Raw genomic sequence first — 72,089 nt, forward strand, 5'->3', positions numbered from 1 at the left:
ACACAGCTGTAATCATCAAGACAGTATGGTACTGGCACAAAAACAGACACAAAGATCAATGTAATAGAATAGAGAACCCAGAGATGGACCCACAGATATATGGCAAATGAATCCTCAACAGAGCAAGAAAGACTATCCAAATGGAAGAAACACAGTCTCTTTATTAAATGGTGTTGAGAAAAATGGACAGCAACATGCAGAAGAATAAACCTGGACTACTTTTTTACACCATATAAAAAAATAAATCAAAATGGATGAAAGACCTAAATGTGAGATGGAAAACCATTACAATCCTACAGGAGAAAACAGGCAGCAACTTGACCTTGACCACAGCAACTGCTTGCTTGACATGTCTTCAAAAACAAGAACAATAAAAGCAAAAATGAAGTATTAGGACCTCATCAAAGTAAAAAGCTTCTGCACAGCAAAGGATACAATCAACAAAACTAAAAAACAACTGATGGAATGGGAGAAGATATTTGCAAATGACATATCACATAAAGGGTTAGTACCCCAAATGTATAAGAATTTACCAAACTCAACACTTAAAAACATAATCCAGTGAAGAAATGGGCAGAAAAGATGAATAGACACTTTTCTAAAGAGGACATCCAGATGGCAAACAGACACATAAAATATGTTCAGCATTGCTAATCATCAGGGAAATACAAACCAAAACCACAATGAGATACTACCTCATGCCAGTCAGAGTGGCTAAAATTAACTCAGGAAGCAACAGGTTCTAGTGTGGATATGGAGAAAGGAGAACCCTCTTGCACTGTTGGTGGGAAGGCAAACTTGTGCAGCAACTCTGGAAAACAGTGTCAAGATTCCTCCAAAAAATTAAAATTAGAATTACCCTACACCCCAGCAATTGCACTACTAGGAATTTATCCAAAGGATACAGGAGTACTGATTCAAAGGGGCACATGCACCCCAATGTTAATAGCAGCACTACCAATTGTAGCCAAATTATGGAAAGGGCCCAAATGTCCATCAACTGATCAATGGATTAAGAAGATGTGGTATGAGAATAGGGGAGGAAGATGGCGGCGTAGGAGGATGCTGGGCTCACCACGTCTTGCTGATCACTTAGATTCCACCCACACCTGCCCAACCAACCCAGAAAACCGCCAAAAGACTAGCAGAATGGATTCTCCAGAGCCAAGTGTAGATGAGAGGCCCACAGAAGAGGGTAGGAAGGGCGGAGAGGCAGTGCGTGCTACACGGACTGGCGGGAGGGAGCCGGGGTGGAGGGGTGGCCCGCCGGCAAAGCAGAGTCCCCGAGTCTGGCATGCAAAAGTGGAGGGGCTGGATGGAGTGTGTTCTGACAGCAAGCGGGACTTAACATCTAGAAGGTTATAAGTTAAGAGCTCTGCTTGGAGAATGGGAGGGCTGGAGGACAACAGGAGGGAGAGTTGTTGAGCCACGGAAGACAGAGCTCAGCTTGGCTGGGAACAAAGGTGCTCACCAGCATCATCTCCCTCACCCATCCCCCAGCCAAAATCCCAAAGGGAACCAGTTCCTGTCAGGGAACTTTCTTGCACCTGGCAAACACCCAACGCTGTGCTTCTGCAGATCCATCCCTCTGGTGGCGGGTCTTACACCCTTCCAGTGCTGCAGGGCCCCTCCCAAAGCAAATCACTGAAGGAAAAGCAAGCTGAGCCTGCCCCTTCTGCCCCCGTGCACCTTGCCGATCCACCCCAGCTAATAAGCCAGATCCCCAGCACCACAAGACTGGCAGTGTGCAAGTAGCCCAGATGGGCTGCCACCCCAGTGAATCCTGCCCCTAGGAGAGGGGAAGAGAAGGTACACACAAGTCTGACTGTGGCCCCAGCAGTGGGCTGGGGGAAGACATCAGGTCTGACTGTGGCCTCACCCACCAATGCAAGTTATTCAAGACAGCACAGGGGAAGTGCCCTGCAGTTCCACACCACTCCAGGGACTATCCAAAATGACAAAACGGAAGAATTCCCCTCAAAAGAAACTCCAGGAAATAGCCACAGCTAATCAACTGATCAAAAAGGATTTAAACAATATAACAGAAAGTGAATTGAGAATAATAGTCATAAAATTAATTGCTGGGCTTGAACACAGTATAGAGGACAGCAGAAAATCTATTGCTACAGAGATCAAAGGAGTAAGGAACAACCAGGAGGAACTAAAAAATGCTATTAATGAGATGCAAAGTACAATGGAGGCGACCACAGCTTGGATTGAAGAGGCAGAGGAGAGAATAGGAGAACTAGAAGATAAAATTATGGAAAAAGAAGAAGTTGAGAAAAAGAGAGATAATAAAAATCTAGGAGTATGAGGGCAAAATTAGAGAAGTAAGTGATGCACTAAGGAGAAATAATCTACGCAAAATTGGTATCCCAGAGGAGGAAGAGAGAGGGAAAGGTGCTGAAGGTTACTTGAAGAAATAATAGCTGAGAACTTCCCTGATCTGGGGAAGGAAAAAGGCATTGAAATCCAAGAGGCACAGAGAACTCCCTTCAGACATAACTTGAATCGATCTTGTGCACGACATAGCATAGTGAAACTGGCAAAATACAAGGATAAAGAGAAAATTATGAAAGCAGCTAGGGATAAACGTGCTCTAACAAATAAAGGGAGACCAATAAGACTAGTGACAGATCTCTCTACTGAAATGTGGCAGGCCAGAAAGGAATGGCAGGAAATCTTCAATGTGATGAACAGAAAAAATATACAGCCAAGAATCCTTTATCCAGCAAATCTGTCATTTAGAATAGAAGGAGAGATCAAGGTCTTCCCAAACAAAAACTGAAGGAATTCGTCAACACCAAACCAGCCCTACAAGAGATCCTAAGGGGGATCCTGTGAGACAAAGTACCAGAGACATTGCTACAAGCATGAAACCTACAGACATCACAATTACTCTAAACCCATATCTTTCTATAATAACACTGAATGTACATGGACTAAATGCACCTACCAAAAGACATAGGGCATCAGAATGGATAAAAAAACAAGACCCATCTATTTGCTGTCTACAAGAGACTCATTTTAGACTTGAGGACACCTTAAGATTGAAAGTGAGGGAATGGATAACTATCTATCATGCTACCGGAAGTCAAAAGCAAGCTGGAGTAGCCATACTTATATCAGACAAACTAGACGTTAAGTTAAAGGCTGTAACAAGAGATGAAGAAGGACATTATATAATAGTTACAGGGTCTATCCATCAGGAAGAGCTAACAATTATAAATGTCTATGCACCGAATACTGGAGCCCCCAGATATATAAAACAATTACTCACAAACATAAGCAACCTTATTGATAAGAATGTGGTAATTGCAGGGGACTTTCATACCCCATATACAACAATGGATAGATCATCGAGACACACAGTCAATAAAGAAACAAGGGCCCTGAATGATACATTGGATCAGATGGACTTGACAGATATATTTAGAACTCTTCATCTCAAAGCAACAGAATATACTTTCTTCTCGAGTGCACATGGAACCTTCTCCAAGATAGATCACATACTGGGTCACAAAACAGCCCTTCATTAGTATACAAGAATTGAAATCATACCATGCATACTTTCAGACCACAATGCGATGAAGCTTGAAATCAACCACAGGAAAAAGTCTGGAAAACCTCCAAAAGCATGGAGGTTACAGAACACCCTACTAAAGAATGAATGGGTGAACCAGGCAATTAGAGAAGAAATTAAGAAATATATGGAAACAAATGAAAATGAAAATACAACAATCCAAACGCTTTGGGATGCAGCGAAGGCAGTCCTGAGAGGAAAATACATTGCAATCCAGGCCTATCTCAAGAAACAAGAAAAATCCCAAATACAAAATCTAACAGCACACCTAAAGGAAATAGAAGCAGAACAGCAAAGGCAGCCTAAACCCAGCAGAAGTAGAGAAATAATAAAGATCAGAGCAGAAACAAACAATATAGAGTCTAAAAAAACTGTAGAGCAGATCAATAAAACCAAGAGTTGGTTTTTTGAAAAAATAAAATTGATAAACCTCTAGCCAGGCTTCTCAAAAAGAAAAGGGAGATGACCCAAATAGATAAAATCACAGATGAAAATGGAATTATTACAACCAATCCCTCAGAAATACAAGCAATTATCAGGGGATACTATGAAAAATTATATGCCAACAAACTGGACAACCTGGAATAAATGGACAAATTTCTAAACACACACACGCTTCCAAAACTCAATCAGGAGGAAATAGAAAGCTTGAACAGACCCATAACCAGCGAAGAAATTGAATCAGTTATCAAAAGTCTCCCAACAAATAAGAGTCCAGGACCAGATGGCTTCCCAGGGGAGTTCTACCAGACGTTTAAAGCAGAGAGAATACCTATCCTTCTCAAGCTATTCCAAAAAATAGAAAGGAAAGAAAAACTTCCAGACTCATTCTATGAAGCCAGTATTACCTTGATTCCTAAACCAGACAGAAACCCAGTTAAAAAAGAGAACTATAGGCCAATATCCCTGATGAATATGGATGCAAAAATTCTCAATAAGATACTAGCAAATTGAATTCAACAGCATATAAAAAGAATGATTCACCATGATCAAGTGGGATTCATTCCTGGGCTTCAGGGCTGGTTCAACATTCACAAATCAATCAATGTGATACATCACATCAATAAAAGAAATGATAAGAACCACATGATCCTGTCAATTGATGCAGAAAAAGCATTTGACAAAATTCAGCATCCTTTCTTAATAAAAACTTCGAGAAAGTGAGGATAGAAGGAACATACTTAAACATCATAAAAGCCATTTATGAAAAGCCCACAGCTAACATCATTCTCAATGGGGAGAAACTGAGAGCTTTTTCCCTGAGATGAGGAACACAACAGGGATGTCCACTCTCACCGCTGTTGTTTAACATAGTGTTGGAAGTTCTAGCATCAGTAATCAGACAACAAAAGAAATCAAAGGCATCAAAATTGGCAAAGATGAAGTCAAGCTTTCACTTTTTGCAGATGAGATGATATTATCCATGGAAAATCCGATAGACTCCACCAAAAGTCTGCTAGAACTGATACATGAATTCAACAAAGTCGCAGGACACAAAATCAATGTACAGACATCAGTTGCATTCTTATACACTAATAATGAAGCAACATAAAGACAAATAAAGAATCTGATCCCATCCACAATTGCACCAAGAAGCATAAAATACCTAGGAATAAATCTAACCAAAGATGTAAAAGATCTCTATGCTGAAAACTACAGAAAGCTTATGAAGCAAACTGAAGAAGATATAAAAAATGGAGAAACATTCCATGTTCCTGGGTTGGAAGAATAAATATTGTCAAAATGTCAATACTACCGAAAGCTATCTACACATTCAATGCAATCCCAATCAAAATTGCACCAGCATTCTTCTCGAAGCTAGAACAAGCAATCTTAAAATTTGTATGGAACCACAAAAGGCCCCGAATAGCCAAAGTAATTTTGAAGAAGAAGACCAAAGCAGGAGGCATCCCAATCCCAGACTTTAGCCTCTACTACAAAGCTGTCATCATCAAGACAGCATGGTATTGGCACAAAAACAGACACAGAGACCAATGGAATAGAATAGAAACCCCAGAACTAGACCCACAAACGTATGGCCAACTCATCTTTGACAAAGCAGGAAAGAATATCCAATGGAAAAAAGACAGTGTCTTTAACAAATGGTGCTGGGAGAACTGGACAGCAACATGCAGAAGATTGAAACTAGACCACTTTCTCACACCATTCACAAAAATAAACTCAAAATGGATGAAGGACCTGAATGTGATACAGGAAACCATCAAAACCTTAGAGGAGAAAGCAGGAAAAGACCTCTCTGACCTCAGCCGTAGCAATTTCTTACTTGACACATCCCCAAAGGTAAGGGAATTAAAAGCCAAAATGAACTATTGGGACCTCATCAAGATAAAAAGCTTCTGCACAGCAAAGGAAACAATCAACAAAACTAAAAGCAACCAATGGAATGAGAAACCATATTTGCAAATGACATATCGGACAAAGGGCTCGTATCCAAAATCTATAAAGAGCTCACCAAACTCCACACCTGAAAAACAAATAACCCAGTGAAGAAATGGGCAGTAAACATGAATAGACACTTCTCTAAAGAAGACATCCGGATGGCCAACAGGCACATGAAAATATGCTCAACGTCACTCCTCATCAGGGAAATACAAATCAAAACCACACTCAGATATCACCTCACGCCAGTCAGAGTGGCCAAAATGAACAATTCAGGAGACTATAGATGCTGGAGAGGATGTGGAGAAACGGGAACCCTCTTGCACTGTTGGTGAGAATGCAGACTGGTGCAGCCACTCTGGAAAAATGTGTGGAGGTTCCTCAAAATATTAAAAATAGACCTACCCTATGACCCAGCAGTAGCACTGCTAGGACTTTATCCAAGGGACAGAGGAGTACGGATGTATAGGGGCATTTGTACCCCAATGTTTATAGCAGCACTCTCAACAATAGCCAAATTGTGGAAAGAGCCGAAATGTCCATCAACTGATGAATGGATAAAGAAATTGTGGTTTATATACACAATGGAATACTTCGTGGCAATGAGAAAGAATGAAATATGGCCCTTTGTAGCAACGTGGATGGAACTGGAGAGTGTTATGCTAAGTGAAATAAGCCATCCAGAGAAAGACAGATACCATGTTTTCATTCTTATGTGGATCCTGAGAAACTTAACAGAAGTCCATGGGGGAGGGGAAGGAACAAAAAAAAGAGGTTTGTGTGGGAGAGAGCCAAAGGATAAGAAACTATTAAAAACTGAGAACAAACTGAGGGTTGATGGGGGTGGGAGGGAGGGGAGGGTGGGTATGGGTATTGATGAGGGCATCTTTTGGGATGAGCACTGGGTGTTGTATGGAAAACTATTTGACAATAAATTTCATATATTAAAAAGAAAATGAGAATAAATTGAGGATTGATGGGGTGTGGGAGGGTGAGGAGAGTGGGTGATGGCTATGGAGGAGGACACCTGTTGGAATGAGCACTGGGTGTTGTATGGAAACCAATTTGAAAATTAATTTCATATTAAAAAATTAAAAAAGAAGTGGTATATATATAAATATATATATATATATATATATATATATATATATACACACACACACACACACACTCACACAATGGAATAGTACTCAGCGATGAAAAAGAATGAAATCTTGCCATTTGCAACAATGTGGATGAAACTGGAGGGTATTATTCTAAATAAAATAAGTCAGTGAGAGAACGACAGATATCACTCATATGTGGAATTTAAGAAACTTAAGAGATGACCACAGGGGAAGGGAAGGAAAAAAATAGATAAAAATAAAGAGTGAGGCAAACCATAAGACACTCTTACATACTGAGACGAAACTGAGGGTTGATCAGGGTAGGGGTTGGGAGGTGAGGAAAATGGGTGATGGCCATTAGGGAGGGCACATGTTGGGATGAGCACTGGGTGTTATATGTAAGTTATGAGTTCTTGGATTCAAAAATGTCCCCTTTTGTCTGCATCCTGGCCAATATCAGTTGTTTTCTGAGTTGCTAATTTTAGCCATTCTATCAGGTGTGAGGTAGTATCTCATTGTGCTTTTGATTTGTATTTTACTGATAATGAGTGATGTTGAGCATCTTTTCATGTGTCTCTTAGCCATCTGGATGGCTTCTTTGGAGAGGTATCTGATCAGGTCTTTTTCCCATTTATTCACTGGATTATTTGTTTTTTAGGTGTTGAGTTTGATAAGATTTTTATGGATTTTGGATACTAGCCCTTCATCTGATATGTGATTTGTAAATATCTTCTCCCATTCCGTCTATTTCCATTCACTTTTGTTGATTGTTTCCTTCACTGTGCAGAAGCCTTTATCTTGATGAGATCCCAATAGGTCATTTCTGCTTTTGTTTCCCTTCCCTCTGGAAACATGTCAAGTAAGAAGATGTTGTGGCCGAAGTCAAAGAGGTTGGTGCCTGTTTTCTCCTTAGGAATATGATGGTTTCCTGCCTCACATTCAGGTCTTTCCTCTAGTTTGAGTTTACTGTTGGATGGTGTAAGAAAGTGTTCCAGTGGTTCATTCTTCTGCATATCGCTGTCCAGTTTGCCCAACAGTATTTGCTGAAGACAATAATTTTTCCATTGGTTATGCTTTCCTGCTTTGTCAAAGATCAGTTGGCCATATATTTGTGAGTCTATTTCTGGGTTTTTCTTTTTTGTTCCATTGAACTATGTATCTGTTTTTGTGCCAGTACCATACTGTCTTGATGATTACAGCTTTGTAGTATAGCTTAAAGTCTGGAATTGTGATGCCTCCAGGTTTGGTTTTCTTTTTCACCATTACTTTAGCTATTTGGTGTCTTTGCTGGTTTTATACACATTTTAGAATTGTTTGTTCTTGCTCCATGAAGAATGTTGATGTTATTTTAATAGGGATTACATTGAATATGTAGATTGTTTTGAATAGTATAGACATTTTGACAATATTGTTCTTCAAATCCATGAACATATAATGTTTGTCCATTTGTTTGTTTCTTCCTCAACTTCTTTCATAAGCTTTCTATAGTTTTCAGCATACAGATCTTTTACCTCTTTGGTTGTGTATATTCCTAGTTATTTTATGGTTTCTGGTGCAATTGTAAATGGGATTGATTCCTTGATTTCTCTTTCTGTTGCTTCATTATTTGTGTAGAAAAATGCAACCAATTTCTATATGTTGATTGTATATCTAGCAGTTTTTTGTGGAGTCTTTTGGGTTATCCATGTAGAATATTATACCATCTGCAAAGAGTGAAAGCTTGGCTTCTTCCTTGCCAATTTAGCTGCCTTTTATTTTTGTTGTTGTTGTTGTTGTTGTCTAATTTCTGAGGCTATGTTGAACAACAGTGTTGAGAGTGGACATCCCTGTCATGTTCCTGACCTGAGGGGGAAAGCTCTCAGTTTTTCCCCTATTGGGAATGATATTAACTGGGCCTCTCATATGTGGCCTTGATGATCTCGAAGTATGTTCTTTGTACCCATACTTTCTTGAGGGTGTTTTTTTTTAATCAAGAAACAATGCTGTATTTTGTCACATGCTTTTCTTGCATCTATTGAGAGGATCGCATGATTCATATCCTTTCTTTTATTCATGTGGTGTATCAAGTTGATTGATTTGCTAATATTAAACCAGCCTTGGAGCCCAGGAATAAATTCCACCTGATCATGGTGAGTAATTCTTTTAATGTACTGTTGAATTTGACTTGCTAGTATCTTACTGAGAGTTTTTTGCATCCATGTTCATCAGGAATATTGGCTTTTAACTCTCCATTTTAGTCGGGTCTTTGATTTTGGAATCGAGGTAATGCTGGCTTCACAGAATGAGTTTGGAAGCTTTCCATTTCCATTTATTATTTTTTTTTTTTGGTAACACTTTGAGAAGAATAGGTATTAACTCTTCTTTAAATGTCTGTAGAATTCCTCTGGGAAGACATTTGGCCCAGGACTCTTGTTTGTTCGGAGAGTTTTGGTAACTGATTTGTTTTCTTTGCTGGTTATGGGCCTGTTCAAATTTTCTAATGCTTCCTGTTTGAGTTTTGGTAGTGTGTGAGTTTCTAGGAATTTGTCCATTTCTCCAATTGCACAGTTTGGGGATATACAAATTTTCATAGTATTCTCTTATAATTTGTATTTCTGTGATGTTGATTATGATGTCTCCTATTTTGTTTGTGATTTTATCTATTAGGGTCCTTTCTCTTTTCTTTTTTATAAGTATGATTAGGGGTTTATCACTTTTGTTTATTCTTTCTAAGGACCAGCTCTTTGTTTTATTGATCTTTTCTACTGTTTCTTTTTCTATATGTCTTATTTCTGTTCAAATCTTTATTATTTCTCTTTTCCTGTTGGCTTTGGGCTTTGTTTGATGCTCCTTTTCTAGTCCTTTTCTCAGCTATAATTTGTTCAAATAAACCTTCTGCCCCCCTTTCCCATTCTTTTTCTTCTGGGATCCCTATGAATCAAATATTGTTTCATTTCATGGAATCACTTAATTCTCTAAATCTCTTGTTATCTAAAATTTTCCTTTCCTTTTTTTTTTCAGCTTTATTATATTCCATAATTTTATCTTCTATATCACCTATTCTCTCCTCTGCTTCTTCAATCCTCTTTGTCACTGTATTTATTTTGTTTTACATCTCAGCTATATTATTTTCTTCTTTAATCCTGACTAGTTCTTTGTTCTTTTTCTCTGCAGCAGGGGTTTCTTCAGTGTATTCTATGCTTTTTTCAGGCCCAACTAGTAGTCTTATTACTGTTGTTCTAAATTCTTGTTCAGAAATATTGTTTGTATTTGCTTTGAACAAGCTATGGCTGGCTATGATTTCTTCTTGACCTTTATTTTGTGGAGAATTCCTTAGTTTTGTCATTTTGGTTAAGTTTTTGTCTGTTGTATGTTTTAAAAGCTTTTTATATTTCCTGCATCTGAGAGTACTGCTATATTAAAAAGGGATCTTACAATGTCCAGGGCCTGGCACTTCAGGAATTGTTTCTGGTTTATTCTGTGTGCACTCTGCTGTTGCATTTTGGCAGCTCTTTCTCAATGGTAAGTCCTCTGCAGAGCAACTCCTTGCTTGAAGTAGTGGAGTGTTTGGATCTTTAACTAGATGTGCTTTGATTTGTTTGGTGAAGTAAGCCTGGAAAAAAAGGTGGGGGGAGCCTAATCCCAAAAAAAGAAAGGAAAGGGAACAAAAGAAAACCAAACAGATAATCCAAAATCTATAAGGTTGATTCCACAGAAAAAGAAAGGAAAGAAAGAAAAAAAATAAGAGAAGGAAAAAACAAGGAAAAAGAATAAAAAGCCTGATCCTAAAAAGAGTAAAGGAAATGAAAACAAAACAAAACTAAACAAAACTAAAACCAGGAACCTATTAATCTGATTCTGAAAAGAAGAAGAAGGAGGAGGAGGAGGAGGAGAAGAAGAAAAAGAAGAAGAAAAGAAGAAAAAGAAGAAGAAAAGAAGAAGAAAGGAACAAAGGAAAAAAGAAGTGTAAGTGTCATTTTGATGCACTGAAATTTCAGTGCACTTGGTGCATGGGGGGTGCTGGCTATGCTGGTCTTCTGGAGAAGATGTCTGCTGCGTTGGCTCAGAGTCAATCTTAAAGAACCTGGCACTGTGTAGATCTACTCCCCTCCACACATGTGCTCCCCTCCTCTGGAGTAGAGCCTCTCTATGCTGTGTGAAGTCTTCTGTCCCTGAGAAACAGTCCCACACTTGCAGAGTGCATGGAATCTATGGTGTAGCACCACTAAAAACAGCCAAGGTTATATTCCCTCTGGGAGTGCTTCTGTCTCCTGCCGATAAGGACCTTTGGCTGGCAGGGTCTCTTGTCCTTGGGAGGCAATAATCCCTCCTCCAAAGTACTCCACGAGAAGGAATGTTCTCTCCCAGTGCACCCCAGGGATCCCTACACCACACTATGCATTCTGGGGCCAGCTCCCTCATCCCCAGGAAAGCATGCCACAGCTCCGCTCTGGGGAAAGTCGGGTACTTCCCAAATCTGAGTCTGAACTCCAAACACTGCTTGGGGAAGAAAAAAGCTGGGACACTTAGTACTTCTTGCTCCCCAGTCTGTGGTCCAGAGAGGTTTTTCTCTTACATGAACTGAATGTAAAACCTCTCAAACTCTCGTTTTTTCTTTCCCTTTTGTCTCTCCACAGAAAATTTTCCCTCCCTTCCGTGGCACCCCCTTTTTTCTCTGCCTCAGTTCACTTCCATGCACCTTGCACCTTCCAAGCTCTCTCCTTCCAACTGTGGAGATCCTTCTGCCACTCTGCAGATCAATTACCTAGATGTTCCTAGTGATCTGACCTCAATACAGCTGTGTTTGAGGGTGAAGAAAGCCCAGCATCCCCCTACATCTCTGTCATCTTAACCCTTCCCTCAGCACCAGCTTTCTTGTACCATTAGAAACAATGAGTGAATTTGTATTTCCTATACATTGGGCAAAACTATTGTTTTGTACTATTGAGAATTAAAGTGCTACACTTCTGATAAAAATTTTCAATATATTAGAGGATAGATTCATTTTAATATTTTCATAATAAGTGATAAACATACTAAAAAGAAATTTCTCTTTTGAGCAGCTTTTCCAAATACCCTTTAAATATGAGATAATGTTCTTACAAAAGCTACAGTGCAAAATGTGACTTTCTCTTATGTGCAGAATGGTACCAAGGAGTAGCACTAGGGAAAAAATGAAAAATTAGTAGAACTTCTAATTGAAATATAGTTTTTAACAAGTAACATTGAATTTCCAATCCTACTAACATTTACATATTAGAACAATATACATTAAACATTTTTAAAGAATATAAAGGTAGACATTTTCTTAATTGACATAGATTAAAATTTCAAAGAATTTTAAAAAAGATTTCAAGGAATGTATTTTTGGCATATTCTATAAAAATAAATGCTAATAAATCGAAATGTTTTTATTTCACACAAATATTTTTACCATCCACATACTTCATTTTTTCAAACATTATAATTGTATAGTGTACAAACAATGTTATGTATTAATCAGCCATATTTGCTATATTGTTGATGGATTTGAAGAAGTTAAATGTATAATATATAGTTACTCTAGAAGCATACATTATTCTACAGCAGAGGGAAAATCCTTAAAGAGTTAACACTTCCAGTTTGTTCAATCTCTTGCCATTGTTTTGCAGAAGATATAATAGAATTATTTTGCCTTTGAATGTCATGTTTGGCACTATGCAAAGAGTGACTCATTATTTCAAGTGAGGAAAAAAGTAATGTTTCCACAAGAAAAATAGCATAGGTATATCTACAATTATTACTTTTGAAAGAAATTAAAGAGATTGCATTTTTACATCAAAAGATAGTTTAAGCTGCATAACAGTGTGTGTCAAATAAATCAAGTTATAAGCACCCTATGCAAACGTTTTCTTCATGAGAAAGAAATGAAGCCACTATACACAGACCACTCATCCACCACCTCAGCTCAAGAGAAAGCCAAAACTTAATTTAATATCATGTAAAAATGAAGTTCTCTAGAATTTAGATAAATCTAAATTAATCTAATATTCACATTAATCTGTTACGTAGTCTTTGTGACTAATTGATATAACCAAACAACTCACACCAATTTTATTTTAATGTTTAAAGTGATATTTACATGTAAAGTACCACTTGGAATGTATGGTATAAGTAAATTCTCAATTTTCCATAGACATCATAATGATTCAGAAGGTTTGTATAATTATTATTATAACAGTTAATATTAGGACTAGTTTTCTATTAAAGCATTGCTCTAAAATACATCTAAATGTAAGAAATAAGTAGTTTCATGATTGCTTTAAATATTTGACAGGAACCCATGGGGGAGGGGAAGGAAAAAAAAAAAAAAAAAGAGGTTAGAGTGGGAGCGAGCCAAAGCATAAGAGACTGTTAAAAACTGAGAACAAACTGAGGGTTGATGCGGGGTGGGAGGGAGGGGAGGGTGGGTGATGGGTATTGAGGAGGGCACCTTTTGGGATGAGCACTGGGTGTTGTATGGAAACCAATTTGTCAATAAATTTCATATTAAAAAAATAATAAAAAAATATAGCAATATAAAAAAAAAATATTTGATTGAAATTCCATAGTAGTTTATTAATAAGAACAGGGCATTTCAAAACCACCTTTAATCTTTTGAGGTTGACGTAGTGTGCAGTAATTATGCTCACTAAAAGAAAAAAAACAAAACAAAACAAAAACAAGACTCTTCTTGGAGACCACTGGCCAGACATAGAACACTGAGCTAGGGAGATCATTGTCTGAGATGGTACACTTCTTTTAACAATATATACTCAATTAATAAGAATTTAAAAATTAGAAAGGCCTTTGACTATGCAAACATTTAGGTATGCTCCTTCAGCTTCTTACATATAATAGGTAGACAATAGAGTTTTCTACACAATAATCATCTATAAGAAGAATTTCAGATCTTTTTTTCAAAATTTATTTATTTATTTTGAGAGAGAGAGAGGATGAATCCTAAACACAAGCCCAATGTGCGGCTTGATCTCACAAATCGTGAGATCACGACCTGAGCTAAAATCAAAAGTCAGACACTCAACTGAGCCACTGAGGTGCCCCAAGAATCTCAGATATTTAGCAGTCTTCACTTGCTGAATTCTCTAATAATGAAGCAATTTTCTATGTCAAAATAGCATAAAGTTTCCTTCAACCATTTCAAGTGTAGTAGCCTTCCCCCCCACCCCGCCTCCCCCCAGGTAGTGGCTGACTTACTCCAGCAGCCGTTATTGAATTCATGTTTTCAATATATAAAAATAAAGACATTTGTGGGGAATTTATAAAATACAGTCAGATCCATTATTATGTTTCTGTTCCAAAACAAGGATCTACTTTAGGCATTAATTTCCTCTTACCCTGTACGTGAGTTAAACGTTACACTGCTGAAATCTGGTTTCTTTTTCCATTAACCTTCTTGTCTTCAGGGTGATAGAATTTATACCTCTCTGCTACTGATCTTCATACTTCTCAAGTAATTAGAGAGAACCAATTTTTGAAATCCCTTATGTGCCAATGTTCTTCAATAAAGGAAAATTTGACTAATGTGGTATCTGAATTAATGCAACAAAGGTGTTCCCAGCACTAGTGAAATTATTCCAAGTGTCATGAGTGTTGACTGCCATTGCTGAAAGTGTTGTCATATTATCAGTACCTGGCCTCAATTGCCTAAATGGGAAAATGAAAAGACTATATAGCATGGAAGGAGCATTGCATAAGGGAAGGGAATAATATAGCTTTTAAAACTGAAAGCCACTTTCCTTTTTCTCCTCTTACTCTTATAGTCCCTCAAAGGAACAATGGTTCTGATGCATTTACGATCATGACATAGTTCAAAAAGATGTCTCTTCTGATGTTTTACATAGATACCTAATGAAATGGATATCTCTATCTGGAACCTGGGTAGATGAATACAGAATGTAAATGTTTCCTGTGTAGACATCTGGAACTTATTTTACTGTAAATAAATACCACACATTTATCTTTCTTTAGCTGGTTCTCTTCCCTGGGAGATGTTATAGAAATCAATGAAATCTCAGAATGCTTTCTAGACTTATTAAATATTCAATATAAGAGATATTCAATAATCATTCAGGGATTTTTGAGAAACAACACCAGTATTTTTGACTATGCCAGTTTTCATCCATACTATTCTTCACTGGTCTGCCTGGCTCTGCTACTCTTTATTACTTAGATGTATTCCTGCTGTATGCATTTAATCTGTTTTTATTGTGTCTTTTTGCAAGTGTTTCTGCTCTAATAGCTATTAATTGGTCTAACATGTGATCTAACTAATAATGCATTCTTTAATATTCTTAAATTCAGTATTGAAAATTAACTCAACTTGCAAAATTTAAATAATTTTCCTTCCTGCTGCTGCTTCTAATATTGTCTTAATCTCTTTTCTCTACTGCAGAGAATATACAGGGAATAATGATGTCTACTCTTATCATTATTTTTAGATTCAATTTTTAAAGTTTCCCTTAAAATTAACTATCATAGATGTAATTGCAGTGACTTTGAAGGTTAAAATTTCAGTTTCACGTATTTACCATGGAAATATATTTTTATTCTGATCACTCTTAACCTTTGCCAGGGGTCCTTCTAAAAAATAATACCAGAACTGAGCATTTTTTTCATATATATTTCTCTTCACACACATTGAAAAGGCAGTATGTGGTAAGTTCTTTGATATGTTTTCTGGGTTTCATGGTGGTTGGGTTATCTAATTACTAGAGCATATTTTCATGGTATGTGAAAGTGAGCAAGCAGGAAAATTATGTTAGTTCCCATTCAATTCACTAATATATACTTTCCCTGTCATGTAAGTTCCAGATTCCTTTAAAGCATAGTTTCAGGTAGTATAAGGGACAAAAAGTAAGAGATATGAGTAGTATAAGGGACAAGAAGTAAGGGATATGAGACCTAAAGTAAGGAATATGGTAGGCAAAAGTAATGTCTACCAACCTGTAATAGACTGAAGGAAGAAATCACAAATTATCAGCAAGAAGCAGTTGGAACTAGGCTTGAGGTAAACAAACATACAAACAACATGTCAGCCATGATAAAGAGTGTAAATTTGAACAGATGTCACTTCTAGAGCAGCAGCAGGCAGTTTAAACAAAATTGGCTTTGGATGGAATCCAAGGGAGAGGAAGAAAATATGAAGCCTGTAGAAGCACAGTATCCAGCAACTCTTCTGTAGTAATCATACCTCAGCTGGTAAAAAAGAAACAAACACCTGTTGCTTTAAAAAAATCAACAAAACTCAGGATAATCAAATGAACTAAAAGTGTGGGGTTTTTGGAAAGACACAAGATCCAATAGAGTCTATATTCAATAGTCTATATAAATAGAAAGAGGTAGGTGAGATGCTCATTTATCAATTTCCATATATCATGACATTGATTAATGTGCTATTGTGTCATTAGACAATATTGTGAGGAGGTCCCATAAATATGTATGTATCTCAGAAATAAACCTAGGAATTTAGATTAGTTTGATAACCATTTAATGTGGTTTTGTCCAGCCCAGTTATGTATTTGGAAGCAACTCTAAAAAAAAACCCAATTGTGTACATATATATTAGCACTAACCATAGTTGTAAATCACAATATAAATTATAGTTTCAAAAGATTACTTTTCAAGCCTCATCTTTTTGCAGTCTTCTCTCCAATGTATGGAAGTCCCCTAAACATACTATATTCTTTCATATCGAGGTTTCCTGTTTTAAGCTGAATTGCCCATTTATGGCTAATTTTTCTAACCTGTGACATATGTATAATGTGCCTAACATATTGAGTTTTGTAAGGATTAACTGTAATAACATAAGTTTAAACAGTAAACTATAAAATGCTGTAGAAATGGTTGTAAGTAGTTTTCTAAATGTAAACATGAGAAACATGAGAACTTCAAGTACCTAGTATGTGTCTGTGAGCAAGATAATAAGTACTTACTTTTTCTTTCTGAGCAATTGCAATGTGCCAGAGACTTTGCTAAATTCTTTGCATACATCATCTCATTTAATTTTTACAACACCTCAGTGAAGTAGGTACTATCACTATCTCATTTTACAAATGAGAAAAATGGGGACTCAGGATGGTTAAGTAACTTTTTCAAAGACAAATAGCTAGAGTAGGACAAATAGATATGTCTGAATCTAAAATCCATTCTACCCTCCTTTGCCTCTAAGTGAATGGGTGATACCAAGATATAAGGTATTGTCCCTGTATCTCAGATATTTCCAACTGTGTTAAGGAAATTATAGATAACCATAGCTGAAATTATTTACCTTTTCACTTGTGTGATATATAAAAATAAGAAGTCATTTAATTTTCTGTTTTCTTGTAAAATTTCTTGTGACTTTTAAAACTCCCTACTCTTTATGTTTGGAGTATCTAAAACAGTTGTTCTTTCTTAAGTAGGGATGCATATCATTATTATTTGGGTTACATTTTAAAAACACACATATTTGGAAATTACCACCAGAAATTCTGATTTATTATTCTTGATTGAGAACCATTGTCCTGTAAGAAATCAATTTAAGATACACTAAACTAAATAAGTTAAAAAAGCAGAGATGGTAAAGTGGTTTTAACTGATTCCTGACAGTAAAATAACAACCAAACAAATAAGATAAGTATGATCCGTGACTGAAGAATCCTAATTTTAGGCTTCTTGAGCAAAAGTATATGATTGCTTTTTTTTATTTGGAAAAAGAAAAGCATACAAGAATAAGATAAGTTCATGGAAATGGAGAAGAGAGAGATGGTTGAGCTAGAAGTGAATGAAAGATAGATATACAGAAAGTCTCTTTGTAATACAAGAGGCACTGTGCTTACAGGCTAAAAATAAAGACATACAGTGAAAGCCTAAAGAAATGGGCATACCATTGTGCTGAGAGTAAGTTTTGGGAGGAAATTTAAATTGTGGAGCAAAAGGAAATACAATTGGAGTAATTCAAAGGCAAGTACAGTGATCAAAAGTAATGATAAAGGTGAGATTGAGTGCTATCAACTTATTATGGTACTACTCCACAGAGATTTCTTTCAATTTTCAATTATTCAGGTATAACAGTGAATATGGCAGATGGTTCAATTAATCCAGGGCTGAAAATTTTGAAGGACAAATTCAAAAGTAGGACAAGTGGCCAAGATAATTAAGGATGATAGGAAGAAAATGAAATGGTGAGTCATGGTGGAACACTGGCTAGAAAATGAAATAAATTCTTTAGGGGCTAACAAAGTGGGAGAAAATGAAGTCCCAGGGACTGACATATTCAATGAGGTCATGGAGTGTATACAGTAGGGAGGAGGGAGAGATAATAGGAATTAAAAGGAGTCATTAGAAAGTAGGTTATTCAAATCCAGTATTTCAGGAATGAAACAGTTACGAGTGATGGCAAGATTTATGATGTGGGAATGGGTGGCTGAAGTGGCATGAAAAAAATGGTAGTTATTTATTGCATATATAAATATTCACCAAGAATGGTGGCATTAGGGTACAGAAGAAGCCATGTGATCGTGGTATCTCCCCTGCCAGGTAAATAGGAGGAGGGCACCTGTTGGGATGAGCAGTGGGTGTTGTATGGAAACCAATTTGACAATAGATTATGTTAAAAAAAATGTCACAGCAGAAAAAAGTCTTAGGAGACATGATGACTAAATGTAATATGGAATACAGGATGGGACCCTGGAACAGAAAAAAATACATTTGGTAAAAAGTATAAAAATATGAATAAACATGTACTTTAGTTAGTAAAAAAACATGTAAGAACCAATACCTGTAATGAATATTAAGTAGTGACCAAAAGTTTTTATTTTTATTTATTTTTTTTTCAACGTTTTTTTATTTATTTTTGGGACAGAGAGAGACAGAGCATGAACGGGGGAGGGGCAGAGAGAGAGGGAGACACAGAATCGGAAACAGGCTCGAGGCTCCGAGCCATCAGCCCAGAGCCTGACGCGGGGCTCGAACTCACGGACCGCGAGATCATGACCTGGCTGAAGTCGGACGCTTAACCGACTGCGCCACCCAGGTGCCCCTACCAAAAGTTTTTAAAACATCACAAAAAGGGATAAAATAAATATACAAATGGATTGCAAAGACATCAGAATGATGCTTTAATATGAGAACAGAGAAGTTACAGTTTGAATGGAATACTGGTAATAAAAAGTATGTGCTCCCACCTTATGATCTTGTGTACATGAAAAAAACAGATTTAACAGATGTATTCATTAAAATTCCTTTTTTAAAAAGTTTATTTATTTTGAGAAAGAAAGACAGAATTCCAAGCAGGCTCCATGCTCTGCGTATGGAGCCTGATGCAGGGCTCAATCTCAGGAACCATGAGATCATGACCTGAGCCAAAGTCAAGAGTCGAACACTTTACTGACTGAGCCACCCAGGCGTCCCTAAAATTCTTAGTTGCAATATAAAGTTGAAAAGTAAAAGAAATGAGACAACTCTACAGATTTAGAGAATAGAATCTAATGGACATCATCAAGAAACCACTGTTGAAATGAAAGAACACCAATCACTTTTGGCCTTTGTGTTACTTCTCTCTTAATATTCAAATCCAGAGAGAAAGTATCTGATTGGCCTAGTTTGTGTCATATATATGAATTTCTCAATATATATGAATATATATCCTGACCTTACCCATAGTTTTTTGAAACCCTATACCCACATAGAGTTGACCCTTAAACAGTGCCAACGTTAGTGATGCCAACCACCTATGTAGTCAAAAATCTGAGTATAACTTTTGACTGCCCAAAAACTTAACTACTAATAGCTTGCTGTTGCCTGGAGTCCTTACCAATAACATAAGAGTCAATTGACACATATTTTGTATCTTATATTTACTATATGCTGTATTATTAAAACAAAATATGCTAAAAAAGAAAATGTTATTAAGAAAATGATAAGGAAGAGAAAATACATTTACAATACTATACTGTATTTATAAAAATAAGCTATGTATAAGTGGACCCACACAGTACAAACCCATGTTGTTTAAGAGTTAACTGTATAGTAAAGAACTCTGCATCCTTCCGAATATTCATGCTGTGATGCACTTAGGATATTCTTGGTCATTCATGTTTCATATTTATCTGGATATTTAAAAGTATATTTAATTTCTACCTAACTGGGCTCTTGTAGCTGTTTCCTCTTCTTTATGTTGTATATACCTAAATGTGAATCATAGTCTTCCTTCCTTGACTTTGTATATTCACACATAGCCATTGTGTAGTAGTAGTATTATAAGACCAGATTTAGGGGTAAAGGGGACAAGGGATGGGAATACAGGGGTTGTTACATACCAGCAACAAAAGGAAGCAAATCTGAAAATAAATGCTGTATATGTCTGACTTTTGAAAATTTTCTCTTTCTCTCTCTTTCTTTCTCCCTCTTTTCATGCTTATTTTATCCTTTCATCCAATCACTAGCTTATTTACCTCTGAATCCAGCACTGAATTTTTATGTAGAACAGTAGAGTGATATTTTTCTCAATCCAAGTCTAATTAGAGGTTCACCTGAGAGCAGTTTAGCTAAAAATTAAAATGACCAAATGAGGCTGTTTTGCTAAACTAGGGAAGTTGGAGTCTGCATGTAATTTTTATTCATAATTTTTTATATAATTATGTCTATTTTTTTTCTTTTTTCCTAATGGTGTGTCAGTTTTTTGCCATTACTTAAGAAGTCTTTCCCAACTCCAGGATCACAAAGTTATTCTACTTCATTTTCATCTTTTAGTTTATACTTCTACCTTTTCTTTTAGGTCTTTAATCTACTCATGTTTGTGTTTGGGTATAATATAAATATTGTTAAAAAAAAAGAGACAGCAGGAGTCACTTGTGCTAACCCCCATATCAGTAAACCAAGATTTAATACCTTACCTAACTGCATTTTCAAATTCCCTCAGAAATGTAACCTTTAACCAGTCAACCTGGAATTACCTGGTTAGTACTGGTAAGGTAGTCCACCCAACAGACCACTTCTGTTACCCTTAGGAGGGTAATCTTGCCTGAAACAATGCACTCTTTGCTAATAATTTCCTTTTTCCCCCCTTTCTGCCTTTAAAAATCTTTTCTTTTCTACAGTTTAGTGGAAGTCCTTCCTATTTGCTTGGTGGCATGCTGCCTAATTCCTGAATCACTGAATAAAGCTAATTCAATATTTAAATTCACTAAGTTGAATTTTTGTTATTTAATACATTTGGTGGCAGTGGTGGGATTGGCGAAGATGATGGCTTCAGGGACAACCAGAAACACAGGTGTGGTGTTGTTCTATCTTGACATTTCTGAGGGCCTTGGGTAAGTTCCCTCTCAGTTCTGAACTCCACTTTCTTTGTGTTGAGCTCCCAGTGTAATTAGCTTTCCAGTTAGTTTCCCTATTTGTCTGGAATCACTAGTTCTATGTTGAAAGCTTCTGGTAATTCAGACCATAATTCCCCATTTGATTGAAGACTCCAACTGTGGGTTCTGTCCCCAGATTCCATGTTGGGAACTGCTTGTAGCAAGCTGCATTTTGCTATTTGTTTAGAATCAGCTTGCCATTCCATTCTTTGGATTTTGCTGGTTCAATCTTTTTCCAAATCTCTAGTTTCATATTGGGAATCGCTGGTGGTGCATGGGGCCTTATATTTGCCAGGGTGTAGTAACATTTTTTGGTTGCTGCTCCTATATAAGGTGTACATGTTTGTTTGCCTTGTTTTGTGTAGATAAAGGTTATTGCTAATGAGGATATTGGAGGACAAAAAGCCAGAAAAAAATTGGTGGGCAAAGGTTGAATACTTAAAAACTTATAGAGCACTCGCCACTTAACTCTAAAGATATCCATGTTAAAATAAGTTGGTTGTGAAGTAGGTTATATTGATAATAAATCACCTACCAAATTCAAGAAAATTTCCATGCACAAGATACACTGTAAAACATGACACAATTTCCAAGCCAGTGGCACATCCCTTTTAAGTATTAGTTTGATTTCAAAAGATCAAAAGGATTAGCAAAACCAAGCAAATTAATAAACTAACACATAAAATACGAATCTTCAGCTCAAAAGGGTCAAGTGTACCACTTCTGGCACACCTACTTACTTTTTGTGTAAGAACTATAATCCTGGAAGCTGTAGATATCTATAGATATGGTAAAATCATACTAAAATAACCTAAAACTGTAATGGTCATTATGGGGAACATTCCAATCAGACAATATCATTCATTTAAGAAGTGCACTTAAAAGTAAGGGTTCCCAAATTAAACAAACAGGATGAGATATCTATTGCAATTCATATGTAAAAGCTTCCAAAAGACTTCAATATTCCAAATTAGCTTCATTAAAAGACTCATTACAAAAACTAATGAAAAATGAAAGACACAAGAGGAACCTAAAACAAAAGACAACAGAATTGAAGGGACTACTATTACTCCCCTCCATCCATTTTTACCTGAGTACTCACATTTTACTAATTCTCTGTCTTAACTGCCTTTCTACTCTAAAGACATTATTAAACAGTTACCTTTAAAAATATAACTACCTGAGTTTGCAGACAAATCTTCTCAGATATTTTTTACCCCTTGTTCAAAGAGTGATATAAGGGCCATAGTTAAAGAATTTCCTGAAACTAGAGAGGCTCTCCCAATTTTTAAAAATGTTTTATTTATTTTTGAGAGAGATAGACAGAGCATGAGCAGTGTTGGGGCAGAGACACAGGGAGACACAGAATCCAAAGCAGGCTCCAGCTTCTGAGCTGTCAGCACAGAGCCTGATGCAGGGCTCGAACTCACTGACTGTGAGATCATGACCTGAGCCAAAGTCAGATGTTCAACCGACTGAGTCACCCAGGCGCCCCTAGATCAAAGGTTTTAAAGCCAACTTATTTGCTGCTTAAAGCTATATGACTTGGAGCCTTAGTTTTCTTATCTGTAAATTAATATGTACCTATATGCATTTAGCATAACACGAAGCAATATATGTAAAGAGCTATATGCCTAGTGTCTAAGGCACTTGATACATTGCTTCATCATTATATTTTTATCGTTATCATATTAATTTTCTTTTTTTATGTTTATTTATTTTTTAAGAGAAAGAGCACAAGCAGGGGAGGGACAGAGAGAGGGAGGGAGACAAAGAATCCAAAGGAAGCTCCAGACTCTGAGCTGTCAGCACAGCGATTAATAGGGGCTCGAAGTCACAAACTGTGAGATCATGACCTGAGCTGAAGTTGGACGCTTAACCAACTGAGCCACCCAGGCCCCCCTATCACATTGATATTCTAAGCATTCAGATTCATCAGGCACAGATAACTAAGTCAATCAAGTAGAACCTACTACAGCACCCTTTGGACTCTACTGGAAGGAATGATTTTTTTTTAACATGCAAATACTTGTAATTTCTGTGCTACTGAAAAGACTTGAAATAGTTTCCTAGATAAAGTAAAAGCTTTGGTTACCCCTCTTTTCCCCATTGAGCTTAATGAACTTTCTTCTTTATCTTCAGAAGTTAACTTGTTTGAACTATCATCAGTTTGAGTTAGGGGCTCTGCATTAATGAGGTGTAGCATTGTGTAATATTTTTAAGTGTGGGTGTCTTTGTTTAGGAAATAGAGCTTTTATGGAGGTCAAATACCCTTATTGATTGTTTGGCAAAAATCTCTTCAAATGCAAGTGCTTCCTGTCTGGAGGTAAATAATCTCTAAGACATTTGAACAACACATAAAAAGAAAGCCAACTCTTTTAAACTCCAAATATCAGTTGGATGGTAGAAAAGAATTCTGTTGAATGTATTCAAAGAGAGAAATATTTTTTCCCCCTGAGCTCTCCTTGCTACTGTGCTACTCTATATTCTGGGGCTTGCCTCCTGGCAGATTGTTTCATTATCCAGCAGTATCATTAATCTTTTTTATTAGCACCTTAAAAAATAAACAAACAATGATTTTGCTATGTTTGACACAAGTAGTGCATTTTAATTTTGTAGGCTTGTATTATTGACTTGAAAAAAACTGCAACAATTCAGACTGAAATACCACACTCAATTCTTAACAATATGAAAATACTATTCGATGTGTAGAAATATAATAGCATCTGTTATGCATATTAAATGAAGCAAGCTATTTTTGTGTCATCCACATGGAGGCTTGGATTAACTAGGAAAGTTAGTAGTAATTACCACAGAAAAATTAAAACTTGTCATTCAATTTTGTACTCTGTGAAAACTCTTCATGAAATCTAGTCAACACCTCATGAAATACATTCAAAATCACTTGAAGACTACACAAAAGAATATGTATAAATTAGATAAGTGATAAGTAAATCTCAAAGTCAGTAAATAAAAATAAAAGATTTTTGCTGCCATCACATATTTTCTTACAGCTTCTTAAGCCTAGATTTTCTTAATATGTACATCAGGCATGAGTAAAATTCATTATTTATAACAAAAAAAGAGTAACAAAATAGCAAAAACTAACATTAGATAGTAGTAGTTGCTTTTATTCAAGATATTATCTTTCATCTTAAAGATTTATCAATTAGATTTGTTTACTGTGATGGAAGTTTCCCTAAATCTGTGCATATATGAGAATCTTCACAGAGATTTTTTTAAGACGAGTAACTTTTAAGGTTGTATCCTAAATCTCTCTGCCCCTCCCCCACTTGTGCTCTGTCTCTCTCTGTCTCTCAAAAATAAACAAATGTAAAAAAAATAAAAAATAAATTTTAAAACCTTTGATCTAAACAAATAACTTTCAGAGTGTAGTCCTTGATCCAGCAGAATTAGCTGTTGATACAAATATTCAGGCCTTATTCCTGACCTGCTGAGTCAAGAACACTGGAAGTAGAGTCTAGCCAACTGTTTTTTTAAAAAAAAAATCCTCCAAGTGATTCTGACACATGCTAAAATTTGAGAACCATTAATCAAAATAATAGTAATAATATCTGTACTTATTATATTACCACACTATATTATTGTACTGTATTAACCATTTGACTAATACCTAGGTTACTAATTTAGGTATTTAATTTCTTGGTACATTAGTTTCCTCTATCACAAACAACTGTACCTAAAACTTGAGTGTTGTGTAAAGAGCAATGTACTGGGAGTAAAAAAGATAGGTTTCCATCTCACAAATATGAAATAAAATTTGTGGGCCTGTTTCTTCATATGTAAAGTGATGTCATTGAATGACATCATCTCTAACCTCACTTTTAGCCCCAGTATGATTTTATTTATTTATTTTTTTTAACATTTATTTATTTTTGAGACAGAGAGAGACAGCATGAACGAGGGAGGGTCAGAAAGAGGGAGACACAGAATCTGAAACAGGCTCCAGGCTCTGAGCTGTCAGCACAGAGCCCGACGCGGGGCTCGAACTCACAGTCTGTGAGATCGTGACCTGAGCCGAAGTCGGCCGCTTAACCGACTGAGCCACCCAGGCGCCCCTAGCCCCAGTATGATTTTAGTTGCTTTTAATATGTGAACTGTTGACTACAGGAATGCTGATTGATTTTGCCTTTGCTACACAACTCTAGCTTGGAGAGACATTATTTACATCATAGTGTATATGAGTAGTAGTTGTGGCATGCACAATCAGCAAAGCAGTATGTAGTTTATCCTCATTACTATAAAGCAAATAAACAAGCAAATTAACTTAATGTAAATGGTGTATTGTTAAAGAACAGCTAGGATATTATTTTCAGAAACAGCTTTTACAAGGAATCCAGAGTGAAACAAATGACACTAGAACCAGTTCTTCCATGATTTAGGTTTGAGATCTCTAAGAAGCTATGAGTATCTCTGAGACTTTATGAGTTTATAGTAAAACAAACAAACAAAACAGAGATGCATATTATATTATCTAATTTATAGTAGAGAAAGAACATTATATAATAACATTTATGTGAATGCACTTTTCAAATTTGCCTACTAACAGTATATATGAAAGTCTTTTTTTTTTTTTTTGTAAGAAAGACTACGTTGCTTTATTTTCTTTAATCAACTGAAATTTCACTTCACTCTCCAGCCTTCCATACTATTGAAAAACAGGTGTTTAGTAGTCATGTCTTTTTTTTTTTTTTTTAGTGTTTATTTTAGTTGTTTTTTTTTTTTTTGAACAAAATGGTATTTTTTTTTTTATATATGAAATTTATTGACAAATTGGTTTCCATTCAACACCCAGTGCTCATCCCAAAAGGTGCCCTACTCAATACCCATCACCCACCCTCCCCTCCCTCCCACCCCCCATCAACCCTCAGTTTGTTCTCAGTTTTTAACAGTCTCTTATGCTTTGGCTCTCTCCCACTCTAACCTCTTTTTTTTTTTTTTCCCTTCCCCTCCCCCATGGGTTCCTGTTAAGTTTCTCAGGATCCACATAAGAGTGAAACCATATGGTATCTGTCTTTCTCTGTATGGCTTATTTCACTTAGCATCACACTCTCCAGTTCCATCCACGTTGCTACAAAAGGCCATATTTCATTTTTTCTCATTGCCACGTAGTATTCCATTGTGTATATAAACCACAATTTCTTTATCCATTCATCAGTTGATGGACATTTAGGCTCTTTCCATAATTTGGCTATTGTTGAGAGTGCTGCTATGAACATTGGGGTACAAGTGCCCCTATGCATCAGTACTCCTGTATCCCTTGGGTAAATTCCTAGCAGTGCTATTGCTGGGTCATAGGGTAAGTCTATTTTTAATTTTCTGAGGAACCTCCACACTGCTTTCCAGAGCGGCTGCACCAATTTGCATTCCCACCAACAGTGCAAGAGGGTTCCCGTTTCTCCACATCCTCTCCAGCATCTATAGTCTCCTGATTTGTTCATTTTGGCCACTCTGACTGGCGTGAGGTGATACCTGAGTGTGGTTTTAATTTGTATTTCCCTGATAAGGAGCGACGCTGAACATCTTTTCATGTGCCTGTTGGCCATCTGGATGTCTTCTTTAGAGAAGTGTCTATTCATGTTTTCTGCCCATTTCTTCACTGGGTTATTTGTTTTTCGGGTGTGGAGTTTGGTGAGCTCTTTATAGATTTTAGATACTAGCCCTTTGTCCGATATGTCATTTGCAAATATCTTTTCCCATTCCGTTGGTTGCCTTTTAGTTTTGTTGGTTGTTTCCTTTGCTGTGCAGAAGCTTTTTATCTTCATAAGGTCCCAGTAATTCACTTTTGCTTTTAATTCCCTTGCCTTTGGGGATGTGTCGAGGAAGAGATTGCTACGGCTGAGGTCAGAGCGGTCTTTTTCTGCTTTCTCCTCTAAGGTTTTGATGGTTTCCTGCCTCACATTCAGGTCCTTTATCCATTTTGAGTTTATTTTTGTGAATGGTGTGAGAAAGTGGTCTAGTTTCAACCTTCTGCATGTTGCTGTCCAGTTCTCCCAGCACCATTTGTTAAAGAGGCTGTCTTTTTTCCATTGGATGTTCTTTCCTGCTTTGTCAAAGATGAGTTGGCCATACGTTTGTGGGTCTAGTTCTGGGGTTTCTATTCTATTCCATTGGTCTGTGTGTCTGTTTTTGTGCCATATATGAAAGTCTTAAAACCTTGAAAGTTTGAAAACTATTCCTCTTAAAATATTCCAAAATTCATATTTTCAGTGATTCATATCATCATTTTTTCCCCAAATGCTACAAAAGAACAAAGATTTACTATTGTGGGGGAGGAACAGGTCTCCTGTCTGAAATACCCGTGTAATAAAAAGACAGATTAACAGAAGAAAAAGAGAATATAGTTTAATAACATGTATACCTCCTGTATACATGGGAAATACCCAGGAAAGCTGAGTAACTCCCCAAAATGGCTGAAGCCAACACCTTAAATACCATCTCCAGCTAAAGACAAAAGACAAAAGAAGATCTTCTTCATTATATATGAAAGTGATTATTTCCCTGCTATTACCATATTTAAAAGCTAAGCTCATCAGGTAAGGATCTTTCACTTTTTGTAGAGTATGCTTTTGGTTCTCAATAAACTTCAAGTTTTATTGCTACCCATCTATCTTAGCTGCTGACTTAGGAAATGAACAAGCCCTGGTGTGCTGCTGTGGCCAATTGCTCCAAACCACGATTCCAAAGGGGGCTGGACAAATGGAAAGCATAGATCTTGGCTGGGTTTGACAACACTGTTGCCAGATCAACTCATCTCAAGAAAAGCCAATAATTCAGTAGATGAGGGCTTGGGAAATAGAAAGGGAGAAATATATTTTAGATGCCAGAAGCTGGGGGGAGGTGACAGGCTCAAGCCTTAACAACTGACTTCTTCACTGGCTCGATGGACACCTAGAGTTTTATAGGGAGAGGTTCAGAGGAATACTTGCAAGAGAGCAGACAGAGAACATGTGATCATGAGTGGGGAAGTGGATGTGTGGGATGTGTTCTTCTATTCAGTTGCTATCAAGGCTTTTCTGGTAATTGCAAATCATCTTTGTTCATGTTGCAAGGAACTGTGATAAGAAGTTTCTACAGCCAGTGTCAAAGAGGTTACTGCCTATGTTTTCCTCTAGGATTTTGATGATTTCATATCTTACATTTAGGTCTTTCATCCATTTGGAATTTATTTTTGTGTATGGTGTAAGAAAGTTGTCAAGTTTCATTCTTTTCAACGTTGCTCTCTAACACTGTATGTTGAAGAGATTATCGTTTTCCCATCGGATATTCTTCCCTGCTTTGTTGAGGATTAATTGACCATATAGTTATAGAATCATTTCTGGGTTTTCTATTCTATTCCATTGATCTATGTGTCTATTTTTGTGCCAATACCATACTATCTTGATCACTACAGCTTTGATTTTCTTTTTAAAGATTGTTTTGGCTATTTGGGGTCATTTGTGGTTCCATACAAATTTTAGGATTGTTCTAGCTCTGTGAAAGACACTGGTGTTATGTTAATAGGGATTTTATTAAATGTGTAGATTGTTTTGGGTAGTACAGACATTTAACAATATTTGTTTTTCCAATCAATGAAAATAAAATGTTTTTGCATTTCTTTGTGTCATCTTCAATTTTTTTCATCAGTGTTTTATAGTTTTCAGAGTACAGACCTTTCAACTCTTTGGTTAGGTTTATTTCTAGGTATCTTATTATTTTTTCTGCAATTGTAAATGGGGTTGATTTCCTTAATTTCTGTTTCTGCTGCTTCATTATTGATGTATAGAAATGCAACAGATTTCTGTATGTTGATTTTGTATCCTATAACTTTACTGAATTCATGTATCAGTTCTAGTAATTTTTGGTGGAGTCTTTCAGGTTATATACATATATATATATATATATATATATATATATATATATATAGTATAATGGCATCTGCAAATAGGGAAAGTTATACTTGTTTATATATAAATCTGGTTTTTATTTGAACCATAGTGTTGTGAGTGAAATAGTTAAATATCCTTAAGTTAAGTAGGCTAAAGTGAAAAGTCAATGAATGGAGAATCAAGGAATCTGATTTTCTTTTTCTTTGATTTTAAATTTTTAAATTTTATTTTATTTTATTAAATATAATTTATTGTCAAATTGGTTTCCATACAACATCCAGTGCCAATCCCAACAGGTTCCCTCCTCAATGCCCATCACCCACTTTCCCCTTTCCACCCCACCCCCATCAACCCTCAGTTTGTTCTCAGTATTTAACAGTCTCTTATGGTTTGCCTCCCTCCCTCTCTGTAACTTTTTCCCCTCCCCTCCTCCCATGGTCTTCTGTTAAGTTTCTCAGGATCCACATATGAGGGAAAACATATGGTATCTGTCTGTCTCTGCCTGACTTATTTCATTTAGCATAATATCCTCTAGTTTCATCCACATTGCTGCAAATGGCCAGATTTCATTCTTTCTCATAGCCAAGTAGTATTCCATTGAGTATATAAACCACATCTTCTTTATCCATTCATCAGTTGATGGACATTTAGGCTCTTTCCATAATTTGGCTACTGTTGAAAATGATGCTATAAACATTGGGGTATATGTGCCCCTATGCATCAGCACTCCTGTATCCCTTGGATAAATTCCTAGCAGTGCTATTGTTGGGTCATAGGGTATTTCTATTTTTAATGTTTTGAGGAACCTCCACACTGTTTCCCAGACTGACTGCACCAGTTTGCATTCCCACCAACAGTGCAAGAGGATTCCCATTTCTCCACATCTTCTACAGCATCTATAGTCTCCTGATCTGTTCATTTTAGCCACTCCGACTGGCATGAGGTGGTATCTGAGTGTGGTTTTGATTTGTATTTCTCTGATGAGGAGTGATGTTGAGCATCCTTTCATGTGTCTGTTGGCCATCTGGATGCCTTCTTTAGAGAAGTGTCTATTCCTGTCTTCTGCCCACTTCTTCACTGGATTATTTGTTTTTTGGGTGTGGAGTTTGGTGAGTTCTTTGTAGATTTTGGATACTAGTCCTTTATCTGATATGTCATTTGCAAATATCTTTTCCCATTCCAACAGTTGCCTTTAGTTTGTTGATTGTTTCCCTTGCAGTGCAGAAGCTTTTTATCTTGATGAGATCCCAATAGTTCATTTTTGCTTTTAATTCCCTTGCCTTTGGAGATGTGTCGAGTAAGAAATTGCTGCAGCTGAGGTGAAAGAGGTTTTTTCTTGCTTTCTCCTCTAGGATTTTGATGGTTTCCTGTCTCACATTCAGATCCTTCATCCATTTTGAGTTTGTTTTTGTTTATGGTGTAAGAAAGTGCTCTAGTTTCATTCTTCTGCATGTTGCTGTCCAGTTCTCCCAGCACCAGTTGTTAAAGAGACTGTCTTTTTTCCATTGGTTATTCTTTCATGCTTTGTCAAAGATTAGTTCGCTGTACTTTTGTGGGTCCAATTCCAGGTTCTCCATTCTATTCCCTTGGTCTATGTGTCTGTTTTTGTGCCAATACCATGCTGTCTTGATGATGACAGCTTTGTAGTAGAGGCTAAAGTCTGGGATTGGGATGCCTCCTGCTTTGGTTTTCTTCTTCAAAATTACTTTGGCTATTTGAGGTCTTTGGTGATTCCAAACAGATTTTAGGATTGTTTGTTCAAGCTTTAAGAAGAATTCTGGTGCAATTTTTATTGGGATTGCATTGAATATGTAGATTTCTTTGGGTATTATTGACATTTTAGCAATATTTATTCTTCCAATCCATGAGCATGGAATGGTTTACCATTTCTTTGTATCTTCTTCAATTTCCTTCATAAGCTTTCTATAGTTTTCAGCATACAGATCTTTTATATCTTTGGTTAGATTTATTCCTAGGTATTTTATGCTTCTTGGTGCAATTGTAAATGGGATCAGTTTCTTTATTTCTCTGTGAAAGTTACACTTTTATCTATTTGGATTCCGTTGGTTCTTTTAGTTGCCTGCTTGTTATGGCTAGGACTTCCAGTAACTATGTTAAGTAACAATGGTGAGTGGACATCCCTGTCTTGTTCCTGATCATAGAGGAAAAGCTCTTAGTATTTCCCCATTGAAGATGATGTTAGGTGTGGGTGTTTCATTTATGATGTTTTTTATGATGTTAAGGTGTATTCTCCTCTATTCCTACTTTCTTGAGTTTTTTTAAATTTTTTTATCATGAATGGATGTTGTGTGTTGTCAAATGTTTTTCCTACATGTATTAGAATGGTCTTATGGTTCTTAACTTTTCTTTTATTAATGTCATGTGTCATGTTGATTGATTTGAGAATATCGAACCACTCTTGCATACCAAAAATAAATCTCACTTGATCATGGTGAATGATTCTTTTTTAATTTGTTGTTAGTTTTGGTTTGTTAGCATTTTACTAAAAATTTTTGCATCCATATTCATTAGGGATATTGCCCTGCAGTTTTCTTTTTTACTGGAGTCTTTATCTGGTTTATGTGTCAGGGAAATATTGGCCTCTTAGAATGAGTTTGGAAATTTTCCTTTCTCTTCTATTCTTTGGAATTGTTCAAGAAGAATAGGTATTAGCTCTTCTTTAAATGGTTGGTAGAATTCACCTGTGAACCATCTGGCTCTGGACTTGTTTGTTGGGACTTTTTTGATCACTGATTCAATTTCTTTCCTGATTATTGGTCTGTTCAAGTTTTCTATTTCTTCATGTTTCAGTTTTGGTAGTTTGTATGTTTCTAGGAATTTATCCATTTCTTCCAGGTTGCCCAATTTGGTGGTATATATTCTTTCATAATATTCTCTTATAATTTTAATTCTGTGGTATTGATTGTTATTTCTTGGTGTTTCCTGAGGCAAGTGGAAAAAAAAAGCAAAAATAAACTATTGGGGCTTTATAAACGTCTGTACACGTAGGAAAGAATCACGTAAACTAAAAGGCAACCAATGGAATGGGAGAAGATATATCTGATAAAGTGTTAGTGTTCAAAAAATGTAAAGAACTTATAAAACTCAACTCCCAGAAAACAAATAACCCAGTTAAAAAACTGGGCAGAAGACATGAATAGACATTTTTCCAAAGAAGACATACAGATGCCCAATAGACATATGAAAAGATGCTCAGCATCATTAATCTTCCAGGAAATACAAATCAAAACCATAATATCACTTCATACCTTTCAGAATGACTAAAATCAAAAACACAAGAAACAACAGGTGTTTGTGAGAATGTGGAGGAAGGAGAACGCTCTCGCACTATTGGTGGGGATGCAAACTGGTGCAGCCACTGTGAAGAACAGTATGGATGTTCCTCAAAAAGTTAAAAATAGAACTACCATATGATCCAGCAACCACACTTCTGGTTGTTTACCCAAAGAATACAAAAATACTAATTTGGAGGGACATATGCATCCATTTTTATGGCAGCATTATTTACAATAGCCAAACTATGGAAACAGCCCAAGTGTCCATCGACTGATAAATGGATATAAAGAAGAGTTGGTGTGTGTGTGTGTGTGTATAATGGAATATTAGCTATAAAAAAGAATGAGATCTTGCCATTTGCAATGGCATGGATGGAGCTAAAGATTATTATGTTAAGTGAAATAAGTCAGTAAGAGAAAGACAAATACAATGATTCCACTCATATGTGGGATGTAAGAAACAAAACACATGAGCAAAGGGGGAAAAAAGAGACAAAGGCAAACCAAGAAACAGACTCAAACTATAGAGAACCAACTGATGGTTGACATAGCAGAAAGGGGGGAGAATGGATTAGAAAGGTGATGAGGATTAAGGAGTGCACTTGTCATGATGAGCACTGGATGATGTATGGAACTGTTGAATCACTTTACTGTATACCTGAAACTAATATAACACTGTATGTCAACTAACTGGAATTAAAACAAAAACTGTAAAAAAAATAATTTTGTATACTAAAAAAAAAAAAAAAAGAAAGTGTGGTAAGACATAATAACAATAGGTTTCAGTTATGAGCTAAGTGGTCTTGTCTATTTCTGGTTTTAACTGTTGGGGTGTTGAGCAATAGGGCTCACTGACACCTTTTGGGCTCAATATATTTATGATCATCTATTGTATAATTTCCTATTCCCCCAATTCTTCATAAGGAAACCCTCCTGAGTGTTTGAACCAGATACTGTGCTAGGCCCTTTACATCCATGCTATTGAAGTAGCCTTCATCACCTTAATTCTTTATTTGTAAAGGCTTTCATTATTCATCAATAAGATGGCCATGTTCTGTATCATATGACCTGGCCCTTTAACCACAGCTTACTGAAAAGGCACCTCATCAAGTACAGCAAATCCATAGTTGCCAGGAGGCTTTATGGTAGCTTTGTGGGAAACTTTAAGCAGTATAGAAGTCTTAGTAAAATCAAGTTGACTGTGGTATAGAGAGTTTATTGGATGGTTATAGGTGCCAAAGCAAGATGACCCCAGAGTAAAGGTATTATGCAAATAACATGAAGTGTCAGGAGCTATGAATGAAGAGAGGTTGGAGACTGGACAGTAGTAGGGTAATCATAGTAGTGGTAAATGCGAGGGAAAAGAAAACCTAAGCAATTCCTATGATAGAACATTGATTCTTGCTTAGAAAGTAACAAAATAATTTAGTCAGCAGAATTGGTTGGGTGTCTTCTAATTCTTCAACTCTCTTCCAGTTCTAATGGCATTTAACTGCATGGATATTCTGGCGAGGCCTGACCTGAACATCTGTCTAATATTTCTACATAATGAAATCTTTACTTGTTTAAGTGAAGTGAGTGATAATTTTGTTCCTTGCATTGGAGGCTCTAATTTACAACAGCTTTGCAAAACAGGGATTATTATCACTGAAAAGTAACTGAAGAGTAGGTAAAATGCTTAATTGACTTTCTAAGGTGAAATGGCTAGTAAATGACAGAAATACAATTTGAACCTTGTTCTGGCTTCAAAACATATATTCACATAGTCTTACTTTTAATTATTATTATTATTATTATTATTATAATTTTCATTTTGACGATGAAATTATGGAAAATAGAAGACAAAATGACACCCATGTACTCATGACCCATTTTATAAATATTAACATACAGTCATGTTTGCTTCATAATTTTTAAATTATTGTAGATACAGCTGAAGCCCAACCGCAATCAATTTCTTCTCTCTTTCTTTACCTGAAAGATTGTTTTGTATTGAGGCCAGTATATTTCCTTGCATTTATATATACTCTTACTATGTAATTATGTATACAGAAACAAAGACCAGAGAGCAGAAGTGACATATCTAATGTTAGTTGTTATAAGACTTTTGGACTTCATAGAATAGGAACATTTGTAAATATATAGATTTATAAGTAAATTATAATTAGTGTTTGCCAACTGGTGTGTATGTATGTGCTAACTGAAAATCTTTAAAATGACATATACTGTCATACCTACAACACTGATTGTCATCTACAATTTTAATGTGACAATTAGGAATACTCTAATACAAATAGTTAGTAAAATTAAATATACTTTGCTATTTGGAAAACTCTGTAGTTGTCCTTACTGTTAACCAGTAAAAGGATTAATAGAAGCCAGCATTCTATTCAGACCAGCTTTGGGGAGCCATGGACACAGCTGATGATTAATCCCTTTCTTTGAATCTATTTCTGCTTGCACTTTTTCTGATGTCCATTAATGGTAACTCAATTCTTCTAGTTGCTCAAGCCAACAATTTCAGAGTCTTTTTTTTTTACTTTTCCTCATGCTCCACATCATCTAACTTGTCATGGAATCCTACTGGTTCTGTCTTCAAAATAAATGCATAGTCTGACTATTTCCCATCATATTCAACACTAAGTGAAGTCACTAGACTAACCCAAGTCACTATCATGTCTCATATGAGTTAGTGTAATAGCCTTAAATCTGGTCTCTCTGTTTTTATCCTTTCCCTTACAATCTATTCTCAACAGAGCAGAGCAGGTAATATTTTAAGTGAAAATTAGATAATTTAACACTTTCATGAATATTTTCCAATGTTTCCTCACCTCAGAGTAAGACAAAAGCTTTAAAATCACATACCAAGTCCTGTAAGATATATTCTAGTGCTTTCCAAAAGAAATCTTTTGTGAGCAACTTATACAACTTTAGATTTTCTAATAGTCACATTAATAATAAATAGGATATGGGGCATCAGGGTGGCTCAGTCGGTTAGGCATCCAACTTCAGCTCAGGTCATGATCTCGAGGTTTGTGAGCTCAAGCCATGCATTGGGCTCTGCTTTGATAGTGCAGAGGCTGGAGCCTGCTTCTCATTCTGTATCACTCTATCTGCCCCTCCCCTATTTGTGGATGCTCTCTCTCTCTCTCTCTCTCACTCAAATATGAAAAAAAAATTAACAAATAAACAGGAAAATTAATTTTAATAGATTCTATGGAATATATACAAAATATTACCAATTTACCATGTAAACAATATAAATAATATTAATGAAATATTTTATATTCTATTTTTCATACTACTTCTTCAAAATCTGGCATTTGTCTATACTGACATCACATGTTCAATTTGAACTATTCACATTTCAAGGGCTCAATAACCACATGCAGCCAGTGGCAATTGTATCAAACAATGCAGGTCCGTTCATTACATCTTTGACCTTCTCTCTCTCTCTCTTTTTTTAATTAACTTGTTTTATTTTTTATTTTTTTAAATTTACATCCAAATTAGTTAGCATATAGTGCAACAATGATTTCAGGAGTAGACTCCTTAGTGCCCCTTACCCATTTAGCCCATCCCCACTTCCACAACCCGTCCCTTAACCCTCAGTTTGTTCTCCATATTTATGAGTCTCTTCTGTTTTGTCCCCCTCCCTGTTTTTATATTGTTTTTGATTCCCTTCCCTTATGTTCATCTGTTTTGTCTCTTAAAGACCTCATATGAGTGAAGTCACATGATTTTTGTCTTTCTCTGACTAATTTCACTTAGCATAATATTTTCCAGTTCCAACCATGTAGTTGCAAATGGCAAGATTTCATTCTTTTTGGTTGCCGAGTGATACTTCATTGTATATATCTTTATCTTTTTTATCCATTCATCCATCGATAGATATTTGGGCTCTTTCCATACTTTGGCTATTGTTGATAGTGTTGCTATAAACATGGCGTGCATGTGTCCCTTGGAAACAGCACAACTGTATCCCATGGATAAATACCTAGTAGTGCAATTGCTGGGTCGTAGGATAGTTCTATTTTCAGTTTTTTGAGGAACCTCTGGATACTGTTTTCAAGACTGGCTGCCCCAGCTTGCATTCCCACCAACAATGCAAAAGAGATCCAGTTTCTCTGCATCCTTGCCAAAATCTGTTGTTGCCTGAATTGTTAATATTAGCCATTCTGACAGGTGTGAGGTGCTATCTCATTTTGGTTTTGATTTGTTTTTCCCTGATGATGAGTGATGTTGAGCATTTTTTCATCTGGCGGTTGGTCACTTGGATGTCTCCTTTGGAGAAGTGTCTATTCATGTCTTTTCCCATTTCTTCACTGGATTATTTGTTTTTTGGGTGTTGAGTTTGATAAGTTCTTTGTAGATTTTGGGTATTAATTCTTTATCTGATATGTCATTTGCAAATATCTTCTACCATTCCATCGGTTGCCTTTTAGTTTTGCTGATTGTTTCCTTGGCTGTGCAGAAGTTTTTATTTTGATGAGGTCCAAGTAGTTCATTTTTGCTTTTGTTTCTCTTGTCTCCAGAGACGTGTTGAGTAAGAAGTTGGTGCGGCCAAGATCAAAGAGGTTTTTGCCTGCTTTCTCCTCGAGGATTTTGATGGCTTCCTGTCTTACATTGAGGTCTTTCATCCATTTTGAGTTTATTTTTGTGTATGACATAAGAAAGTGGTCCAGGTTCATTCTTCTGCATGTCGCTGTCCAGTTTTCCCAGCACCACTTGCTGAAGAGACTGTCTTTATTCCATTGGATATTCTTTCCTGCTTTGTAAAGATTAGTTGGCCATACGTTTGTGGGTCCATTTCTGGGTTCTCTATTCTGTTCCATTGATCTGCGTGTCTGTTCTTGCACCAGTACCATACTGTCTTGATGATTACAGCTTTGTAGTAAAGCTTGAGGTCTCAGATTGTGATGCTTCCTGCTTTGGTTTTCTTTTTCAAGATTGCTTTGGCTACTTGGGGTCTTTTCTGGTTCCATTCAAATTTTAGGATTATTTGTTCTAGTTCTGTGAAGAATACTGGTGTTATTTTGATAGGGATTGCATTGAATATGTAGATTGCTTTGGGTAGTATCGACATTTTAACAATATTTGTTCTTCCTATCCAGGAGCATGGAATCTTTTTTCATTTTTTTGTGTCTTCTTCAATTTATTTCATAAGCTTTCTATAGTTTTCAGTGTATAGCTTTTTCACTTCTTTGGTTAGATTTATTCCTAGGTATTTTATGGTTTTTTTGTGCAACTCTAAATGGGATAGATTCCTTGATTTCTCTTTCTGCCACTTCACTGTTGGTATATAGGAATGCAAGCGATTTCTGTGTGTTGATTTTATATCCTGCAACTTTGCTGAATTCATGAATCAATTCTAGCAGTTTTTTGGTAAAATCTTTTGAGTTTTCCATATAGAGTATCATGTCATGTGCGAAGAGTGAAAGTTTGACCTCCTTCTGGCCAATTTGGATGCCTTTTATTTCTTTGTGTTGTGTGATAGCAGAAGGTAAGACTTCCAATACTATGTTGAATAACAGTGGTGAGAGTGGACATCTCTGTCTTGTTCCTGACTTTAGGGGGAAAGCTCTCAGTTTTTCCCCATTGAGGATGATATTAGCATAGGGTCATTCATATATGGCTTTTATGATCTTGAGGTATGCACCTTCTATCCCTACTTTCTTGAAGATTTTTATCAAGAAAGGACACTGTATTTTGTCAAATGCTTTCTCTGATCATATGATTATTGTCTTTTCTTTTATTGTTGTCATGAATCACATTAATTGTTTTGCAGATATTGAACCAGCCCTGCATCCCAGGTATAAATCCTGCTTGGTCGTGGTGAATAATTTTTTAATGTCTTGTTGGATCCGGTTGGCTAATATCTTGTTGAGAATTTTTGCATCCATGTTCATCAGGGAAATTGGTTTATAGTTCTCCTTGTTAGTGGGGTCTCTGGTTTTGGAATCAAGGTAATGCTGGCTTCATAGAAAGAGTTTGGAAGTTTCCCTTCCATTTCTATTTTTTTGTTAATAGTTCAAGAGAATAGGTGTTACTTCTTCCTTAAATGTTTGGTAGAATTCCCCTGGAAAGCCATATGGCCCTGGACTCTTGTTTTTTGGCAGATCGTTGATTACTAATTTGATTTCCTTACTGGTTATGGGTCTGTTCAAATTTTCTATTTCTTCCTGTTTCAGTTTAGTAGTATATATGTTTCTAGGAATTTGTCCATTTCTTCCAGATTGCCCATTTTATGGCATATAATTGCTCATAATATTTTCTTATTATTGTATTTATTTCTGTTGTGTTGGTTGTGATTTCTCGTCTTTCATTCTTGATTTTATTTATTTAGGTCCTTTCCTTTTTCTTCTTGATAAATCTGGCTAGTGGTTGATCAATTTTGTTAATCCTTTCAAAGAACCAGCTTCTACATTCATTGATCTTTTCTACTGTTTTTTTTTTTTGTTTCAATAGCATTAATTTCTGCTCTAATATTTATTATTTCCTGTCTCCTGCTGTTTTTGGGTTTTATTTGCTGCTCTTTTTCCAGCTCCTTAAGGTGTAAGGTTAAGTTGTGTATATGAGATCTTTCTTCCTTCTTTAGGAAGGCCTGAGTTGCTATATACTTTCCTCTTATGACCGCCCTTGCTGCTTCCCAGAGGTTTTGGGTTGTGGTGCTATCATTTTCATTGACTTCCATACACTTTTTAATTTCCTCTTTAACTGCTTGGTTAGCCCATTCATTCTTTAGTAAGATGTTCTTCAGTCTCCAAGTATTTGTTACCTTTCCAAATGTTTTCTTGTGGTTGATTTCGAATTTATAATGTTGTGGTCTGAAAATATGCACGGTATGATCTCGATCTTTTTGTACTTACTTAGGGATGATTTGTGTCCCAGTATATGGTCTATTCTGGAGAACGTTCCCTGTGCACTGGAGAAGAATGTATATTCTGTTGCTTTAGGTTGAACTGTTCTGAATATATCTGTTAAGTCCATCTGGTCCAGTGTGTCTGTCAAAGCCATTGTTTCCTTGTTGATTTTTTTATTAGATGATCTGTCCACTGCTGTGAGTGGGGTGTTGAAGTCTCCTCCTATTATGGTATTACTATCAATGAGTTTCTTTATGTTTGTGATCAATTGATTTTTATATTTGTGTGCCACCACATTTGGTGCATAAATGTTTACAATTGTTAGGTCTTCTTGGTGGATATACCCCTTGATCGTGGTATAATGTCCTTCTGTATCTCTTGATACAGTCTTTATCTTAAAGTCTAGATTTTCTGATATAAGTATGGCTACTCTGGCTTTCTTTTGTTGACCATTAGCATGATAGATGGTTCTCCATCCCCTTATTCTCAATTTGAAGGTGTCTTTAGGTCTAAAATGTGTCTCTTGTAAAGAGTATATAGGAGAGGCGCAGGAAGATGGCGGCGTAGGAGGACGCTGGGCTCACCGCGCGTCCTGCTGATCACTTAGATTCCACCTACACCTGCCTAAATAACCCAGAAAACCGCCAGAGGATTAGCAGAACGGAGTCACCGGACCCAAGTGCCGACGAGAGGCCCACGGAAGAGGGTAGGAAGGGCGGCGAGGCGGTGGCGCTCCACGGACTGGCGGGAGGGAGCCGGGGCGGAGGGGCGGCTCGCCAGCCAAGCAGAGCCCCCGAGTCCGGCTTGCAAAAGCGGAGGGGCCTGACGGACTGTGTTCCGACAGCAAGCGCGACTTAGCGTCTGGGAGGTCATAAGTTAACAGCTCTGCTCGGGAAGCGGGAAGGCTGGAGGACAAAGGGAGGGTGAGCTGCAGAGCCCCCGGACGACAGAGCTCAGTTTGGCAGGGAACAAAGGTGCTCGCCAGCGCCATCTCCCCCGCCCATCCCCCGGCCAAAATCCCAAAGGGAACCGGTTCCGGCCAGGGAAATTGCTCCCTCCGCGCAAACACCCAACTCTGTGCTTCTGCGGAGCCAAACCTCCGGCAGCGGATCTGACTCCCTCTGGCTGCCACAGGGCCCCTCCTGAAGTGGATCACCTAAGGAGAAGAGAGCTAAGCCTGCCCCCCCTGCCACCGTGCACCTTGCCTTCCCACCCCAGCTAATACGCCAGATCCCCAGCATCACAAGCCTGGCAGTGTGCAAGTAGCCCAGATGGGCCATGCCACCCCACAGTGAATCCCGCCCCTAGGAGAGGGGAAGAGAAGGCACACACCAGTCTGACTGTGGCCCCAGCGGTGGGCTAGGGGCAGACATCAGGACGGACTGCGGCCCCGCCCACCAACTCCAGTTATACACCACAGCACAGGGGAAGTGCCCTGCAGGTCCTCACCACACCAGGGACTATCCAAAATGACCAAGCGGAAGAATTCCCCTCAGAAGAATCTCCAGGAAATAACAACAGCTAATGAGCTGATCAAAAAGGATTTAAATAATATAACAGAAAGTGAATTTAGAATAATAGTCATAAAATTAATCGCTGGGCTGGAAAACAGCATACAGGACAGCAGAGAATCTCTTGCTACAGAGATCAAGGGACTAAGGAACAGTCACGAGGAGCTGAAAAAACGCTTTAAAGGAAATGCAAAACAAAATGCAAACCACCACAGCTCGGATGGAAGAGGCAGAGGAGAGAATAGGTGAACTAGAAGATAAAGTTATGGAAAAAGAGGAAGCTGAGAAAAAGAGAGATAAAAAAATCCAGGAGTATGAGGGGAAAATTAGAGAACTAAGTGATACACTAAAAAGAAATAATATACGCATAATTGGTATTCCAGAGGAGGAAGAGAGAGGGAAAGGTGCTGAAGGGGTACTTGAAGAAATCATAGCTGAGAACTTCCCTGAACTGGGGAAGGAAAAAGGCATTGAAATCCAAGAGGCACAGAGAACTCCCTTCAGACGTAACTTGAATCGATCTTCTGCACGACATATCATAGTGAAACTGGCAAAATACAAGGATAAAGAGAAAATTCTGAAAGCAGCAAGGGGTAAACGTGCCCTCACATATAAAGGGAGACCTATAAGACTCGTGACTGATCTCTCTTTTGAAACTTGGCAGGCCAGAAAGAATTGGCACGAGATTTTCAGGGTGCTAGACAGCAAAAATATGCAGCCGAGAATCCTTTATCCAGCAAGTCTGTCATTTAGAATAGAAGGAGAGATAAAGGTCTTCCCAAACAAACAAAAACTGAAGGAATTTGTCACCACTAAACCAGCCCTACAAGAGATCCTAAGGGGGACCCTGTGAGACAAAGTACCAGAGACATCACTACAAGCATAAAACATACAGACATCACAATGACTCTAAACCCGTATCTTTCTATAATAACACTGAATGTAAACGGATTAAATGCGCCAACCAAAAGACATAGGGTATCAGAATGGATAAACAAACAAGACCCATCTATTTGCTGTCTACAAGAGACTCATTTTAGACCTGAGGACACCTTTAGATTCAGAGTGAGGGGATGGAGAACTATTTATCATGCTACTGGAAGCCAAAAGAAAGCTGGAGTAGCCATACTTATATCAGACAAACTAGACTTTAAATTAAAGGCTGTAACAAGAGATGAAGAAGGACATTATATAATAGTTACAGGGTCTATCCATCAGGAAGAGCTAACAATTATAAATGTCTATGCGCCGAATACCGGAGCCCCCAAGTATATAAAACAATTACTCATAAACAGAAGCAACCTTATTGATAAGAATGTGGTAATTGCAGGGGACTTTAACACCCCACTTACAGAAATGGATAGATCATCGAGACACACAGTCAATAAAGAAACAAGGGCCCTGAATGAGACATTGGATTAGATGGACTTGACAGATATATTTAGAACTCTGCATCCCAAAGCAACAGAATATACTTTCTTCTCGAGTGCACATGGAACATTCTCCAAGATAGATCATATACTGGGTCACAAAACAGCCCTTCATAAGTTTACAAGAATTGAAATTATACCATGCATACTTTCAGACCACAATGCTATGAAGCTTGAAATCAACCACAGGAAAAAGTCTGGAAAACCTCCAAAAGCATGGAGGTTAAAGAACACCCTACTAACGAATGAGTGGGTCAACCAGGCAATTAGAGAAGAAATCAAAAAATATATGGAAACAAACGAAAATGAAAATACAACAATCCAAACGCTTTGGGACGCAGCGAAGGCAGTCCTGAGAGGAAAATACATTGCAATCCAGGCCTATCTCAAGAAACAAGAAAAATCCCAAATACAAAATCTAACAGCACACCTAAAGGAAATAGAAGCAGAACAGCAAAGGCAGCCTAAACCCAGCAGAAGAAGAGAAATAATAAAGATCAGAGCAGAAATAAACAATATAGAATCTAAAAAAACTGTAGAGCAGATCAACGAAACCAAGAGTTGGTTTTTTGAAAAAATAAACAAAATTGACAAACCTCTAGCCAGCCTTCTCAAAAAGAAAAGGGAGATGACCCAAATAGATAAAATCATGAATGAAAATGGAATGATTACAACCAATCCCTCAGAGATACAAACAATTATCAGGGAATACTATGAAAAATTATATGCCAACAAATTGGACAACCTGGAAGAAATGGACACATTCCTGAACACCCACACTCTTCCAAAACTCAATCAGGAGGAAATAGAAAGCTTGAACAGACCCATAACCAGCGAAGAAATTGAATCGGTTATCAAAAATCTCCCAACAAATAAGAGTCCAGGACCAGATGGCTTCCCAGGGGAGTTCTACCAGACATTTAAAGCAGAGATAATACCTATCCTTCTCAAGCTATTCCAAGAAATAGAAAGGGAAGGAAAACTTCCAGACTCCTTCTATGAAGCCAGTATTACTTTGATTCCTAAACCAGACAGAGACCCAGTAAAAAAAGAGAACTACAGGCCAATATCCCTGATGAATATGGATGCAAAAATTCTCAATAAGATACTAGCAAATCGAATTCAACAGCATATAAAAAGAATTATTCACCATGATCAAGTGGGATTCATTCCTGGGATGCAGGGCTGGTTCAACATTCGCAAATCAATCAACGTGATCCATCACATTAACAAAAAAAAAGAGAAGAACCATATGATCCTGTCAATCGATGCAGAAAAGGCCTTTGACAAAATCCAGCACCCTTTCTTAATAAAAACCCTTGAGAAAGTCGGGATAGAAGGAACATACTTAAAGATCATAAAAGCCATTTATGAAAAGCCCACAGCTAACATCATCCTCAACGGGGAAAAACTGAGAGCTTTTTCCCTGAGATCAGGAACACGACAGGGATGCCCACTCTCACTGCTGCTGTTTAACATAGTGCTGGAAGTTCTAGCATCAGCAATCAGACAACAAAAGGAAATCAAAGGCATCAAAATTGGCAAAGATGAAGTCAAGCTTTCGCTTTTTGCAGATGACATGATATTATACATGGAAAATCCGATAGACTCCACCAAAAGTCTGCTAGAACTGATACATGAATTCAGCAAAGTTGCAGGATACAAAATCAATGTCCAGAAATCAGTTGCATTCTTATACACTAACAATGAAGCAACAGAAAGACAAATAAAGAAAATGATCCCATTCACAATTGCACCAAGAAGCATAAAATACCTAGGAATAAATCTAACCAAAGATGTAAAGGATCTGTATGCTGAAAACTATAGAAAGCTTATGAAGGTAATTGAAGAAGACTTAAAGAAATGGAAAGACATTCCCTGCTCATGGATTGGAAAAATAAATATTGTCAAAATGTCAATACTACCCAAAGCTATCTACACATTCAATGCAATCCCAATCAAAATTGCACCAGCATTCTTCTCGAAATTAGAACAAGCAATCCTAAAATTCATATGGAACCACAAAAGGCCCCGAATAGCCAAAGGAATTTTGAAGAAGAAGACCAAAGCAGGAGGCATCACAATCCCAGACTTTAGCCTCTACTACAAAGCTGTCATCATCAAGACAGCATGGTATTGGCACAAAAACAGACACACAGACCAATGGATTAGAATAGAAACCCCAGAACTAGACCCACAAACGTATGGCCAACTCATCTTTGACAAAGCAGGAAAGAACATCCAATGGAAAAAAGACAGCCTCTTTAACAAATGGTGCTGGGAGAACTGGACAGCAACATGCAGAAGGTTGAAACTAGACCACTTTCTCACACCATTCACAAAAATAAACTCAAAATGGATAAAGGACCTAAATGTGAGACAGGAAACCATCAAAACCTTAGAGGAGAAAGCAGGAAAAGACCTCTCTGACCTCAGCCGTAGCAATCTCTTACTCGACACATCCCCAAAGGCAAGGGAATTAAAAGCAAAAGTGAATTACTGGGACCTTATGAAGATAAAAAGCTTCTGCACAGCAAAGGAAACAACCAACAAAAGTAAAAGGCAACCAACGGAATGGGAAAAGATATTTGCAAATGACATATCGGACAAAGGGCTAGTATCTAAAATCTATAAAGAGCTCACCAAACTCCACACCCGAAAAACAAAGAACCCAGTGAAGAAATGGGCAGAAAACATGAATAGACACTTCTCTAAAGAAGACATCCAGATGGCCAACAGGCACATGAAAAGATGTTCAGCGTCGCTCCTTATCAGGGAAATACAAATCAAAACCACACTCAGGTATCACCTCACGCCAGTCAGAGTGGCCAAAATGAACAAATCAGGAGACTATAGATGCTGGCGAGGATGTGGAGAAACGGGAACCCTCTTGCACTGTTGGTGGGAATGCAAATTGGTGCAGCCGCTCTGGAAAGCAGTGTGGAGGTTCCTCAGAAAATTAAAAATAGACCTACCCTATGACCCAGCAATAGCACTGCTAGGAATTTATCCAAGGGATACAGGAGTACTGATGCATAGGGGCACTTGTACCCCAATGTACATAGCAGCACTCTCAACAATAGCCAAATTATGGAAAGAGCCTAAATGTCCATCAACTGATGAATGGATAAAGAAATTGTGGTTTATATACACAATGGAATACTATGTGGCAATGAGGAAAAATGAAATATGGCCCTTTGTAGCAACGTGGATGGAACTGGAGAGTGTAATGCTAAGTGAAATAAGCCATACAGAGAAAGACAGATACCATATGGTTTCACTCTTATGTGGATCCTGAGAAACTTAACAGGAACCCATGGGGGAGGGGAAAGAAAAAAAAAAAAGAGGTTAGAGTGGGAGAGAGCCAAAGCATAAGAGACTGTTAAAAACTGAGAACAAACTGAGGGTTGATGGGGGGTGGGAGGGAGGGGAGGGTGGGTGATGGGTATTGAGGAGGGCACCTTTTGGGATGAGCACTGGGTGTTGTATGGAAACCAATTTGTCAATAAATTTCATAAAAAAAAAAAGAGTATATAGATGAAACTTGTTTTCTTATCCATTCTGTTACCCTATGTCTTTTTTTTTTAATTTTTTTTCAACGTTTATTTACTTTTGGGACAGAGAGAGACAGAGCATGAATGGGGGAGGGGCAGAGAGAGAGGGAGACACAGAATCGGAAACAGGCTCCAGGCTCTGAGCCATCAGCCCAGAGCCTGACGCGGGGCTCGAACTCACGGACCACGAGATCGTGACCTGGCTGAAGTCGGACGCTTAACCGACTGAGCCACCCAGGCGCCCCTACCCTATGTCTTTTGATTGGAGCATTGGTCCATTGATAGAGTGAGTACTGAAATATATGAATTTATTGCCATTATGTTACTTGTAGCGTTGGAGTTTCTGGTGGTGTTCTCTCGTCCTATCCAATCTTTTGTTGCTTTTGATATATATATATAGATAGATATAGATATAGATATAGATATAGATATAGATATATTCATGTTTTATCCCCTCAGAAAGTCCCCCTTAAAATTTCTTGCAGGGTTGGTTTAGTGGTCACAAACTCTTTAATTTTTGTTTTTCTGGGAAACTTTTATCTCTCCCTCTATTTTGAATGACAACCTTGCTGGATAAAGAATTCTTGGCTGCATATTTTTCTGCTTCAGCACACTGAATATATCCTGCCACTCATTTGTGGTCTGCCAAGTTTCTGTGGATAGGTCTGCTGTAAGCCTGATCTGTCTTCCCTTGTATGTTAGGGAGTTTTTTTCCCTTGCTGTTTCATGATTCTCTCCTTGCCTGAGAATTTTGTGAATCTGACTATGATATGCCATGTTGATGGTCGGTTTTTGTTGAATCTCATGTGGGTCCTCTGTGCTTTCTGGATTTTGATATGTGTGTCTTTCCCTACGTTAGGAATGTTTTCTGTTATGATTTGCTCACAAAGCCCTTCTACCCATCTTTCTCCTTCTCTTCTGGGACCCCTATGATTCTGATGTTGTTCCTTTTTAATGAGTCACTGATTTCTGTAATTCTTAAAACGTGGTCTTTTGCCTTAATCTTTCTTTTTTTTTGCTTTATTATTCTCCATAACGTTGTGTTCTATATCGCTGATTCTCTGTTCTGCCTCATCCATCCTTGCCACTGCTGCATCCATTTGTGATTTCAGCTCAGTTATAGCATTTTTAATTTCATTCTGGCTATTTTTTACTTCTTTTATCCCTGCAAAAAGGGATTCTAATCCATTTTTGACTCCAGCTAGTATTCTTATTATCATGATTCTAAATTCTGGTTCAGACATCTTGCTTGTGTCTGTGTTGGTTAAATCCCTGGCTGTCTTTTCTTCATGCTGCTTCTTCCTGGGTGAATTCCTTTGTTTTGTCAATTTAAAGGGAGAAAATTAATGAGGTAGAAAAATTGAAATTAAAAAAATTAAAATTGAAAAAATATTAAAATTAAAAATTAAACACACACGCACACAAAAGTTGAATAGATGATGGTAGATCCTAGGTTTGTTTTGGTCTGGGTGTTGAAAGTGGTCTGACAGATTAGAGAAAAAAATGGGTGGGGGAGAAAAAAAAGAAATCATTTGAGAATTTGAAAAAATGAATACACTGAAGTAGACTAAAATGAGATAATGGGGGTAAAATAGATTTTTACAAATATACAGAAAAGTAAAGAATATAGTAGAAAAAAATTAAAGAACAATATTTTTGATAAAAATTAGAAATAAATATGAATTTTTTTTGCTTTCTGTATTTAAGACAAAAGAAAAGAAATGAAAAAGGAAAAAATTTAAAAAAAAGAAATCATTTGAAAATTTGAAAAGTGAATACACTCGCAAACTAAAATAAAATGGTGGAAATAAAATAGAATTTGAAAAAGTTTACATAAAAACAAAAAATATAGTAATAAATATTAATTAAAAATATTTTTAATAGAAATTGAAAGTAAAAATGAATTTTTTCTCTTTCTGCATTCAAGAAAAAGAAATGAAATGAAAAAGAGAAAGAAAAGAAAAAGAAAGAAAAATGAAGTTGTTTGAAAATTTGAAAAGGTGAATACACTTTAGTAGACTAAAATAAAATGATGGAAGTAAAGTAGAATTTGAAAAAAAAATTACACAACAGTAAAAAATATAGTAACAAAAATTAAAGACAGATATTTTTAATAAAAATTGAAAGTGAAAATAAATTTTTTCTCTTTCTGTATTCAAGAAAAAGAAAAGAATTGTAAAAGAGAAAAAGAAAAAAGTTAAAAAAAGAAAGATAATGGAATAGATGAACCTGCTAACAGATTGAAGTAGGACTGAAATTGTTTCATTTTCTCCTAGAAGTCAATCTATGTAGCTCTTTATAGTCCATAAATTAAGCTGGTGGTGAGAATTGTGTTCTGAAGCCCAAGTTGGTGCAGTTGGGAGGTGCTCAGTGTAACAGCTTCGCTCTCCACTAGATGACGCTACTTGCCTAATGGGGTGGATTGTTGTTTTGTTTTTTTTTTTATTAATTTTTTTTTCCAACGTTTATTTATTTTTGGGACAGAGAGAGACAGAGCATGAACAGGGGAGGGGCAGAGAGAGAGGGAGACACAGAATCGGAAACAGGCTCCAGGCTCCGAGCCATCAGCCCAGAGCCTGACGCGGGGCTCGAACTCACAAACCGCGAGATCGTGACCTGGCTGAAGTCGGACGCTTAACCGACTGCGCCACCCAGGCGCCCCTGGGGTGGATTGTTTTGTAGCTAGTAGGTGCATATGCACATTCACGGGAGCGGTGAAAATGGCGCCACCCAGCTACCCAGTCTGTTCTCCCAGATCAGCAATTGTTCACCCGTCCTCTGTCTTTAGCTCTTGTCCACTCCCTGCCTTTTCACTCTCCGTGACCAGGCCCCAGGTAGCACCTCTCTCCCAGGTCCCAGGCAGCACCTCTTTCCCAAGTTTTGTGTCAGATATGGCCATTTTCCCTGGCTCCTTACTTCTGATGGTCTGCGGCTTTGACACGTTCCACACCTCTGCAGGAGGGTCTCACTGAACAATGGCCAAATTAGCAATGGCTGATGTCGTCTGCACCCAGGAATTCCCGCTGGACCCTGCTGCTGGGTGCCCTAAGACTGCAGCCAGGTGCCAGCCCGCCACAGAAAAAATTCACGAGACAGTGTAGCAGCAGCGTTTCAGGGATTATGGAAAATAACAACACACATCTGGCACTAGGCTTGACCCTTAAAGACCTTGCCCCATCCCCAGCGAATGTGGCTGCCTTTTGGGGTCTGCTGGGTCCAGGTGGCTTCAACAGTCTCTACCAAATGCTCTTCCATCAGTGGAACCTCTTTTTCCCATGTGGCCTGAGAACCTCATGGGCCCCACTCTGTTCCTGGGGATTCGCTCTTCCCACTAGAGCACCTCCAGGTATTGAGCTGTGGAGTTGCAGACTTTGCACTCCCCTTGTTTACAGACTTAATGGAATTTAAACCCTTTCCTTTCTCTTTTCTTCTTTCTCCCTTTTTACTTTAGTCACTGTGGCTGTTTCCAATTTTCCACTTTCTCTCCATCTGCTTTTGGGGAGGGGTGCTTTTTCCATATTCTCCCCCCTCCCCAGTCTCCGTCCTCTCTCTGTCCACAGAAGTGGTTCCCTACCTTTCATAGCTTCTTGCTCCCCAAGGTCTGCTCTCCTATGTGCATACTTGTTAGACCAATATTGTTCATAGAACATTCTATGATGATGGAAATATTCTGTAATGCACTATCCAATATAGTAGCCATTAATAACATGTGGCTATTAAAAATTGAAATGCATCTAATGTGACTGAGGAACTGAATTTTAAATTTTATTTAATTTCAATTAATATATTATCCATAGATGGCTAGCAGCTACTATATTAAATAGCAAACCACAAATTCTTGGTGGGTAAGGACAGCAATTTTTATGTGAGTCAAAACACCAGTTAATTATGTGCACTTTGAGATCATACATAGCTGAATTTGAATTATGATTTCACCATTTATTTGCTGGTAGCTTTAGGGAATTTACTTAACTTCTATAGGTCTCAAAATTTTTGAAGTATAAAATGAGACTAATAGAATTAACCTTTTGGGTGAAAATTAAAATAATATTACTGGACAAATTTTACTTCTATTAAGATGGAGTAGACATGCCTTCCCTTAGTTTTCTACTAAGTACAGCCAAAAACCCTGAATATAATATATGAAACAAACATAAGAAGACACCGAAAGATAGAAGACATATCAGCTAGTGAGCTGTGAACTCAAAGCATGACATTCTAGTGAGTTCCCTTGGTTTTATTTCTGCTCTATTTCTTAGACTGGGTCCTGAAGAAACCAGCAACCCACAAACATCAAGAGACATAGATAAAAAATAAAGAACCTTATTTCTCTAGCCAAAAGACAAGGAAAGGGGCAGTCTAGCAAGATAGAAAACTTTTAGACAATAACCACTCAATTGTAGCCAGCTACTACAGAAACTGTGGGCCCACTTTCACCAACAAAGGTAGAAGGCTTGCTAGGCTGTCATGAGGTGTCCCAATTCTCCCTGTCCCTTTTGTGGTGGTGTTAATTAATTTTTTTAACTTTATTTATTTTTGAGAGACAGAGACAGAGCATGAATGGGGGAGAAGCAGAGAGAGGGAGACACAGAATCAGAAACAGGCTCCAGGCTCTGAGCTGCCAGCACAGAGCCTGACATGGGGCTCGAACACACGAACCATGAGATCATGACCTGAGCCAAAGTTGGACGCTTTAACTGAATGAGTCACACAGTTGCCCCTGTGGTGGTGTTAATTAAGGCCAAGCAAAGTGCTAAGACTTTTAGTCTCAAATGGTGGCAACAAGCAACCCCCTCCATCCAGTGATGCCAGCAGAAACAATCTGGGGAGACTGTTCTACTTTAGTCTTGCAATACCAAGGTACCCTTCTCCCTACCTCATTTGAGTAGCATCAGAAAAGGCCTCGTAGAATAAGGACTTTTATTACCTTGTAGGTATTAAGGCCACCACTCCTGGTGCCAGTGGAGGCCATGTGAGGAACATTAAGGAAACACTTCTATTCCTCCAAGCCAGTGAGGTATCAGTGGGAGCATAATGGGTATCTAGAGCACCCACCCTGTTCAGTAGGGACCAGAATAAGTTATGTACATAATGTAATACCTAAAGTAACCATTAAAAGCTACAGAAATGGATACACTCAAAAACATCATCAATAAATAAAAAGGGAATTTAAAGAAATGCTTAACCTACTGGAAGCCAAGAAAAAGCAAACAGAAAAATGAAAAGCAGAACAAACAGAAAGAAAAATAGATGGCAGAGTTAAGCTGTAAGATATTAATGATTATGTTAAAATAAATGGTCTAAATACACCAATTAAAAGACAGAAAATGGCACATTGGATTAAGAAACATAATCCAATTATATACTGTCTACAAGAAACTCACTACAAATGTAATAGTATAGGCAGGTTGAAAGCAAGAGGATGAAAAAAATTACAACGCAAACATTAATCAAGGAGATCAGGGTGAGTATATTAATATTAGATAAAGTAAACTTCAGAGCTAAGAAAATCACCAGACATTATATAAAGTTGTCAATTCAAAAATATATAACAATCTTACATGTGTATGCATCAAAAAACCAAACAGAAATATATCTTAAGCAAAAACTGATAGAATTGAAAGAAGATATAGATAATTCCACAATTATAATCAAAGACTTCAACACTTCCTCTCAACAAGTGACAGAACAACTGGACAGAACTCTCATAAGTATATAGAACTCAACAATAACATTAAACAAGCACATCTAATTGATATTTATAGAGCACTTTATCCCCCCAAAGCAGATAACATTATTTTAAGGTTCTCATAGAAGATATACCAAGACAGATGATACTTGAGGCATAAAACAAACCTCAAAAATTTTAAAATGATTGAAATCATGCAAAATGTGTTGTCTGACCACTATGGAATTAAACTAGAAATCAAGAACAGAAGGATAACAAGAAAATCCCAGAACACTTGGAAAACAGACAACACACTTCTAAATAATCCATGGCTCAAAGAGGAACTAATAAAGGAAAAAAAAAACTTATTGAATGTAATAAAAATTAAAATTCACCATATTAAAATTTGTGGTACACCACTAAAACAGTGCTGGGAGGGAAATTTATAATGCTTAAGCAGACTTTAGAAAAGAAGAAACATTTCAAAGTAATAAGCCAAGGTTTTATCTCAAGGATCTAGAGAAAAAGAGCAAAATAATCCCAAAGGAAGCTAAAGGAAGAAAATAATAAAAATATGAAATCAATAAAATTGAAAGTGGGAAAACAATAGAGAAAAAAGTGAAAGAGCTGATTCTTTTAAAAGACCAAAAACATTTACAACTTTCTAGCAAGACTTACAAAAAAGAAGAAATAAGATACAAATATCAGGAATTAAACAGAATATCACTAAAGACTCTGCAGACATCAAGAAGATAGTAAGGGAGAATAAGAACCACTATTCAAAAATAAACTTGGAAGTGCCTGGATGTCTCAGTCAAACATCCCACTTCGGCTCAGGTCATGATCTCACAGTTCGTGGCCTGGGTTTGAGCCCACAACGGGCTCTGTGCTGACAGCTTGGAGCCTAGAGCCTGCTTCTGATTCTGTCTCTCTCTTTCTGCCTCCAGCCTACTTGCACTCTCTCTCTCTCTCTCTCTCTCAAAAAACAAAGAAATATTTAAAAAAATTAAAAAGTAAATTTGACAACTTACACAATCAATCCTTACACAATTGATCCTTACACACATTATCATGACTTAATATGAAATATGTAGTTTGAATAGCCACATAAATATTAAGGAAATTGAATTCATAAGTTAAAAACTCCCCCAAATGAAGTCTTTAGGACTAGATGGTTTTAATAGAGAATCTCACAAAGGAGTCATATCTAGGATATATAAAGAACTCTCAAATGCATCAGTTAAAAAAATAAAATGGACAAAAGACATGAAGACACAATTCACAAAATAGGACACAGATGACAAGCAAGCACATGAAAAAATATTCAACTTATTAGCCACTAGGTAAATGCTGAAAACTATAATGAGCTATTACTATATACCTATCAGAATGGTTAAATATATACTATATAAAATATATAAGCTATACACATAGTGACAACACCAAATGCTGACAAGGATGCAGAGAAACTGGATTCCTCATACATTAACAGTGAAATGTGGAATGGTTCAGCAACTCTGAAAAAACACTTGGTCAGTTTCTTAAAACAACAACAACAACAAAAACCCATTAAACTTGTGATGAGCATACAGCCCAGCAATTGTACTTAGACATTTATCTCAGAAAAAGGAAAGCATATGTTCCATTAAAAATTTGTATGTGGATATTTACAGCTCATTTATTTGTAATAGCTCCTAATTGGAAATAACACAAATGTCCCTCACAGGATGAATGGTTAAACTAATTGTGGTACAGTGATACCTTGGAATGCTACTTAGCAATAAAAAAATGGCATATTGATACAAGTAACAACCTAAATGAATCTCGAGAGAATTATACTTTGTGAAAAAAGCTGATGTCAAAACCTTACATAGTATATGATTCAATTTATATAACATTCTTGAAATTACAAAATTATAGATGGAGAACTGATTAATGATTACCAGAGATCAAGGGTGGGACTGAGGGTTAGGGAAGAGTGTGGGTGTGACTATAAAAGGACAAAATAAGGAATCCCTGTGGTGATGGAAATGTTTTGTATCTTGACCATATTAATCTCAATATCTTTGTTGTGGTATTATACAATAGTTTTGGTAGATGTTACCACTGGGGAAAATGTGTAAAGCATACACACAAGAACTCTATTATTTCTTATAGGTACATTGCATCTACAATAATCTAAAAATAAGCTAATTAAAACAAATACATGTGGAATGAGTACCATGACTAACAACCAGAAAATACTAAGTAAATTGCTTGTCACAGTAACCAACTCAATGTCTGCATAGAGAACATAGTATTTACTACACAGAGAAGATAGTTGAATAGGTTTTTTATTTCCCCATAAAAAGCTTTATTTATGGTTGGTTCACAGCTTGAGCAAGGACTCCAGGGTAGTTAAAAAGCTTCATTTAAGGAGGACATTTAAAGAGAGGTTCAGGCAGAAGCCTTGACACCAGGGGGATGCAGAGGGGCTCCTCAAAGGCTGCTGGACTCCAGAAACTCTAGTTGCATTTGAGGGTGAGCCTTTTGAATAAGTACTTGTCCAGGTGAGCCTAGGGGCCAGCCATCCTGTGATTAGTAAGGTGGTTGCCGTCTTCTTAAGGAGTTTTACCTCCTCATTCAGGAAGTGGCTCACCAGCAATTCACAGAGATCTGCGCAGGCAGAGGGATCTGTATAGGCTGAACCCAGGGCATGCAGATCCAAAAAGGCCTGGTTCAGGTTCTCCTCTAGGGCCACTCTGGTTTCCATGGCATCTAGGGTTTTACCCCGCTCCTTTAGGGATGACTGCTGCATGTCCTGGAAAAGGGCATAGCCACTGAGCTGGTTTTGAAACTTCAGAAACATTGGACCAACTCCCAGAAGTGGCTGCTGAAGAAGTGGCCTTCACTCTCCAGAGCTATAGCTTCAGGGTGAAAATAGAAGCCCAGAGATAGGTAGGTGTCATAGGCCTGCAGATGGAAGTTGACTGGGCCATTGACTGGTGGCCTCCATCCACTTCGTGGAATAATTCTGATAAACCTGGGAGCTCATGGTTGGTCAGCAATAAGGATCTCATCAAAAAATGGTATTTGTTGGTCCTGAAGGTAGGGGATGGCTGAGAAGATGGTCCTGGAGGTTGCAAGAAGGTGGAGGGTGATTGGAGGCTTGAAGAAGGGCTGTCCTCCTAGGTCTTGCTCTTTAGAAACACTGTTGAAGCAAGAGACAGATTCACATAGTGCCAGGAGCATCCCAGATAGTTTTTAATTGAAAGCCAGTCACTTCTTTAGGACAGAAGAAAATTAGAAGTTGTATGTGTTGCCCTATGGTTACTGACAAGCCCGTTTTTTTGGTAGGGAGAAAGAAGATCTGAAATAGGAAAAAGGTACTCTGGGTAAGGTGGAGAGGAACAAAGGAAAGGAAAGCTATTGGGGAGAATGATAATAGAGACAAAGATGGAAACATGTAAACATGTTACTGTTGTTCTTCATATAGCTAGATAGAAAGAACAAGATTGATGGACCCCAAAGGTGCTTGGTGAAAAGATGGCAAAAGAGGTGAAACTCCAAACACAATCTCTGCAACTGATGGGCCCCAAACAGACAGGGTCAGGACTGGAATGACAGCTTCCCTTGTTCCTTTCCCCCAGTCTCAGACTGAGAGGGGAAAGCAGATATGATCCCCCTCACCAATTACATAGGACATTCCTCTTCTAGTCAGCTCCCATCCTGCTTTGCCACCCCAACAGCCTCTCATTAGACCTTCCCCTTTTGCCACCAGAAAGCTTACCCACTAATCTGCCTGCCTTTGATTTGAGTCTCTGCCAAACAGAGATGGTGGTGGATGACCACTGATTCTTTTGCTGTCAATAAGTAATTCCTGTTCTTATGTTGGTAATCTTTGTTTATCACTACAGAGGTTATTAGTTTGTGGAACAAATGAAAACACTCAGAATAAAAAAAAGATGGAAGGGAGAATGAAAAAGAAAGGATAGAGAGGAAAGGGGGAAGAATGGAAATGATGGAGAGAGAAAAGTGGGAGTAATCTATTAGGGAGTCTTTCACAGTGTGAATAAACATCAGGTTAGTTGGTGGGAAATGAGTGACAGCATTGTAAGAAGCACAACTATTGTACTGGAATGTAAGTTTGGAGATTCTTAGAGATTTATTCTGTTGAATTAATGACCTGCAATGACTAGGGCAAATGCCTTTTGGAGAGGTAACATGTTGTTCATCTTAATTATTAGAACTCTTGTATAAAGTCATTTATCAGTCACTTAGAGGATATAGATGGAAGAGGGCAAAGCGTGAATAAATTAGGAAGGAGGGAGTAATTAAAAATTCATAACGTGTGTCTCTTCCTAAATTGAGAGCACCTGGCAACAGTAGTCCTTGACTATATTAATGTAAATGTTTGCAGACGAGGGTGATGTGAGAGATGGTGACTACTGGAAGGTAGGAGGACAGTAAGGAACCTTGTGAAATTGAAAAAGTCAGTTTATTTGAACCATGTGAAATCACCATTTTAGTTGGCAATTCAAAAAATAGGTGGATATGGACAATTCCATGTGGTTCCACCTAATATATGTGAAAGCACTTGAGAAACGCTAAAACTTCTATACAAAGATAAGATGTTACTATGAAGCAGGTGATGACTCACAATGGGGGAAAAAGATAGGATTTAGAGTTAGGAGACCTTAATTATGGTTCTAGCTTTGCCACTTCCTAGATGTGTTAGCTTGAGTGAATCATTTCACCTAAGTCTTCTCTTGTGAAATGAGAATGCTAACACTTGCAGCCCCTTGCTCCACATCAAAGAGTTACTCTATGAGTTAGTTTATTTAAAAGTGCATTGGAAACCATACAGTGCTATTTAAATGCAAATGATCAGGGTAAATGCTGTATTCCTATACATTAAAACAAGCTGTGTTGATTTAAGATGTAGACTTTTTTTTTTAACTTTTGTTTTTATGTTTTCCCTTTAGTAGGATTTGAAATGACTATCTTAACTATAGAATATTTTTGCTTTCTGGGGTGCAAGTGTTTGGGGGTTTGTGGGATAGAGAAAGAATGACTCCTGCCATATAAGAAAGGTGGGTTCAAAGTACAAAATAATGGGAGGATCCCATAGCCTTCCTTACTGTAAGCAAAACATCTTTATCTGTTTTCTATTTCTTTTTCTTAAAGCATGAAGATTCAGTCAGCTTTCTATGAAGTAAATACACTTAAAACTCAGGTACTATTGGACTCCTTTTCAAGCTGTCTCATCATCTCTAATGTCATGGAGGGGTCATTTAGTGTGCCCTTCATTTATTTGGCAGGCAATCAAAGAGCACGCATATTTTTTCATTCTTGATCATTGTCAAGAATATTTTTTTCCTTTATGCTTGTCAAAGTTAAAAGGGCTTTAAAAGTACTTAAGTGGATAAGTGAAACATTTAATATAGTTGTAGGTTCTTTATTAATAAGAATCTGTTGTGAATTTTGTCACCACGGCACTTTGGAAGTAACCATCAGCAATCTAGCTCCAGCATGTCTTTCTAATCATTTTGGGTGGAGGAGGGAGGTTTTCATGGCCAGTACTACTGTTCCTATTTAGCTGATAGAGAAGTTGAGATTCAGCAAGACTCTGTCTCTACACAAGGACAAAACAAAACTAGAGTCAGCAGTGAAAAAAACACCAAAGAGACTACACTGTGAAAAACATTATTTGGTACAGAGTGCTAAAGTAGGTTTCATAATCAATGCACTTAAATAAATGTGCTTGTAGTGAAATATATTGACCACACACACACACACACACACACAAAATAGTCCCCCAAATTATAATGAGTGATTTTGCCCTGCAGGCTACTTTGCTGGCCATATATGACTATAGAATTAGTGAAATGTATGAATGATTTATTTCATTCATGTGATTTATTTCATTCACATTGTAAAATGAATACTGTTTTTCAAAGGAAAAACCCTCAAAAGATTAGAACTAAGGCTTTAGGGTCATCTATAACCTCTCAGTCAGTAGATAGATGCCTAAACCAATTCACACCCCCAACTTCACTTTTCAGTTATGACATATTGACATGTGGCATGGATTGCCTCATTTTTACAATCAATGTATAAATGATATACATTTATTCATATCCCAAACCATAGGTTGATAGGGCACCATGTCTAATCCCTCTAATTTGATAGGTAAGATGTGAGGTAGAAAAGAAAATTGTCTAACTCTTCTGGCTTGCCTATGAGGCAAATGCATCACATTTAAATAAGTATTAAAGTAAGTTATATAATTAACAAAATCCTTTTTATTTGTTGCTTATAATCATGGCTTTTGTGTTATTTTCAGAGTCCACACATTTCACACAGTCTCATTTATTTGTTACCTCATTTTACACCAATGTTATTATTAGTTTTTGGTCTGTCCTTATTGATTATATTATTTTTCTACTTACACCTCTGTAGATTCATTTCCACTAACCACCAATAAAACATTTCCTTATTTCTTTCAAAATTTTGTTTAAAATTTACTTCTGTTGGATGTATTTTTTTATTATACCAAAGTGGGTTTGATCACTCCTTTATTCTACATTTTCTTAGAATTATTTCTTCATTAGCAAGCCATTGTTTTCATGTGTTCTTAAATGATTATAAGTATCAGGGAAACTAAGATAAATTGACATTCATTCAGTAGTTAATTAAAAAAAAATTATTATCACTTGCATATTCAAGCCACTCAGTTGAGAATTGTAAAGGGTAAAAACAAAAAAAGAATACGGGATCCAGCACCATACAAGTCAGAATTAAAAATATTAAGAGATATACTGCAAAATGCTATGAAATGATGAAAGCTGGAAACAAATTAATTGAATTTACTTCTATAAGTTGTTTTTACTTTCTTGATGGTATCATTTGGTGCACAAATTTTTAATTTTGATGAAGTCTAATTTATGTTTCTTCTTTTGTTGCATATACTTTTGGTTTTATACGTAAGAACCCAATGCTAAAACCCAAAACATGAAAGTTTACCCCTGGTTTCTTCGTACAGTTTTAGTTCTTGTCTTTAATCCATTTTGAATAAATTTTTGTATATGGTATGATATAGGGAAACAAGTTCAGTCTCTTTCACATGGATATCCAGTTGTTTCTGTGACACTTGTTGAACAAGCTATTCGTTCCCTATAGGATGATCTCACCACCTTTGTTAAATATCAGCTAAACATGTTTGGGTATGTACCCTCATTCCACTCTCAAAGAATAGATTGATATTCTTGTCTTTATGCCAGTACCAAACTGTTGTAATTACTGCAGCTTTGTAGCAAACGTGGAAATTAGGAAATGTGTATACTCTGTTCTTTTTCAAGATTGTTGTGACTATTTGGGGTTCCTTGCAATTCCACATGAATTTAAAAATGAACATTTCCATACCTGCAAAAAAGGCCATTGGAATTTTGATGGAAAATGCTTTGAATCTGTAGATTGCTTTGGGTAGTATTGCCATCTTTACAATAAGTATTAAGTCTTCCTGTTTATGAACAAAGAATATCTTTCCATTTATTTAGATCTTTTTAATGTATTTCAATAATAATTTGTAGTTTTCACTATAAAATTCTTTTACATTTGATCCCTAAGTGCTTTATTCTTTTTGATTGTATAGTAAATTGAATTATTTTCTTAATTTCCTTTTCTGATTGTTCAACTGTATTGTATACATCTTGTATCATGCAATTTTACTGATTTGGTTTATTAGTTCTAATATATCTTTTTGCTTTTGTATGTGAATTCTTCGGTGTTTTCTAAATGTAAAATCATTTTATCTGTGAATAGATTTAGTTTTACTTCTTCCTTTTACTTCTTTCCTTTTACTTCTTACTTCTACTCTCTAAATAAATTTAGATATTTATTTCTTACTCTTTCTCAACTTCTCTGGCTAGGACTTCCAGTACTATGTTGAATAAGAGGAAGAAAGTGGGCTTTCTAGTCTTGTTCTTGATCATAAGGGAAAAGTTTGTAGACTTTCACCACTTAGTATAATGTTAGTTGTGTGTTTTTCATAACTGCCTTTATCATATTGAAAAAGATCCCTTCTATTTCTAGTTTTTAAGTGTTTTCATCATGAAAGAGTATTGGATTTTTTCAAATGATTTTTTTCATCAATTGAGATCATTTTTTCCCTTAATTCTATAAATGTCGTGTATTACATTAATTGATTTTCACATGTTGAATTACCCTTACATTTCTAGGATAAATCTCACTTAGTCATGATATATAGCTCTTTTATATAATGCTTCTGGACTCTATTTCTGGTATTTAGTAGAGGATTTTATGTATATTTTCATGAGGGACATTGTTCTGTACTTTTATTGTTTTATCTTTGTCAGGCTTTGGTATTAGGGTCATGGGATAAAGAGGGAAAGTTACCTCCTTTTCTATTTTTTGGGAAAAAATTTAGAAGCGTTTGTGTTCATTCTTCCTTAAATATCACAAGTGAAGCCATCTGCTCCTGGGCTTTTTGTTGTTAGGAGGTTTTTGTTTACTGAGTCAATCCACATAGTTTTAGACATGTTCAGATTTATTATTTTTTATTAAGTCAATTTTGGTAATTTGTATGTTTTTGGAATTTGTCCATTTTAGTTGGTTATACAATTTGTTGGTGTACAGTTGTTCTTAGTATTCTCTTATAATCCTTTCTATTTCTATAAGATCAGTAGTAATATCTCCATTTTAATTTCTGATTTAAATTATTTGTGTTTTCTCTCTCTTCATCATTCTAGCTAAAGAGTTATCAATTTGTTGATATTTTCAAAGAACCAACTTTTGGTTTCATTGATTAGTTTTTTAAAAAGTTCTCTACCTCTTCTTTGATCTTTTGTGATTTCTTTCCTCTGCTAGTTTGGTCTAGTTTGCTTTTTCTCATTCCTCAAGGTATCAATTTAGGTTTTTGGTTTGAGATCTTTCACTTTTCTTAATGTAGTTATTTACAGTATGTATTTCCATATGAGCACTGCCTTTACTGCATTCAATGTTGTGTTTTTGTTTTGATTGGCCTTTAAATATTTTCTTTTTAAAAAATTTTTTAATGTTTATTTTTTTTTTCGAGAGAGAGACAGAGTATGAGGCAGGCTCCAGGATCTGAACTGTCAGCACAGAGCCCTAAGCAGGGCTCAAACTCATGAACTGCAAGATCATGACCTGGCCAAAGTCAGAGCTTAACTGACTAGGCTACCCAAGCACCCCAGATATTTTCTAATTTCTCTTGTGATTGATTTCTTCAACTCATTACTTACTTTGTTTAATTTTTATATATTTGTAAATTTTCCAGTTTTCCTCTGATATTGACTTTTAGTTTCATTCAACAAAATTCATTGTTGTCAGAGAAAATAATTTGTATGATTTTAATCTTTTAAAATTTATTGAAATTTGTTTTCTGGGCTAGCAAAATCTTTCATGGATAACATTCCATGTGCACTTGAGAAAAATGCTTGTCCTACTCTTTTGAGAAAAATGCTTGTCCTACTCTTTCCAGGGGAAGTGGTTCTGTCTATGTACATTAGGTCTTGTTATTAATGTTATCCAAGTCCTCTATTTTTTTACTAATCATTTATTTCATTGTTCTGTCAATTATTGTAAATGGGTTGTTGAAATCTCCAATTATTGTAGGACTACTCTTTTTTTTTTCATTTCAATTCTTTCAAATTTTGCTTCATATCTTTTCACAGTGGTTAGCTGTGCATATGTTTATAATTGTGATATCCTCTTGATAAGTTGACCATATTATCAATATAAGTTATCCCTCTTTGTATCTGGTAACATTTTTTGACTTAAAGTCTATTTTGAGTAATATTAATTTAGCCATTTCTGCCCCTTAGTTACAATTGCCTAGATATATATTTTTTATTTTTCATTTTCAGCTTATTTGTAACTTTGGATATAGACTGTCTATACAGCATATAGCTAGATCATGTTTTATCTATTCTTCCAATCTATTTTTTTATGTTTTTTAATTTATTTCTGAGACAGAGACAGAGCATGAGTGGGAGAGAGGCAGAGAGACAGAGAGGGAGACACAGAATCTGAAGCAGGGTCCAGGCTCTGAGCTGTCAGCACAGAGCCCGACGTGGGGCTTGAACTCACAAACAGTGAGATCATGACCTGAACAGAAGTCAGTCATCAATCGACTGAGCCACCCAGGCGCCCCCTCCCAATCTATTTTTTATTTATTTTATTTTATTTATTTATTTTTTCAATATATGAAGTTTATTGTCAAATTGGTTTCCATACAACACCCAGTGCTCATCCCAAAAGGTGCCCTCCTCAATACCCATCACCCACCCTCCCCTCCCTCCCACCCCCCATCAACCCTCAGTTTGTTCTCAGTTTTTAACAGTCTCTTATGCTTTGGCTCTCTCCCACTCTAACCTCTTTTTTTTTTTTTCCTTCCCCTCCCCCATGGGTTTCTGTTAAGTTTCTCAAGATCCACATAAGAGTGAAACCATGTGGTATCCGTCTTTCTCTGTATGGCTTATTTCACTTAGCATATCAGAGTGTTTAAATCATTTTAATTTAAAGTTACTTCTGATACAGAAGGATTTCTGCCATTTTGCTATTTGTTTTCTATACATCTTATCATTTTTGGTTCTTATTTCCTGCATAGCTTAAGTATTTTGTGTTTATTTTAGTTTTTGCACTGTACTATTTTGACACTTTTTTCAGTTCCTTTTCTGTATATTTTTAGTTATTTGGGAATGCAATTAACATATTATGCTTATGACAATCTCATTGGAATTAATCTAATTAACTTCAGCAGTATACAAGAACTCATATAACTTCATCTCTCCTCATTATGTTGTCACAAGTTGCACCTTTGTAGAATGTGTCTCCATTAACACAGATATATAATTATTATTTAATTCAGTGAACTCTTAAACCATATAGGAACAATAAGGAGTTACAAACTGGAAATACAATAATAATGTATTTTTTTTACCTATGTAGTTACTTTTGCAATTGTTCTTTTTTCTTCATATGATTTCAATTGCTGTCTAATGTGTTTTTCTTTCAGCCTGAAGCACTTCATATAGGAAAGATTTCCTAGTTCACAAATGTTCTGTTTTTGTTTCGCTAGATTTTCTCCTTCCAGGACTCCCATTAAGCATATGTTGGTATGCTTGATAGTATCCCACAGGTCTCTTGGGATTTGTTCATTTTTCTTCATTATGTTTTTTTTTTTTTTTCTGTTCCTCAGACTGGATAATTTCAATTGACCTGCCTTCAAGGTCATTGATTTTTTTCTTCTGCTTACTCAAATCTGTTGAAACCATTTAGTGATTTATATTTCATTGCAGTTATCATACTTTTCAATGTCAGAATTTCTGTTTGGTTCTATAATTCCCCTGTATTGTTATTCTCTTTTTATTGAGGAAGGATTCTCCTGGTTTCCTTCAATTCTTTGTCCAAGGTGTTCTTTAACTCCTTGAGCATACTTACAATAGTTTATTTAAAGTCATTTCTTAGTGGGGTGCCTGGGTGGTTCAGTCGATTAAGTGTCTGACTTCGGCTCAGGTCATGATCTCACGGTTCATGGGTTCAAGCCCTGCGTTGGACTCTCTGATGACAGCTTCAGATTCTGTGTCTCCCTCTCTCTCTGCCCCTCCCCTGCTTGCTCTCTGTTTCTCTCTCTCAAAAATAAACATTAAAAAATATTTTAAAACTCATTTCCTAGTAATTACAATGCCTTTACATTGGAAAGGTCAGGTTCCATTCCTTTTTCGTTGTGAATGGATCATTCTTCCTTGTTTCTTTGTATGTCTTATAGATTTTTGTTGAAAACTGAACATTTTGGATATTCTAATATGGTCACTCTGGAAAACTGGTTCTTTCCCTCCTCAAGGTTATTGTTCTTGCTTACTGTGAGTTACAGTTGTTTGTTTAGTAATTTTTCAAAACTCTTTTTTTTTGTGTGTGTATGTGGTCTTTGTAGTCTCTGATACTTTACCTTGTGGTCAACTTGTGGTTTGACAGAGATATCTTTAAATACATGAAGCCAAAAAGTAAAATAGAACAAAATAGAGAAAAGAAAAGGAAGAAAAGACCATGCACTACCAATCTTTGCTGATAGATTCTGTGTTGGGGCAGTGTTTCAAAGCTTAGTCAGGTCCTTTGCAACACTGCCTTAACTTTCACTTTTTATTGGAACTAAACCTAAGGATCTGCTGGAGGTAAAGGGCTAGGGTTTGTTCTCAGGTCTTTTCTGTGCTTGTGTCCTTCCCTGGACATGTGTCCAGGTTTTCTAGATTCTCTAGTATATGCAGATGTTTCTCAAAGTTCTTTTTTTCCAAAATTACTGTCTCTCCAGCTTTTACCTCCCAGGCTTATGCTGGCTCTGGTTTGTACCAACTATAAGCTTTTGCCACTGGAAGCAGCAGCTTGTTCATTTGCCTTTCAGTGTCTTTGAGGAATGCTTTATGCTTAGCCAGTTTTCTGTCCTGAGAGAGTTCCAAGTTAGGAGAAACAAATGCAAATGTCCCGTTTCAGTACTTCAGGGAAACTCCAGAAGGGTCAAAACAGAAATACAGTTTTTTGGAACATGGTGTGTTCTGCTACTGTGAGAGCCAGATAACCATGCCAGGAACATGAATTCTCATCTTCAAAATCACCCTCATGTGGGTGAGGGAGGTGGGGCAAGGCTAAGTTAAAATACCACAAAGTTCTCCTAGCATATTTAAGTCTCCCCTTTCTTAGTTGAGCATTCACTTGAATGCTGTAAACCTTTGTTTACTTCCCAGAGTTCTGATAACTTGATTCTGATAGTTTTTGTTCACCATTTTTGGTGTTTCTGGGAATTCTGTACTCTGCAATTTTTGCTGATGTCACTCTAATGGAGTTTGGTTTTTCTTTTAATAAACATTAAAAACACTCTAATGGAGTTTTTTCTTTTAATAAACATTAAAAACAAAATAATTTTAGATTTATAGAAAAGCTGCAAACCTAGTACAGAAATTGTCATATATTTTTCATTCAGTTTCTTAGTTTTAACATCTTGTAGTACCATGATTCCTTTGTCAAAACTAAGAAAAAATGACATTAGCATATTACCATTAATTAAAAGGTATACATTTTTGGGTTTCACTACTCTTTTCCTAATGTTCTTTTTTTTCTTATAAAAGATTGTTTTAAAGTGTAGTTTTGGGTTAACAGCAAAATAGAGAGGAAAGTACAGAGATTTCCCATATACCCCCTTCCCCACACGTGCACAGCCTCTTCCATTACCATCAACGTCACTCTCTAGAACTATTGTCTTTTTTGTTTTTAATCCCAGGATTCTTTTCAGAATACCAAATTAGATTAGTCATCATGACTCCTTAGGCTCCTCTTGAGTATAACTGTTTCTCAGAATTATTTTCCTTATTTTTGATGACTTGACAATTTTGAAGAATACTGATCAGGTATTTTGTATAATGTCTATAGTTTGATATTTTACTCATAATAAGACTGAGGTTATAGATTTGGAGAGGAATATCATAGAAGTAAATTAGCCTTCTCATCATACCATATAAGAGGGTATATGATATCCTCATGACATTGGTGGTTCTGTTAACATTTATCTCATGTTTAAAGTGATGTTTGTGGCACAAAAACAGACACACAGACCAATGGAATAGAATAGAAACCCCAGAACTAGACCCACAAACGTATGGCCAACTCATCTTTGACAAAGCAGGAAAGAACATCCAATGGAAAAAAGACAGCCTCTTTAACAAATGGTGCTGGGAGAACTGGACAGCAACATGCAGAAGGTTGAAACTAGACCACTTTCTCACACCATTCACAAAAATAAACTCAAAATGGATAAAGGACCTGAATGTGAGGCAGGAAACCATCAAAACCTTAGAGGAGAAAGCAGAAAAAGACCGCTCTGACCTCAGCCGTAGCAATCTCTTCCTCGACACATCCCCAAAGGCAAGGGAATTAAAAGCAAAAGTGAATTACTGGGACCTTATGAAGATAAAAAGCTTCTGCACAGCAAAGGAAACAACCAACAAAACTAAAAGGCAACCAACGGAATGGGAAAAGATATTTGCAAATGACATATCGGACAAAGGGCTAGTATCTAAAATCTATAAAGAGCTCACCAAACTCCACACCCGAAAAACAAAGAACCCAGTGAAGAAATGGGCAGAAAACATGAATAGACACTTCTCTAAAGAAGACATCCAGATGGCCAACAGGCACATGAAAAGATGTTCAGCGTCGCTCCTTATCAGGGAAATACAAATCAAAACCACACTCAGGTATCACCTCACGCCAGTCAGAGTGGCCAAAATGAACAAATCAGGAGACTATAGATGCTGGCGAGGATGTGGAGAAACGGGAACCCTCTTGCACTGTTGGTGGGAATGCAAATTGGTGCAGCCGCTTTGGAAAGCAGTGTGGAGGTTCCTCAGAAAATTAAAAATAGACCTACCCTATGACCCAGCAATAGCACTGCTAGGAATTTATCCAAGGGATACAGGAGTACTGATGCATAGGGGCACTTGTACCCCAATGTTCATAGCAGCACTCTCAACAATAGCCAAATTGTGGAAAGAGCCTAAATGTCCATCAACTGATGAATGGATAATGAAATTGTGGTTTATATACACAATAGAATACTACGTGGCAATGAGAAAAAATGAAATATGGCCTTTTGTAGCAACGTGGATGGAACTGGAGAGTGTGATGCTAAGTGAAATAAGCCATACAGAGAAAGACAGATACCATATGGTTTCACTCTTATGTGGATCCTGAGAAACTTAACAGGAACCCATGGGGGAGGGGAAGGAAAAAAAAAAAGAGGTTAGAGTGGGAGAGAGCCAAAGCATAAGAGACTGTTAAAAACTGAGAACAAACTGAGGGTTGATGGGGGGTGGGAGGGAGGGGAGGGTGGGTGATGGGTATTGAGGAGGGCACCTTTTGGGATGAGCACTGGGTGTTGTATGGAAACCAATTTGTCAATAAATTTCATAAAAAAAAAATATTTTCATGCAGCAATTTTTGAATTGATGTTGCAGAACAATGCGGCTCTATTTCTCTCATGGTTTTTTTTTTCTATGCCCTGGCACACATCCTGGTGGATGAGCACTCTTATTTGAAAATCAGGAAACTCTTTCAGTTTCAGAACTCTGAATTTAAGAATTGGGTTTAAATATTTAAAGTTCTATCGTGTAAAGGAGGCCAAGCTTGTTCTATATTTGTCCAGAGAACAAATCTGGGCTGTACTAGAAAAAGATATTCCAGAGGTAAATTATTAACTTGATATTTAAAAAGTACATTTTTTAAACAAAATTTTAATTGAGTACATAGTATGTTCTAGGCACTAAGTACTGGGAATCTTGCATTACATTTCTAATTTAGCATGAGAGAAAAACATCTTCTAAAAATTTATAAAATATGAGCCATCTCATGAGATGGTAAGCTCTTTAGTTTTGGAATTCTCCATCAGGCTGAATTATCAAAACTTAGTGATACTGTAATGAAAAATTAAACTGAGAATTATTCTTTATACTATGATACTATTTAATTTTATTTATGTGTGTGTACCTCCATGTGCATCAAAAATTCCAATTAGAATGTAAATTTTATAAAGCCAGATATACTTTCTTCAATCCAAGTCTCTCTACATAATGGATAGTCAAATGATGCTTATTGACTGTCGTCTGGTCATAAATACGGTCATGAAGAAAAGTATCAAACCACAAAATGTCATTAGAAAATGGCCTTTGTCCTTTTATCAGGCTTGATTTTTGGAAATATTGAGAATATATTAGGATAATATTTTATTTTTATGTTGATATAACCTATTTTAATGGAAGGAATCACTTGTAGCTCCATAATTCCCCCACCAAATACTCTGTTAATCAGTTACAAATGACATTTTATTTGAAGTTTCAGTGGTGTGCCCTCAATGTCCAAGTTTCTAACATAGCTAAATGTGTTATTCAGTGGCTGCATAGAAATGGTAGGAGGATATTAAAGCTATTAAGCTATAGTCATTTATAACATTCCTATCATAAGGATTGTTGCTGGATCAAGGTCATAATGAGGTTTAAAAAGAAAATTTTGGGTAAAAGACAGGTAATTTTAAAGAGAAATATGGAAAATAAAACAACATATTAAAAATATCTATTTTGGGATTTTTCCAAATGTTCTACAGTTTACCTTGCATGATTTTCCAGAACTTGAGTAATGTTCCATCCAAGCTGTAATATTCCGATTATCTCAAGGGCCTCCAGTGGGCAGTTTAAGAATTTCCAAACCAACTTTGAAAGTGATTTTCTAATTTTTAAAATCTTTATTTATTTTTGAGAGACAGAGTGTGAGCAGCGGAGAAGCAGAGAGAGAGGGAGACACAGAATGTGAAGCAGGCTCCAGGCTCCAAGCTGTCAGCACAGAGCTGGACACGGGGCTCCAACTCATGAACTGTGAGATCATGACCAGAGCCAAAGTTGGAGGCTCAACCGACTGAGCCACCCAGGTGCCCCAAAAGTAATTTTCAAAGAATCTATTAAAAGAAAAACAAAGCAAAACAAAATAGAACATATTAAAACATTGTCAAACTCAAAGTGGGATTACCTTGAACAGAAAATAATTCTACACTTGTTAATTTATTTTTATTTTTTTAGAGAGAGGGAGCACAAGTAGGGGAGAGAGCAGAGGGAAAGGAAGAGAGAATCTCAAGGAGGCTCCACGTTCAGTGCAAAGCTCAACGTGGGAGTTGATTCCATGACCCTGGGATCATTACCTGAGCTGAAATCAAGAGTCAGACATTCAACCCACTGAGCCACCCAGGCACCCCAATAATTCTATACTTTAAGTGCAACCCTAGACAAGACCTTTTAATTACAAGGAGGAAAAATAGTCAAGTGTCTCTTTGGAGGAAGTTTGCTGTGGCTCCAAATATTTTATTTTAATGACAATTTTTAAAGCTGTACATAATTCAGGCCTACAGGAGGATCTGTAGAAGGGATAATAAAACCTAAATGTATGTATTTCTTTATGGTGATAATCATAAATTATTTATGGAAGGAAGAATGTACTTTGTACTAGGAGATTTGATTTCATCATACATTGTTAATTTGCCCATTCTTTTCCTGTTTCAAAGTAAATAGTCTATACATGTTGAGTGATAAAGGCAATGAAAGGAAAGTCCAATTACAAGGAATACAGTGATGCAGAGCAGATTGTCAGCAGAAGTGGGGGAATTGATATACTAAAGCCAAAAATATGTGTGATAATTTTTCCTTTTTAAACTATTTGGCCTAAAAGATAAAAAATAGAAAATGTCTTTTTTTTTTCAGATCAAGTATAATTCTATAGAGGTCTACAAATATGATTCTAAAATATCAGATTGTTGTAGACAAATGATGTTTTTTCAAAATAGTCAAGCCAGTTGTTTAACATTATGTAGACAAAAGAAATGATTAATGAATTTCTTTTCTTTTTTAGCCAATGGTCTTGACATTAGATTATGAGGTAGCCATCTCTGCTTGTACTTGTATACTTCTGATAATTTCTTAGTTATCTGCTGTATTTTTGGATTTATTAACACTAATAAAATGTTGTGCCTTAAGTATATAAGATGCTGCTTGGAATCCTGAAACAATGAATCCTTTGTCTGTTGTACCATGGTTTAACTGAAATGTTTTATACATTTTATCTTTTGCAAACACTGCACTCGTTATTTTTGAATGTTAGAAATTTCCCTATTCCTTTGATAAACATGTAAATGTGTCATAGTAAATTATTTCATTACTGGGTATCTTGTTTAATATACTTACTGTTTTAACTGTATTTTTTTATTCAAATAAAATTAACATACAGTGTTATATTAGTTTCAGGTGAATAATATAATGATTCAATTCTATACATTTCTTTTTCTAATTTTTTAATGTTTATTTTTGAGAGAGAGAGAGCATGAACAGGGGAGGGGCAGAGAGAGAATGAGACACAGAATCCAAAGCAGGCTGATATCACAGAGCCCGACGTGGGGCTTGAACTCACGAACATGAGATCATGACCTGAGCCAAAGTCCTAAGCCAAAGTCAGACTTTTAACCAACTGAGCCACTCAGGCACCCCGGGTTCTTTACATTTCTCAGTGCTCATCAAAATAAATATACTCTTAACCTTGTTTATCAATTTCATTCATCCCTCCACTCACCTCTCCTCTGGCAGCTACCAATTTATTCTCTGTATTTAGGAGTCTGTTTTTGTTTCTTTTTTTTTTCTTCACTTGTTTAATGTTTCTTAAATTCAACATATGAGTGAAATCATGTGGTATTTGTCTTTCTCTGATTGACTTATTTCTCTTAGCATAATATCCTCTGAGTCCATCCATGTTATTGCAAATGGCAAGATTTCCTTCTTTTTTATGGATGAGTAAAATTTATATATATATATATATACATATATATATATAACTATACATATATATAGTTTTATATATATATATATATAATATATATCTTCTTTACCCATTCTTTATCTTCTTTATCCATTCATCTATCAATAGGCACTTGTGTTGCTTTTGTATCTTGACTATTTTAAATAATGTTGCAATAAACATAGGGGTGCACAAATATTTTCAAATTAGTATTTTCATTTTCTTTGGGTAAATACCCAGTAGTAGAATTACTGGATCACATGGTAATTCTATTTTTAAGTTTTTTAGGAGCTTCCTTCCATACTGTTTTCACAGTGGCTGTACCTATTTGCATTCCCATAAACAGTGCATGAAGGTCCATTTTTATCCACATCCTTGCCACCATTTATTATTTCCTGTCTATTGATGTTAGCCATTCTGACACATGCAAGGTGATATCTCATTGTGATTTTGATTTGCATTTCCCTGATGATGAGTGATGTTGAGCATCTTTTCATAGTGATCATCTGGATGTCTTCTTAGGGAAATGTCTGTTCATGTCTTCTGCCCATTGTTAGATTATTTGTATTTTTTTATGTTGAATTGTAGAGGTTTTTTAAATATATTTTGGATATTAATCCTTTATTGGATATGTTATTTGCAAATATCTCCTCCTATTCAGTACGTTGTCTTTTAGTTTTGTTGACTGTTTTCTTTACTGCACAGAAGCTTTTTGTTTTGATGAAGTCCCAATAGTTTATTTTTCCTTCTGTTTCCCTTGTCTCAGGAGACATATCTGGAAAGATATTGTTATGGCTAATGTCAGAGAAATGACTGCCTTTGTTCTCTTCTAAGATTTTTATGGTTTCAGGCATCAGATTTAAGACCTTAATCCATTTTTAGTGCATTTGTGTGTGTGGTGTAAGAAAGTGGCCCAGTTTGTGCAGCCACTCTGGAAAACAGTGTGGAGGTTCCTCAGAAAATTAAAAATAGACCTACCCTATGACCCAGCAATAGCACTGCTAGGAATTTACCCAAGGGATACAGGAGTACTGATGCATAGGGGCACTTGTACCCCAATGTTTATAGCAGCACTCTCAACAATAGCCAAATTATGGAAAGAGCCTAAATGTCCATCAACTGATGAATGGATAAAGAAATTGTGGTTTATATACACAATGGAATACTTCGTGGCAATGAGAAAGAATGAAATATGGCCCTTTGTAGCAACGTGGATGGAACTGGAGAGTGTGATGCTAAGTGAAATAAGCCATACAGAGAAAGACAGATACCATATGTTTTCACTCTTATGTGGATCCTGAGAAACTTAACAGAAACCCATGGGGGAGGGGAAGGAAAAAAAAAAGAGGTTAGAGTGGGAGAGAGCCAAAGCACAAGAGACTGTTAAAAACTGAGAACAAACTGAGGGTTGATGGGGGGTGGGAGGGAGGGGAGTGTGGGTGATGGGTATTGAGGAGGGCACCTTTTGGGATGAGCACTGGGTGTTGTATGGAAACCAATTTGACAATAAATTTCATATATTGAAAAAAAAATAAAGTGGCCCAGTTTCATTCTTTTGCATTTTGTCCAGTTTTCCCAACATTTATTGAAAAGACTGTTTTTTTCCCATTGTATATTCTTGCCTCCTTTGTTGTAGATTAATTGACAATAAAAGGATAAGTTTATTTCTGAACTCTCTATTCTGTTCTGCTGATTTACGTGTCTACCCTTGTTCTAGTACCACACTTTTGATTATTGCCACTTTGTAGTATATCTTGAAATCTGGGATTATGATACTTCCAGCTTTATTCTTCTTTTTCAATATTTCTTTGGTTATTTAGTGTCTTTTGTGTTTCTATACAAATTTTAGGATTATTTGTTCTAGTTCTCTGAAAAATGTTTGCATTTTGATAGGAATTGCATTAAATCTATAGACTGCTTTGGGTAATATGGGTATTTTAACAATATTTGTCCTCCCAATCCATGAGTATCAGCTATTTTTCCATTTGTTTGTGTTATCTTCACTTTCATCAGTGTTTTACAGTTTTTAGAGTACAGGC

General features: G+C 36.6%; 2 long non-coding RNA genes and 1 pseudogene across 2 annotated transcripts in view; 2 read left to right on the forward strand and 1 right to left on the reverse strand.

Annotated features, from left to right (window-relative positions):
* Positions 1 to 216, forward strand: part of LOC115507215 — a 12,737-nt gene extending 12,521 nt beyond the window's left edge. Inside the window, exon 3 of the long non-coding RNA XR_003966583.1 lies at positions 21 to 216. This is a non-coding gene — a long non-coding RNA (uncharacterized LOC115507215). The remainder of the gene's footprint in view (positions 1 to 20) is intronic.
* Positions 217 to 8,065: 7,849 nt separating this feature from the next.
* LOC115507216 lies at positions 8,066 to 30,851 on the forward strand. The gene is made up of 3 exons (XR_003966584.1): positions 8,066 to 8,125; positions 25,170 to 25,173; positions 30,812 to 30,851. It is a non-coding gene; the product is annotated as an uncharacterized LOC115507216 (long non-coding RNA).
* A 23,307-nt stretch (positions 30,852 to 54,158) lies between these two features.
* On the reverse strand, positions 54,159 to 54,688 carry LOC115507813 (annotated as a pseudogene).
* Positions 54,689 to 72,089: the final 17,401 nt, after the last annotated feature.

This window comes from Lynx canadensis, chromosome X (assembly GCF_007474595.2).
Source record: "Lynx canadensis isolate LIC74 chromosome X, mLynCan4.pri.v2, whole genome shotgun sequence".
Lineage (NCBI taxonomy): Eukaryota > Metazoa > Chordata > Mammalia > Carnivora > Felidae > Lynx > Lynx canadensis.